Source organism: Sphaerodactylus townsendi, linkage group LG11 (assembly GCF_021028975.2).
Source record: "Sphaerodactylus townsendi isolate TG3544 linkage group LG11, MPM_Stown_v2.3, whole genome shotgun sequence".
Classification (NCBI taxonomy): Eukaryota; Metazoa; Chordata; class Lepidosauria; order Squamata; family Sphaerodactylidae; genus Sphaerodactylus; species Sphaerodactylus townsendi.
In genome coordinates this window covers 9,634,794-9,692,257 of record NC_059435.1, presented here as the reverse complement: position 1 = coordinate 9,692,257, position 57,464 = coordinate 9,634,794, and the positions used below count along the sequence as shown (strand labels likewise).

Sequence of the window (57,464 nt, the reverse complement as noted above, 5' to 3'; positions counted from 1 at the left end):
AATTCTGAAAACCTCTGCCAGACATTTTGCAACCTCTAATGTGATCTGTTTATTTATTAAGTATTTATTTACTTCATTTATACTCCACCTTTCTCCCCAGTGGGGACCCAAAACAACTTCCATCATTCTCTTCTGTTTTATCCCCACAACAGTCCTGTGAGGTAGATCAGGCTGCCAGTGTGTGATTGGCCTAGTCAGCTTCCATGGCAGAGTGGAGACTCCCAAATCCTAGTCTAAAGCCCTTTCCACTCGTACAGAATAATTATGGGGACCAGACGTCCCGCTTTTGGCGGGACAGTCCTGCCTTAAAACAATTTGTCCCGCGTCCCGTGGGTTTTTTGAACCGTCCCGATTTTTGGAAGGCTGCCGCACTGCCTTCTGGGCGGGAAACCGGGAGCGCCCCAGAAGGCAGTGCGGCAGCCTCCTGCGCACGCGGCCGCAGGAGCACACTGCCTTCTGGGCCCTCCCGTTTCCCGCCCTGTCACAGGGAGCGCCCCAGAAGGCAGTGTGCTCCTGCGGCTGTGCGTGCGTGGCCACCCACCCGCCCGGGTCCCAGTTTACAAAGGTGACAATCTGGTCACCTTAAGAATAATGCACTTTCAATCCACTTCCAATGCACTTTGCAGCTGGATTTTACTGTGCTGAAAAGCACAATCCACATTTAAACAATTGTGAAAGTGGGTTGAAAAGGCATTATTCTGCATGAGTGGAAGGGGCCTGAGAGCTTAATATGCCTCTTATGCTGGAATAAAATCTTACCACTATTTAAAAGTGCTGGAAGACTCTTGAGTTTGGTTGTGTTATGTTTGCTCTTGCTCCAGCAGAGTAATATAGCGGCTAACACTTCGGCTGCCAACCTCCAGGTAGTGGCTCCTGTTGAACGGCAGCCAAGCCTACCTGAGTCAAGCAAGTTGGGTGATGTGGAGCCACCCAGAGCTTGCTGCCAAACCTAGACTTGCCAACTCCAGGTGGGACCTGGAGATCTCAGAATTATAACTCCAAATGACAGAGATTTGTCCCCTTTGAGAAAATGCTTCGGAGAGTGAACTCTAAGGCAGGGATGTCAAACTCGCGGCCCTCCAAATGTTCATGAACTACAATTGCTCCCCCCTCTTTTTTAACATCAAATTTAAAATCAATCACATGGCAGATTATTTGAGTTTACTTCAGGAGCCCAAGCATAGATGGATAATCACAAGGGCTCGTTGTAACTCCTTCCCTTGCTCTATGTTGCAAGGAAGGTTCTGAAAAATCGACCTGCAAGAGTGGAAATGTCCTCATTGCATCACAGCAATTCAAACCATGGAACATATATTGCTTGACTGCCCCAAATACGAGGGCTCTAGGACCAGACTTTTTGCTCTTTGTCCTGCAATCTTTAATGAATACTCGGCTGTGGGGAAGATTATGTTTCTACTAAACAATTCTGCCTCCGAGATTTTAACTTTTGTAGCTAGGTTCCTTATAGAAACTTTAAAATGATTACCTGCGATGGTTCTCATGTATGGGGTACTTGTTTGGACAATGTTGGCTGTTATATGGATTCTATGCCTAATAAAGGTTTATCTATCTATCAATTCCCATCAGTCCCTCCCAACATGAGCATTGGCTATGCTGGCAAGGGCTGATGGGAATTATAGTTCATGAACATCTGGAGGGCCGCGAGTTGGACACCCGTGCTCTGAGGCATTATATTTGGCTCAGGCCTCTCCCCTGCCCAAACCCTCCATTACAACATCTCTAGGAATTTCCAAACCTGGAGTTTGCAAGCCTAGCTACGCTTGGCCTCAATGAGTCCTCCCTCAAAGACTAAAATAGGAAAGGGTCCTGTCACCTCCTACTGCCTTTTGCTGAAAGACACACGTTTGGAATAACGTCACCTTCCAACCCCTAAGGAAATCCATTGCTTAAAACTGCAGGCACTCCTTTTATAATTTGGGTTTTTTTAAAAAAAATGTGTTTTTTTCTACAAACATCTCAGCCCTTCTCAGGTTTGTAGAAAGATCAGTGTTACCGTTCATAGGTTCGGTCTCTGGATTTAAGTATCCTTACATTTGGCTGACTTTACTATTAGCATAAAGACAATTGGGGACCCTCAAGAAACTTGCAGTGAGGGTGCATCCATTTCCCCCTTGCTTTCTTCCCTCTTCCCCCTTCTCTAACAATTTTCCCCTCCTTTGAGCAGCAGTGGCGTAGGAGGTTAAGAGCTCGTGTATCTAATCTGGAGGAACCAGGTTTGATTCCCAGCTCTGCCACCTGAGCTGTGGAGGCTTATCTGGGGAATTCAGATTAGCCTGTGCACTCCCACACACGCCAGCTGGGTGACCTTGGGCTAGTCACAGCTTCTCAGAGCTCTCTCAGCCCCACCTACCTCACAGGGTGTTTGTTGTGAGGGGGGAAGGGAAAGGAGATTGTAAGCCCCTTTGAGTCTCCTGCAGGAGAGAAACAGGGGATATAAATCTAAACTCTTCTTCTTCTTCTTTTCTGCTCCCGTTATCTGTCAACCTACCCCCACCTCTTTTTTCCCCTTCTCTGTCAATCTGACCCTCAGCAGTGGCATAGTGGTTAACAGCAGGTGTGCTCTAATCTGGAGGAACCGGGTTTGATTCCCCGCTCTGCCGCTTGAGCTGTGGAGGCTTATCTGGGGGATTCAGATGAGCCTGTACACTCCATCACATGGCAGCTGGGTGACCTTAGGCTAGTCACAGTTCTTCGGAGCTCTCTCAGCCCCACCTACCTCACAGGGTGTGTGTTATGGGAGGGTGGGAAGGGCAAGGAGATTGTCAGCCCCTTTGAGTCCCCAATAGGAGAGAAAGGTGGGAATATAAATCCAACTCTTCTTCCTCCTCTTCTTCTTTGTTAACCTAGCCAGAGGTGGGATCCAGCAGGTTCTCACCAGTTCCCGAGAGTGGGTTATTAATTATTTGTGTGTGCCGAGAGGGGGTTACTAATTGGGTCTGCTTTTCCATTAGAAATTCCATTAGGTCCAAAAATCATAAAGTCCTGCTGTTTCCTATGTGGCTGGTCAGAAAAGGTAGAAAATGGGATAATTCTCCCTTTTGGGCTGTTTTAAAAACATGTTTTAAAAATATGGTCAAGTTCCTTGTTTAAGGAAAGTATCCTTCTTTTGATTTCGAGAAACAAAATTAAGTATTTGAAAGTATTAAGTATTTGACAGGCAGTCAATTAGAGAAGAAGTTTGTTTCTGTTGGCAGTAGACGATAGGACTTGCTATAATGAGTTTAAATTATGGACAGAAAGATACCAGCTGGAAATTAGGAACTTTTTTTTACAGTAAGAGTTATCGCTTCTCGGCCTTTTGGCTAAGATCAAGTGTATTTGTAGCAGTAAGAGTTTTTTACAGTAACAGAGAAATTATGAATGCCCCGCCCCAGAATGCCCAGCCACTCCCCTGTCGTGCCATGCCCAGCCCCATTGGCGCTACGCTACTGTTTGAATCCCACCACCAATGGAACCTGTTACTAAAATTTTTGGATCCCACCACTGACCTAGCCTCCTATTTTTCCTTCTACCGATTCCTCTTATTTATCAACCTAGCCCATGTTTTTGGCCACCTACCTTTCCTCCAAGGTACCCGATCCTTGCTGCTCTCCCCACCTACCCCCATTCCTGGCCTTCCTCTCACCTCCTCTCTAACAAGAAGGTAGCAGGATCGCTGGCTCTTTTATTTAGGGGATATTTAAACCCCCCAATATTTTTTAATGTCCGGTTTCTCTTCCAACCTGGGAGGTGGCAAGTTCATAGAAGCAGCTGTTTATTGCAAGGGTGGCCCCAATCCGCTGATGCAGATGTCTGCAAATGAGGGTCACACTTGGAAAACAGTACATAGGTGATGATTAATCCAGTCAGTCTAGTCATTTTAGATTATTTTGATACAATAAGCAACGGGAAGCTGGTCTCTGACACTTAACGGGCCCTCCTAGTTCTTTGTTTCCTACAAAGCATTTTCAGATTGCAAAGAAAGCATGATAAAATAACACTGTGCATTACATTTCTACAGCCCAATTTCCCCTGATTACCAGGCTTTTAAAAAACAATATTTGATGCCAAGGCAATTTTCATCAAATGTATTTTGGAAGCTAAAAGCAACAGGACTGATTGAAGTTGATTGAAGTATTGTATTCTACCTTCACACATGGGAACAGTTTCTTTCCACAGGAAGCTCTCTGCTTATCACTCATAAATTCCGAGCTATAAGTAAAAGTTAGAAATAATCCTGAAAGAGAAAAAGGGTCCAAGATGAACGGTAGAAATAGCTTTCAATATCAATGCTTAGGGCTGACTTCAATACCTTTTAATTCAATACTTTTTAAAAAAGGTCCCGAATGGGGTGCCCAGGAGACCATGTTGCCTAGCGCCCACCAAGTGTTTTTAGAGGGTGGATGGACCTCTTCTGATTGGCCACTAGAGATATGATTGGCTATGCAGATTAATGTCTCAGCAGCTGCTGTCTACAGTGTCAGTTTTAAGTCCCTTCCGCACATGCAGAATAATGCATGTTCAATCCACTTTCAATGCACTTTGCAGCTGGATTTTACTGTGCAGAATAGCAAAATCCACTTGCAAACCATTGTGAAAAGTGGATTGAACATGCATTATTCTGCATGTGAGGCAGAGGCGTACCGGGGTAAATGGCGCCCTGAGACAAATTGTCTCCAGGACGCCCCCAGGCTCCGCCCCCTGATGCCCCCAGGCTCCACACCCACTGCCCTTGACCCCGCCCATGTCACCATGGACTTGGGCAAGGACTAGGGTGCCCACCCACCCCCCCCCGACTCTCCCTGCCAGCTGGGCTCCCAGCCTGCAGTCTCTTCTGACCTCCCCTCCGGGCAGGCCAGAAGAGACTGCAGTCGCAGCCTCGGAGACCTGCTTTTATAAGCACTGAGGCCGGGGGTGGGGGTGGGGGTGGGGCTCGGGGAGCAGGAAGGGGTGGGACTTCCAATTGGCCATGCTGGCAGGGGCTGATGGGATTTGTAGTCCATGAAAATCTGGAGAGCCACAAGTTGCAGACCCCTGGCCTAGCCTGTAAGATGGCCCTGTACCTTAATACGCCTGACCTGACCACTCAGATCCACATGACAGCAATGTCTAATGTCACAATACTAATGCACTGAACTTTGGTATTTCCTCAGAATCAACATGGAACTCCCAACTGGTCCAGAATGCCGTGGCGTGACTATTAGCAAGAGCAAGACACAGCCTGCATGCTACTGCCATTCTACAGATACTTCATCGGCTGACCATTTGTTACTGAGCTCAGTGTAAGGTACCGGCTACCCACATGCAAAGCCCTTTATGGTCTTCGCCCTCCTCTTATTTGTGGGACCACCTTACTTCCTGTGCTCCACCACAACAACTTTGCTCATGTCCTCAGGGGCTTCTGCAGGGGCCAACCAGCAAACGGGCCAAATCACAAGCTGCCTGAACACATGCATTCTCCATTGTGGTGTCCGTCTCGTGGAACAGTTTGCTCAATGAGGCCAGGAAAGGTCTATTACAAACTATGCCGAATTGAACTATTCAAGAGGGCTTCTCTGCAAGGTTGAGATCTTCCTGCCAATTCAATTCAGAAGCACGAAAGCGTGGAGGTCTGCTCAGGAGAACGTGTACGCCTTTTTATGTAATCTGATCACCTCAGGTGAACCAGCAAATATAGGGCAGCTGGAGCTATAATGAATTAAAACATTGTGGATTAGAGAAATAAAGAGATGATCTCACTTGTGCAGTAAGCACAGGGAATGATTGTTTCACTCTGAAAGTGCATAACATTTTCTCCTGGGAAGCCAGTGAAGTACATTATGACAACGCTGATTGTGTGCTTGCTGCTCATGTCCCACGGTCACTAAGCAACCCCGAGACTCCTTGCTCACTTGACAACTTCACTCTTTACTTACCTTGTTTCTTTACTCAGTGAAGGAAGCATTCACTCCTTGAAAAAAGGACTTCGTGATTGGACTTTGGGGTGAACCATCTCGCTTTGCTTGACTTGTCGGAAAACGATCTCGCTTTGCTCGACTGGTTGGAAAACAGCTGGAGACTGTTGATTCTGGATATTGGAAGTAATCCAACCCAACCATGGCTTCCCAGGTCCCTGCAAAGCAGTTCAGTCCTCTGAAATGCTATCACACCAACGAACAACCCAAGATGTCTCGAAAGGACCACGAAGGAATATTAAAGAGAATGTACATGCCTTTCGTGAGAGGCCCGGAAGACAGGCATTACTTCCCCAGTTTTGAAGATCCGAACAGTAATGCATTTCTCAGATTTGGAGTTTCACCCGAAGAGAAAAATTACTCTTTGGCTCCACTTCGAGACGATGTGCCCGTCACTGATACCATCACAGAGTTCATTAATGTGGGAGCTGAGGCAGACCAGAAAATAACCTCCTGCCCATTTATTGAATCCCCTCAGGATGGCAAAGATTGGCCCCTTCCCCAAGAAGTAGCACCCGTCCCTCCTACGAGAACCCGGACTGCGAGACCTTTGATTCAGCTGAAGTGCCAAAAACAAGATCAATGTTGGAACTCAACGTCAAACCCAGAAGTTTCTCTAAAGGCACAAGCCGCAAGTAAATTGCGTTATTGTTATTGTCGTCTTCACTGTCTTCTCAGTGATGTCCACAGGGATGGGCAACAGATTGATTCGGGTGTGAGAAAACAATCCCGGATTGCCTGACCTGCAATCTCCATTCTCAAGGGTCTTTTCAGGATGTTGCTTCCCCTGCTACCATCTGCTTCTTTAGGCTGAGCAAATCTCACCAGAGCTCACAGATTGTCCAAACACCCAGTGGATACATCTGTATACACCAGTGATGGCGAACCTATGGCACGGGTGCCACAGGTGGCACTCGGAGGCCTCTCTGTGGGCACTCACACACAGAGTTTTTCATGTGGGGGGGCAGAAAATCACCCCCCCCACACACACACACACACATCTACGCTGGCCTGAGCCACTGAGCACAACGTGTGCGCACCGTGGTGAGCAGGAAGTATTTGGTTGGCAGGCCTGGTGCCTGTGCTCTGGGTGGCTGCTGCCTGAGTGGGGGGGGGGGGGCGCAGAGGAGGCAGAGATGCTAGAGAGGAACAGAGTGGTGCGTGCGGGACTTGCTGGAGACTAGGTGGGGTGGAGACAGAGGGAGCCAACCGGTTTTTTCTAAACTAAAACCTCAGCATTCAGGTTAAATTGCCGGGTTGGCACTTTGCGATAAATAAGTGGGGTTTGGGTTGCAATTTGGGCACTTGGTCTCAAAAAGGTTTGCCAACACTGGTATACACTCAGGGGTCTGCAACCTGCGGCTCTCCAGATGTTCATGGACTACAAATCCCATCAGCCCCTGCTAGCATGGCCAATTGGCCATTTACGCTGTACAGAATCCACCACTGATGGTCTATCGCTGGAGCAGCAGATCATTAAAATTGACATGACGTTTACATGGCCTAGCAAAATAACGCACAAAATCACACATGTGCACACACAAAAGGCAGCCGGCAACCTCCCCAAATCGCAAAGTGCCAACCCAGCCAATTGGCCATGCTGGCAAGGGCTGATGAGAATTGTAATCCATGAACATCTGGAGAGCCACAGGTTGTAGACCCCACTACACAGGGATGTAAATTCACTTTAAATCCTTTTATATGATTTAGTACAAATTAGGTGTAGTTTCATCCTTACAGTGGTTAATTATGTATGCACAACTTACCTTGTGGCTGTTTGTTTTGCTGTGGGTTTTCCCCGTGGTTTTGTTTTTGTTTTCACAGAGATTTCCCCCCTGCAAAATGTCCCTAGCCAAGTCGAACTCCCATTTTGCCCGCTTCCTTGTTCTTTACGGGCAACCTCTATTTGGGGAGGTTGCCGGCTGCCTTTTGTGTGTGCACGTGTGTGATTTTGTGCGTTATTTTGCTAGGCCATGTAAACGTCATGTCAATTTTAATGATCTGCTGCTCCAGCAATAGACCATCAGTGGTGGATTCTGTACAGCGTAAATATAACATCTTTAGGACGTTATAAAAAGCATTTTGGGGAAGAACTTTGTTTTCAGAAAAGAAATGGATATGTTTTATTGTTAAAGAAATCTGTATTGTGAGATGAAGGCAGAACAGGCATTTTAACTAGTTTTCTAACTAGAAGGCCAAGAAAGATTCTGAGAACGCATCTTGCTCTCATAGAGGCCCCTTCTGCACATGCAGAATAAAGCACTTTCAATCCACTTTCACAATTGTTTAAAAGTGGATTTTGCTATTCCGCACGGTAAAATTCAGCTGCAAAGTGGATTGAAAGTGCATTATTCTCCATGTGCGGAAGGGGCCAGAGAAGAATCATAGATAAGAAGAGAAGAAGGCATTCCCCCCCCCCCCCCCCCCAACACACACACATCTCCCTGTATCTCCACCTCCCTATTTCCCAGTTAGGATCTCTTTCTGGTTGAGTCTTATCATTCTGCCTGTCTTGTTGCATTCATGGTTCCTCTTGTCTTCAAGTTTTTGTGAGGTTTTTTTTTTCCAGCCACCTGACCTTTCACTTCAGCTCTCAGGAGCTGACTGTTGCAAATGTTATGTTGCTTCCCCCGGGCAGTAGGATATTCATGAACATTCCATTGTATCACACCCGCTCAGCCCATAGGAGTTTAATCGTTGCATCCATTTGTCACCCCAACAAATTGCAATATTCACTCTCTACAGATGAACTATTCCCTATTTAAGAAGAAACACAAATTCTGCCGCAGACTGCCCAGCACAATAAATGTAATGCTTTCTTCAGTGGCGGGATCCAAAAATTTTAGTAACAGGTTCCCATGGCGGTGGGATTCAAACTGTGGTGTAGCGCCAATGGGGCTAAGCGGGGCACAACGGGGGCGTGGCCAGGCATTCTGGGGGCGTGGCATTCCTGGGCGGGGCTGTGGCAAGGACGCAGCCACTGCGCCAGTCCTTGGGTGGGAAACGAATGCACGCAGGCGCAGGCTGCCACGCATGCCGGTGCACCTCCTGCTAGACTGCTTCAAGTTCTGCACGCTACTGCTGAGAGGAGGGGCGTAACTAAGGCAAAAATCACGTGGCAAAATCACCAAATAGTAACCCCCTCTCGGCACACACAAATAATTAGTAACCTACTCTCAGGAACCTGTGAAAACCTGCTGTATCCCACCTCTGGCTTTCTTTCAGAATTGGCAAATCCAGTAAGAGTGAGGCCTGCTCCACTTCCAGTCGAAGAATGGTACTCACCTCATACATTCATATTTAACGTGGGCTCGGATACAAAGGTAATTTTGTTTATGGCTACCTGATTTTGCTAGATGCACAAACCTGGCACAGACGTTTAGATCAATGCTGTTGCAAACATTCAATCACCAGGATTCCGTTGGTCTTCAGGAGAGAAAAGGCAATTTTGCCAATGCAAAGTCATGAGTTAGTGAGATCCATTCTGTTTGTCACAGGGAGTAGCAGTGGCTATCTGTCTTTTTCCCCTGCTGTGGGTAGATTAATAGCAGGAGGGATTTTTAAAAAATCCTTTTGTCCAAAGTGCCAAGTAACTAACCTAATGACACTATATGCCTTTGTTTTGTTTTGTTTACAGAACATTTTAAATGCAAGCAGTTTCTAATCGATTGGTAGAGAGAGGGGGTAGGAAGAGGGGTCTCAAGGATTTCAAGGCCTGAAGAATCTTTTCCACATGCTTGTTCCTGCAGGTTTTGCGCATGCACGAGGCTCGAATGGTTCACCAAAATCTAAAAGCATCATCCTGTCCTGTACACATTCTTGCAAGTGCAATCACACCTACAGTATAAGGCACAAAATCTTTCCTTCAAGTGCAATCCTATGCAACTGCTTAAGATATGGTGACCAGACGTCCCGCTTTTGGCGGGACAGTCCCGCCTTAAAACAATTTGTCCCATGTCCCGCGGGTTTTTTTGAACCGTCCCAATGTTTGCACTGCCTTCTGGGGCGCTCCCGTTTCCTGCCGTGTGACAGGGCAGGAAACCGGGAGCGCCCCAGAAGGCAGTGCGCTCCTGCGGCTGGGCGCGCATGTACAGCCAGCCGGGTCCCGGTTTACAAAGGTGACAATCTGGTCACCTTAGCTTAAGACTAGTCTGGAGTAACTTGCTCTGCACAGGGTTGCCCTTGGGTCTGATCCAGAAGCTCCAGTTGGTTCAAAATGCAGCTGCACGGGTCCTCACAGGGTCACCACGGAGGGCACATGTTTGACCTGTGCTCCCTCAGCCTCATTGGTTCCAGGTGGAGTCTAGAATGTGAGTCAAGGTTTTAGTTCTGACATGGTTTTGGCCTTAAATGGTCTGGGACCAGCGTACCCTCAGGATCAACTCTCAATATGTCCCCCAGAGGGCAGAACACTCTGCTAGTAACAACCTGCTGGTGGTTCCCAGTCCGAAGAGTGTCTGGCTGTCGTCAACTAGACCCAGGGCTTTCTCAGTCCTGACCCAGCCTGGTGGAACACTTTATCCAATGAGGCCAGGACCTATTTAGTTCCGTATGGCCTGCAAGACAGAGGTGTTCCTCCTTGCCTACAGGGCAGCAACAGGTATATTTCCATCTTAGTTGGTCTCCCTTTCTCTCCATTTCCTTGTTTAGTTGTGTCTGAGTTTTTGTTTTTGGTTATAGGGTTTGTTTGTTTGTTTGTTTATGGGTTTTGTATACTGCCCTACCCCCGAAGGGCTCTGGGCGGTGCACAACATAGTTTCCTCTTACAGCACATACAAACAAAACCCCATCAAAATTAAAACACAGCGGTAAAATTAACAAAGATGGCGTCACAAAATAAACCCCAATTAAAACCCTCCCAAAGAGGGAGGAAGCAGAACGAAAAAGTGGGTCCCGTAGATGGCAAAGGGAACTCCGAGCCGGAGGAATAAAAGGGGCACTTCAATCAGCGGCTGGACACTCCAAAGGCCCGGTGGTACAACTCAGTCTTACAGGCCCAGCGGAATTCACCAAGATCCCGCAGGGCCCGGACAGCTGGAGGGAGAGTGTTCCACCAGGCAGGGGCCAGGGCTGAAAAGGCCCTGGCCGAGTGGAGGCCAGCCGCTTCATTGAGGGGCCAGGAGCCACCAGCAAATTGGTTGGGAATCATCTTATGTTTTCAGTGCTTTGTTGTTTATTGTATTACAAACTTCATAGTTTTATATTGTTATGAACCGCTCTGAGCCTACTGCGGTAGGGAAGAGAAGGATAAAAATAAATAAGTAACATGCCTTAGACTTTTACTCGTACAGTGCGGTCCTAAATAGAATGACGTCCTTCTAAGTCTGTTGAAGTGTTTAGAAGGATGTCATTCTGCTTATAATCGCTTAAAGGTACAGGATCAGAGAAGAGAAGAAGAAGATGGGACTCCTATAAATGTCTGCTTGTGGAACAATACAGTTTGGAAAGACAGGAAAGAGTCTTGCGGCATTTTAAATGCCTGACCAAATGATCGTAGCATTTCCTTTTGTAGACTAGATCCTGCCTAGTGCTCTTCATTGCCTTCCCCTCTGCATAGCTTATTCTACCTCTGCTTTCTCATGCAGGTCAGCGATCCTTCCTCGGAAGCTTACCGAGATAAGCTGGCCCTGAAGTATGTGTACAGCACAACTACTCAAAGGTTTGTGACTAGTAAAGGTTTGGAATCTAAACATTCCCCTCTCACTGGAGACAGTGTGCAACACACTTCCCTCTGTGATACACCTCTGAAGAGGCCAGCCACAGATGCAGGCAAAATGTTAGGAACAAGATCTTCTAGACCACAGCCTGAAAACCCCCCAACAATCATTTTGAAACTCCATTTCCACATCCTGCTGCATTTCCAGAGCCTTTCGGGGGTGGGCCGTCTAATAAATATAATTAATTTAATTTAATCTCTTGCCTTAAAGACCCTTGCTGTGACTTCCAAAATCACACACATACACATACATGATGAATGAAGAAGAAGAGTTTGAATTTATATCCCCCCTTTCTCTCCTGCAGGAGACTCAAAGGGGCTTACAATCTCCTTGCCCTTCCCCCCTCACAACAAACACCCTGTGAGGTAGGTGGGGCTGAGAGAGCTCCGAAAAGCTGTGACTAGCCCAAGGTCACCCAGCTGGCGTGTGTGGGAGTGTACAGGCTAATCTGAATTCCTCAGATAAGCCTCCACAACTCAAGTGGCAGAGCTGGGAATCAAACCCGGTTCCTCCAGATCAGAGTGCACCTGCTCTTAGCCACTGCTCTTAGCCACTACGCCACTGCTGAAGAGAAAATTGACCAGGCTCAGTGGCTAGGTGTGCCACAGCAACCTCAGGCATAATATTGGTGATATTTCCCCATCGACAGGACATTTGGTGTGCATTTATGGCAGTCATAATAGTGAATGTGTGGCAATACATAAAAGACACTTCTCAATCCCTTTGTGTCTTAACAGCATCGTTCTTGTATTTTATAGGCCCCTTCCACACATGCAGAATAATGCACTTTCAATCCACTTTGTAGATGGATTTTACTGTGCAGAATAGCAAAATCCACTTGCAAAGAATTGTGAAAGTGGATTGAAAGTGCATTATTCTGCATGTGCAGAAGGGCAGCTATATAGGTTGTAGGGAGGAGCTCTTTTGCTTCAGTAGATATCACATTTTCCTGAAGGAAGCTCTTTTGTCTCATTTGCTTGGCACAAATGCTTAACCAAACTCCTTTGGATAGAGCAGTGGTGGCAAACCTATGGCACGGGTGCCAGAGGTGGCACTCAGAGCCCTCTCTGTGGGCACTCACGCACAGAGTTCATCATGTGGGAGGGGGTGGAAAATCACCCCCCCCACACACACACACACATCTAGGCTGGCCTGGGCATGATCCTTTACCTGGGAGTAAGCTCAGTTGCTGGCAATGGGGCTTGCTTCTGAGTAAACCCTCCTAGGATCGTAATTCACCCATTTGAAGCATTGCACGGTTGCTTAGCCAAGCTTACTCCTGAGTAACGCGTGCTTCGGAGCCAACCATTTTTTCTAAACTAAAACCTCAGTATTTGGGTTAAATTGCCGTGTTGGCACTTTGCGATAAATAAGTGGGTTTTGGGTTGCAATTTGGGCACTCGGTCTCGAAAAAGTTCGCCATCACTGGGATAGAGCGACTTTTGATCCCACATTACAATATCTTATTCATACATAGAGTTGTCAGCTGACCTGGAGAAAAAGGTCCTCCCACTTTAACAGAGGTCGTTTCCCCACTTACCTGGGTGAGTGGTTGCTGCACGCTACTCCCAGTGCACGTCATTTCTGGCACGCTCCTGGGCTTCCCCATCTAAAGGCACCGTTTTGAGAAGCGCCAGGAATGTCGCGCGCTGAGGGGGCACGACAGCGGCAGCATCGGGGCAGCTGCGTTGTCGCCGCCCGTGTAGTGGGGAGTGCCGGGGGACCCCGCGCTACTTGGGGAGAGTAGCGCGCAGCAGCAGGTAAGTGGGGAAACGCTCAGAGATTTAATATATGGAAACTTTTCAGTGCTTGCATGTAAACAACATCACCAGGTAAATAACATCCAATTAAGCCCTTGTTAAAAGGGCATGACGTTTTTCTCCATTTTTCTGGCAACTCTTAAGTTGCACATGCAGAAAAAAATGCTTTGTAATATATTGGACTGCTGTAAAAATAGGGTTGGGTCCAGCCTACTTTTCTGCTGGGGAGAAAGGAAGGAGGAGTTTCTTGGCCCATCTGGAAAAGATTCCTGCTCTGGTCATTGCTAATGGTGACGTCCCTCCGAAGAGGAGGAACTCCCCCCCCTGTTCGTTTCTCCTGGAATGTGATCCTGGGCCGAGACCAGCTTTGTAGGAAGTACGAAACTGGAAGAGGAAGCATGTTGCTCCACTAAGGTTGGGTAGGAGGATGAGTGAAGGCTCTGGGAAGTTTGCCTGCAGCCCCGTCTACTTCTCCCCCCAAAGCCTGCTTCATGTCATCTTGACAGAGGAAAGGGGAGGCGGCAGTAGCAGCAGCAGCTGTCAAAACCTTAGCAATGCAGTACTACCTGCAAAACATAATGGATAGAAAGAAAAACAAAAGGATTTTATGTTGTGACCAGCAAGAGCTTTGGATTCGCTGAAAATGAGTACTATCTATTTGTATGTCATAGAATAGGAAGCTATAGTGTTAAACTGGAACATTCTCTTAAAATTGTTTTCCTAAGAGAGATAATGCAAAAATAGTTAATATCTGGAGGAGAAGCAAATGAACGATAATTACAACTCACCTGGAAAAAGGCAGGTTTATCCTAGTGACTGATTTTTTTGGAAGGAGGAGAGGGGAGGAGATTGCCCAGAGATTGGACTGAATAAAGCCAAGTGAATTAAGAAGGACATTTGCTAAGCCAAGAAGGACATCTAGTGGAGAGAGTGAACATGGCATATAAGAGAACGTGCACTGAATCTGATGCTAGTGGATCGGACTCTATACAAAAAAACAAAACTGTTGTTAACTGCCATGTGAAATAATTTGTCAGATATGAAGGACAAGATGATGAGAGAAATATCAGACGTTAAAAATGAGATTAAAGAGCTACCTACTGACTTTGAAAGGATTTCAGAGGAATTTAAGTCACTTGAAACAAAGGTGGAATTAAATCAGAAAGAGGTTATTTGTCAAGTGGAGAAATTACTTTGCCTAGCTTTAAATCAAAAGGAATGTACAGGCAGAATATGCATGATGCCAGAAAAGGAGGCAGAAAACCTTAGAGAAGATTGTCTTCCAGAGCTAGCAAAGTTCATATTTCTGTTGCGGAAGTAGTCTATGGCGGATAAAATCTATCGTGTAACATCTTTGGAAGCTAAGAATAAGAGACACAAAGATAATTTAAAGAAGGGATACTTCATATGCTTTCCCAGAAAAAAAAAATGCAGTTTCAAGGTTGCAACCTAATTATCATGAAACGGGTAGGGAACCTTTAACACTCAAAGAGCCATTTGGACCCGTTTTCCACGGGAAAAGAAAACACTTGGAGCCGCAAATAATTTTTGACATTTAAAATAAATATAACACTGTATATATTGGGCTTTTTTAACCTTTTACTCCACTCATTCTGAGAAGCGCATGGATGCACCCGCCCTGCTGCTTGCAGGGCGGGCAAGGATGGGGCCAGCGGCTCGGCCTTGCCAGCCATGGGAAAGCGCCCGCCCCGCTCAAACAAGGCGTGCGAGAGGGGAAGCCCGCGGTGCTGCCTAGCCAGCCGCGGGCAATTGGTGCGCCCGCCCTGCAGCCTGCAGGGCGGGCAAGGATGAAGCCGGTGGCTCGGCTCGGCTCGGCTCGGCTCGGCTCGTGGAGCCGCAGTGCAAGGGCAGAAGAGCCGCATGCGGCTCTCGAGCCGCAGGTTCCCTACCCCTGTCATGAAAGAACCACTGCGTGAGCTATTGCTGCGACATAGGGAGTATACATTTCTCATAAATGCGTTGAAAAAGAAGAAAATTCCATTTTGATGAATGTATAAGAGACAATAATACGGACAATTTTCTGAAACGTTATTGATTGACGGGTTGGGTTTCAGCTTCAATGAAGCCTACTAAAAGATCAGAGATATTCAAGATGCGAAAAAGCTTTTCAATAAGAACAAAAAAAAGTTCTTCAGAGAACCTGAAAATGCTTTCTGTTACCATTTCTTTCTAACTCTACAGAGCAACATACCACCAAAGGGTTAAATTGAGAATCAGGAAAAGTAGGAGAGATAGAGAGTAAGATAGAAATTGCAGATTTAAAGATGTTTGAACTAAAGGGGTTAGAGTAATTATAAATTTGAAATAATTTGAAAATGGTTGTATATAACACACAGGCATGCAACAGGTAGAATGAGAAATAAGATGATAAGAAGAAGAAGAAGAAGAAGAAGAAGAAGAAGAAGAAGAAGAAGAAGAAGAAGAAGAAGAAGAAGAAGAAGAAGAAGAAGAAGAAGAAGAAGAAGAAGAAGAGTTGGATTTATATCCCCCCTTTCTCTCCTATAGGAGACTCAAAGGGGCTGACAATCTCCTTGCCCTTCCCCCCTCACAACAAACACCCTGTGAGGTAGGTGGGGCTGAGAGAGCTCCGAAGAACTGTGACTAGCCCAAGGTCACCCAGCTGGCGCGTGTTGGAGTGCACAGGCTAATCTGAATTCCCCAGATAAGCCTCCACAGCTCAAGCAGCAGAGCGGGGAATCAAACCCGGTTCCTCCAAATTAGAGTACACCTGCTCTTAACCACTACGCCACTGCTACTCCTTTAAAAAAGTTCATGGAACGAACTTTTTTTTTAAAAAAAAAGATGGGAACAATAATAATGTAAGCTGGTATAGAAATAAATGGGCTTAGTCAGAAATATCATACATAAGGTGAAGGCTGGATGAGTGCCAATTAGAATTCTTTTTCTCTTTTTATTCCTTCATTCTGATCTTTTCTTTATTAAATGTCTCTGTACGAGTTGATGGTTATTTTTTGAGGGACAGAGTTGTATTTTCTTTTATCTTTCTTTATAGGGTGGCTGGCACTCCTTGTACTTGATGTAGTTTAAAAAAAAATTAAAATTATCATTTAAAAAATGAAAAAGGCTTTGCTGAGAATCATGGGACCTGTAGTTACAATAGTCATGAGGGATGGGCACGTCGAAAGGAGGGAAACTAGGCAAGAGTCAGTTAGAGGCTAGATCTGACACACTCCATCTTTGCACTCCATCTATGTCCTTCACTGTTAAATCTCTTTTTAGTATGTCTCTGTGGAGCCCAGGAGCTGCCGGACCGTCTTCATTATGTTCTGTCTTGTGACCTGGGGGAGAGTTTCTTTCAGCCATTTAGTCAGGCTAACCCTGCAGTCAGTGGCTGACCAAATTATTAGTCTTTTATCAAATGAGGATCATTATGTCACCCGCATAATGTCACTGTATGCATTGGCAGCCAAGAAGATACATGCCAAACTGTGATGTTTAACGTGCTGCAATCTATGGTCGAAGCTTCACTCCACTCTCACCGACGCCACCTCACACCTCTTTCTGGCGCTGGCCCCAGTGGTTTCCCCACAACCCCGCGCTCTTTTGAGGAGTCAAGCTTTGGAGGGAGTAGCAGGCTCAGCTTTGAGGAGTCAGCCAGTGAATGGACGCTGGGCTGAGGGGGCGCTGAGAAATGCGGCCTGCCGCCGGGCAGTTTGGGCGCTTGTCAGCCGGCCTCAGAGTGGTGGGGGAGTGCCATGGGACCCTCAAGGGCCATTTCTGGCGAGAGTAGCGCGCAGCAGATGGTAAGTGGGGAAACGACCTATGTTATGCCCTGGTCCTAACAGTTTTAGAACTGTTTTAAACATAGCTGGGTTTTTTTAAATTGTTATATTTATTATTGCTTGGGGCAGTTACTTTGGTTACACTGTAATGGCCTTTGACCTCACACAATAATTTTACTTAGCCACTTAAATTTCCTTCTCTCTTTTATTTTGAATAAATGAAACAGTGGATATGAAGACCTTCCCTGGGACAAGATGCTGCTTCCTCGGCCTCCGCTAAACCCAACCATAGAAGCAATGACAGATTGTGTTTCCCAAAGATCTACCCTGAACAGATATGAACAAGCACCAGACCTGAGCCAGGTCAGTGAACTTTGTGCAGGAACCTCTTCTTTTCACTTTTCACCAGCTGGGTTTCTGCCTAGGACTAGGTTGTCAACCTCCATGCAAGGCCTGGAGTTGTCTAGAGGACTGAGATCAGTTCCCCTGGAGAAAACGGGGCTTCCAAGGGTGGTATACCCTGCTGAGGCCTTTCTCCTCCCCTTGCTGTCCTTGGCCACCATCCCCACCTCAGCAACCTCCAGGAATTTCCCAACCTGGAGTTGGCAACCTTACCTAGGACTGCACTCAAAGATCTGTGAATTGCAGAGGACTTTTGTGGACTGAAGGGTGCTGTGGGACAGGTTAACAACATTAGCAACAATGGACATTGTCTCACCCCCAACCACACTTTTATAATTGCTATTCTAGGTTGCTGAAGTCATTCGGGATCGGCTCCAAACACGATCTTTCCATGTACCTCAACGGCCAGGCAATTTGTGAGTCTAACTTATTGTTGTATTTTGTTAAGTAGAAAAAAACCAAGGCTCTGTTTTCTATTTGAAGTTCACACAACAGGCTTTTTTGAAGGGACGGGTTAAGAAACTAGATCCTTAAGTAGTAGTAGTGGTGGTGGGTGTGGGTGTGGGTGTGGGTGAGGGTGTGGGTGTGTGTTTATGGCCGGGAGGGGCATGTTTGGCCAAGGCTTCCATCTGAAACTAGTTCTTTGGGTTTCATTTGCTACAATTACCAAATTAATGGTTTTTTTAAAAAAAATGCCACACGAACTAATGCCAGATTTTGGCTGCGAGCAGAACGTTCCATTTTGCACAGCGGGTTCTGTCCCCACGATTTCCTGGTCTGCTGCGATGAAAGCATTTTGCTGCCCCATTGATTTTGATCAGACTCAGTCTGCCAAGCTACTGTAGCAGATTGTATGGAGGCAGCAGGTAATGATAGATCCTTGGACTGGACCCTATTTCCATCCTGACTGGTATTGTGGATGCTTTGTCCCAGGAAGACAAGGTGCTGAACAGTATCAAGGGCCATCCTCCGGGGTTCCCCAACCAGCTAGCCCCCTTGTCACAGCCTGGGGACCCCCATTCCTGGAAAGAGGGGAGCACTAGCCCAGCAGAAGCCCAGCTACGAGGAGGGTGGGAAGAGAGCTGTCACTCTGCATGAGTACAAGAGGAACAGATTGGAGGAGGGACACCCAATACTAGATTCATTGAACTAGTTGTTATTATTATTGTTGTCGTTGTTGTTGTCGTTGTTGTTGTTGTTGTTGTCGTTGTTGTTGTTATTATTATTATTATTATTATTATTATTATTATTATTATTATTATTATTATTATTATTATTATTATTATTATTATTAATTCGATTTGATAAACCGCCCTATCCCCGAAGGGCTCAGGGCGGTGTACAATAGCAAATGACAAGACAATAAAACAAATCGAATAGCCCCAATTAAAAACAATACAAAACCTTAAAACTATAACAGCAGTAACCTACAAAAAATGAAGAATAATAATAATAAAAGGCGTCTGGCATCAAACCCCAGTGGACAAACCCTGGGAGGGTGGGGGTAGGCAGATGGTCAAGTATATAGCCAGTGCGCAGGGCAGCAAAAGAGGGGCTGTTCTAGTTGTTCAGTGGGCCATTATAACACTCAGGTATTATTTGTGGGATGCTCCATCCCCACCGTTGACTGATCACTCACCCCTCTTCAATAGCTTGAACCCCATAAAGGACTCTATCTAGCAGCGCCACCCTAGTAGCTGGAAATCTCCTGGGACTGCAACTGATCTCCAGGGGAGAGAGATCAGTTTACCTGGAGAAAATGGCTGCTTTGAAAGGTGGACCCTGTGACATTATTAGACCCTGCTGAAGTATGTCCTTGACCTCTCTAAACCCTGCCTTCCTCAGGCTCCACCCTCACAATCCCCAGGCATTTCCCTGCCTTGAGCTGGCAACCCTGGCTCTAATCCCTGTGTGATACTGTGCTATCTGGCTCTACCATGGTTTGCTTTCATCATTGAGTATTGCCATGGTTAAGGTGGCCAGGTTGCCTGCTTTGTCATTGGAAGTGATGTCGCTGTGATTCTGGACTCTGTAGGATTCCCTGGAAACCGCTGAGTTTCAGGGAAATCCTAGAGCCGTGGTGGCAAACCTATGGCACTCCAGATGTTCCTGGACTACAATTCCTATCAGCCCCTGCCAGCATGGCCAATTGGAGTGCCATAGATTTGCCACCACTGTCCTAGAGGATTCTGCAAAACAGTAACACCACTTCCTATTACACAGTCAGAAGTGATACTGTAGGACCGTGGTGGCGAACCTTTGGCACTCCAGATGTTATGGACTACAATTCCCATCAGCCCCTGCCAGCATGGGGGGGGGGGGGGGTGGGGGGGGGGGGGGGTGGGGGGGGGGGGGGGTGGGGGGGGGGGGGGGTGGGGGGGGGGGGGGGTGGGGGGGGGGGGGGGTGGGGGGGGGGGGGGGTGGGGGGGGGGGGGGGTGGGGGGGGGGGGGGGTGGGGGGGGGGGGGGGTGGGGGGGGGGGGGGGTGGGGGGGGGGGGGGGTGGGGGGGGGGGGGGGTGGGGGGGGGGGGGGGTGGGGGGGGGGGGGGGTGGGGGGGGGGGGGGGTGGGGGGGGGGGGGGGTGGGGGGGGGGGGGGGTGGGGGGGGGGGGGGGTGGGGGGGGGGGGGGGTGGGGGGGGGGGGGGGTGGGGGGGGGGGGGGGTGGGGGGGGGGGGGGGTGGGGGGGGGGGGGGGTGGGGGGGGGGGGGGGTGGGGGGGGGGGGGGGTGGGGGGGGGGGGGGGTGGGGGGGGGGGGGGGTGGGGGGGGGGGGGGGTGGGGGGGGGGGGGGGTGGGGGGGGGGGGGGGTGGGGGGGGGGGGGGGTGGGGGGGGGGGGGGGTGGGGGGGGGGGGGGGTGGGGGGGGGGGGGGGTGGGGGGGGGGGGGGGTGGGGGGGGGGGGGGGTGGGGGGGGGGGGGGGTGGGGGGGGGGGGGGGTGGGGGGGGGGGGGGGTGGGGGGGGGGGGGGGTGGGGGGGGGGGGGGGTGGGGGGGGGGGGGGGTGGGGGGGGGGGGGGGTGGGGGGGGGGGGGGGTGGGGGGGGGGGGGGGTGGGGGGGGGGGGGGGTGGGGGGGGGGGGGGGTGGGGGGGGGGGGGGGTGGGGGGGGGGGGGGGTGGGGGGGGGGGGGGGTGGGGGGGGGGGGGGGTGGGGGGGGGGGGGGGTGGGGGGGGGGGGGGGTGGGGGGGGGGGGGGGTGGGGGGGGGGGGGGGTGGGGGGGGGGGGGGGTGGGGGGGGGGGGGGGTGGGGGGGGGGGGGGGTGGGGGGGGGGGGGGGTGGGGGGGGGGGGGGGTGGGGGGGGGGGGGGGTGGGGGGGGGGGGGGGTGGGGGGGGGGGGGGGTGGGGGGGGGGGGGGGTGGGGGGGGGGGGGGGTGGGGGGGGGGGGGGGTGGGGGGGGGGGGGGGTGGGGGGGGGGGGGGGTGGGGGGGGGGGGGGGTGGGGGGGGGGGGGGGTGGGGGGGGGGGGGGGTGGGGGGGGGGGGGGGTGGGGGGGGGGGGGGGTGGGGGGGGGGGGGGGTGGGGGGGGGGGGGGGTGGGGGGGGGGGGGGGTGGGGGGGGGGGGGGGTGGGGGGGGGGGGGGGTGGGGGGGGGGGGGGGTGGGGGGGGGGGGGGGTGGGGGGGGGGGGGGGTGGGGGGGGGGGGGGGTGGGGGGGGGGGGGGGTGGGGGGGGGGGGGGGTGGGGGGGGGGGGGGGTGGGGGGGGGGGGGGGTGGGGGGGGGGGGGGGTGGGGGGGGGGGGGGGTGGGGGGGGGGGGGGGTGGGGGGGGGGGGGGGTGGGGGGGGGGGGGGGTGGGGGGGGGGGGGGGTGGGGGGGGGGGGGGGTGGGGGGGGGGGGGGGTGGGGGGGGGGGGGGGTGGGGGGGGGGGGGGGTGGGGGGGGGGGGGGGTGGGGGGGGGGGGGGGTGGGGGGGGGGGGGGGTGGGGGGGGGGGGGGGTGGGGGGGGGGGGGGGTGGGGGGGGGGGGGGGTGGGGGGGGGGGGGGGTGGGGGGGGGGGGGGGTGGGGGGGGGGGGGGGTGGGGGGGGGGGGGGGTGGGGGGGGGGGGGGGTGGGGGGGGGGGGGGGTGGGGGGGGGGGGGGGTGGGGGGGGGGGGGGGTGGGGGGGGGGGGGGGTGGGGGGGGGGGGGGGTGGGGGGGGGGGGGGGTGGGGGGGGGGGGGGGTGGGGGGGGGGGGGGGTGGGGGGGGGGGGGGGTGGGGGGGGGGGGGGGTGGGGGGGGGGGGGGGTGGGGGGGGGGGGGGGTGGGGGGGGGGGGGGGTGGGGGGGGGGGGGGGTGGGGGGGGGGGGGGGTGGGGGGGGGGGGGGGTGGGGGGGGGGGGGGGTGGGGGGGGGGGGGGGTGGGGGGGGGGGGGGGTGGGGGGGGGGGGGGGTGGGGGGGGGGGGGGGTGGGGGGGGGGGGGGGTGGGGGGGGGGGGGGGTGGGGGGGGGGGGGGGTGGGGGGGGGGGGGGGTGGGGGGGGGGGGGGGTGGGGGGGGGGGGGGGTGGGGGGGGGGGGGGGTGGGGGGGGGGGGGGGTGGGGGGGGGGGGGGGTGGGGGGGGGGGGGGGTGGGGGGGGGGGGGGGTGGGGGGGGGGGGGGGTGGGGGGGGGGGGGGGTGGGGGGGGGGGGGGGTGGGGGGGGGGGGGGGTGGGGGGGGGGGGGGGTGGGGGGGGGGGGGGGTGGGGGGGGGGGGGGGTGGGGGGGGGGGGGGGTGGGGGGGGGGGGGGGTGGGGGGGGGGGGGGGTGGGGGGGGGGGGGGGTGGGGGGGGGGGGGGGTGGGGGGGGGGGGGGGTGGGGGGGGGGGGGGGTGGGGGGGGGGGGGGGTGGGGGGGGGGGGGGGTGGGGGGGGGGGGGGGTGGGGGGGGGGGGGGGTGGGGGGGGGGGGGGGTGGGGGGGGGGGGGGGTGGGGGGGGGGGGGGGTGGGGGGGGGGGGGGGTGGGGGGGGGGGGGGGTGGGGGGGGGGGGGGGTGGGGGGGGGGGGGGGTGGGGGGGGGGGGGGGTGGGGGGGGGGGGGGGTGGGGGGGGGGGGGGGGGGGGGGGGGGGGGGGTGGGGGGGGGGGGGGGTGGGGGGGGGGGGGGGTGGGGGGGGGGGGGGGTGGGGGGGGGGGGGGGTGGGGGGGGGGGGGGGGGGGGGGGAGGGGTGGGGGGGGTGGGGGGGGGGAGGGGTGGGGGGGGGGGGGGGTGGGGGGGTAGGAGGGGGGGGGGGGGGGGGGTGGGGGGTTGGTGGGGGGGGGGGGGGGGGGGGGGTGGGGGGGGGGGGGGGCGGTGGGGGGGGGGGGGGGTGGCGCGGGGGGGGGGGGGGGGAGGGCAGAGGGGGGGGGGGGGGGGGGGGGGGGGGGGGGGGGGGGGGTGGGGGGGAGCAGGGCGGGTGCAGATGGGGATTTCCTGTGGAACATTTTGCAGGGAGGAAGGGGGTGGTGGAGCGGCTGCATAGGAAAGCTGTTAGGATGTGCACGTAGAGATACTTAATTAGCAGAGTTAGGAAATGCTAAGAAAAGAGCTACACGCTCTGAGTTGCTTTAATTTAGGCGTTTACTAGCTAGAAGGGGTAGGGTTGGAGATAAATACTGTAGTGCTCTATTGGCACATTTTTACAGTTACTAACTATACACTTAAGACTACCTCTTGCCCTACCCGTCCAAACTTCTCTACGTTCCTGTGCTCTAGTCTCTTCTGCTAGAAAAAAAAAGAAAACAAATTAGACACTTTGTCACTCCTAAATGCTAATAACATGTAAATAGGGGGCTATCTGACTGACCGGTGAAAACTAATGGGCCAGCCCACAATCTGAGGTGAGGCTGTAGCTCTCCAGGAGCAGAGAGCCTCCGCTTTGCATCCAGAAGGGTCCCAGGTTCAATGCCCAAGCATCACCAGGTTAAAAGGACCAGACAAGAGGAGAAGTCTAAGATTTCAACAAAAGACAGCAGGGGAGCTGCTGCTAGTCACAGGCAGACAATATTGATTAGGATGGGCCAGGTTGTCTGATTCCATGAGGCAGCGTTATGCGTCTGTAATGTCTTCGCCAACCCCTATTGCCGGCTTCCCTGGGACTTACATCAATAGAACAGGGATTTGCCTCATTTCCTCCAACTGCAGCCCAAAACGATTACGGAAATGTTCTTCCCTAAGGGGCAGAAGAATGGAATGAGGGGGGATTCCGGGGGGTCCCACAGAAAGAGACTGGCAAGGAAAGCGCTTTCCCTTTCCACCAGAGGAAATGTTCCGCCAGGATCCAACCCTGTTGCTCAGGGCTCCAAACGATGGGGCCTCACTCTAAAAAATTAGCCCCCCTCGCTACCCAGGGGGTCAGCCTGCTGCTGGGGTAGCTCTGGCCTCCAGCAGCTATGCAAAAGCACAACTGCACACAGGAGTCAGGACCCTCATCCGGAGAGACTTCCTACTGCAGTGATGGTGAATCCTATGGCACAGGTGCCAGAAGTGGCTCTCGGAGCCCTCTCTGTGGGTTAAGAACGATGCACACAGAGTTAAGATTGTAATGTGGGGGCGGAAAATCACACACACACCCACACACACATATCATTAGGCTGGCCTGGGCAACCGAGAGCACGACGTGCACGTTATCATGATGAGCAAGGGAGGACTTCGGCTGGCGGGAACCCTGGTGCCTGTGCTCCGGGTGGTTGCTGCCGGGGGGGGGGTGCAGAGGAGGCAGAGATGCCAGGGAGGCACAGAGCGGTGCACATGGGACGTGCTGGAAGGTTGAGCAGGCTGGCCCCTGTTTCGAGCGGGTGGGGTGGAGGAAGAGGGAGCCAACCGCTTTTTTTCTAAACTAAAACCTCCCAGCATTCAGGTTAAATTGCTGGATTGACACTTTGTGATAAATAAGTGGGAGTTTGGCTTGCAATTTCGTTATTTTCGGTCTCAAAAAAGGTCCTCGCCATCACTGCCCTACTGCGTTACCCGTTGCCATGCTTAAAGCAGGGTGTGAATCTGTTCTTGTCTCATCCCATTTCCAAAAGAAAGCAGCCGGGCGACACTACATTGCCGTCCAGGTTTGCACGCTTCTAAAGGTCAGGCCGTTTTACAAATAAAAAATTCTTTTGCAGTGTGTAATGAGAATTAGATGTCCCCTGTCCTTACACAGTGCGTTAGATGTAATGCGTTAATTTCCAATATCGCTGGATATATTGCAAGGCATAATGGAAATTTCATGCAGTGGATCCCTCCTCGTCCATTCTTTGGGCTAAGGTTGTTTGGTTCCACCCTGACTTGGTGCAAGTTTTCTTATAGGAGTGAGGCCACTCTGCTGAGATTAATTTAAGATATAAGGAGGGAGAAAAACATTTCTGTTCCACCTCCCTAGCAACTGCTCGGAATTGCTCTCCCCTAAAAGTGTGCATGCACACAACTTCATGGCACGTAATAGTCCATAGGAGATTTCAACATAGGAGTTCAAATTCCCTCTGAACCGTGACATGGCCTAGCCCAGTGATGGCGACCCTTTTAGAGACCGAGTGCCCAAATTGCAACCCAAACCCCACTTATTTATCACAAAGTGCCAACCCGGCAATTTAACCTGAATGCTGAGGTTTTAGTTTAGAAAAAAATGGTTGGCTCCCTCTTCCTCCACCCCTTACCTCGCTCGAGGCAGGGCCCAGGCCTGCTCTGCCTCCAGCACGTCCCATGTGCACCGCTCTGTGCCTCTCTGGCATCTCTGCCTCCTCTGCACCACCCCCACCCCTCAGGGCAGCAAATCTCACCTCGAGCACAGGCACCAGGCCCAAGCCAGCCGAAGGTCCCTTCCCCTGCTTCACCCCTCGATGCACGCACGTCGTGCTCAGTGACCCAGGCCAGCCTAGATGTGGGGGTGGGGGGGGGGTGGGGAGGGTGATTTTCTGTCCCACACATGACGAACTCTGTGTGCGCGTGCCCACAAAGAGGGCTCTGAGTGCCACCTCTGGCACCCGTGCCATAGGTTCACCATCACTGGCCTAGCCTACCTCACAGTGGTGCTGTAAGGATTACAACAGGGGAGGGCAGTGTTGGAATTCAAGAATCTTTCGCTCCTGTCTGTGCCAGTGTAACCTCAGCTTGTGGGTTCTGTGGGGCAGTACTTGGAAGGAGTTGCAAAGAACCAATTTTTAAACAACAAAATGGTTTGCTTTTCTTTACAATTAACACTTGTAAAACATCAACATTTAACGTTACAATTCAAGGTCCTGTTCAGGTTGCATTTCAAGTCCTTCTATTTACAGTCTACTGATATTGCCAAGTCCAAATTCTTCTTTGCAAGTTGGCTGGCTCCTGAAGACTCCAAGGGCTTGATGAACAGGTTGCAACATGATGAAGAAGGTCTCCAGGAGAACTCTCTCACACCAGGGTACAACACACACAAGAAAACCCCTGGGAAAACAATAAACTCCAACATTTACAACACAGCAAAACAACAACTACCTTCCCAGTAGTTCCCAACAATATTGAAATTACCTTAACAAGGTGTTAAGGGCTTATAGAAATCAAGGTCCAAGTCTGGTAGCCTTGCTTCTTCTGCAAAAGAGCTCTTGCAGCCTCTCTGCTGCTCCGAGTCTCCACCCCCTTACTGGGTCAACCCATTCTGGGCCAACCCATTCTGGGCATGGGGGTTACACCAGCAGCTAAAATAACTCAGAACTGTTTGCCTTTTCAAACTGATACACCACATTTATTGTTGGAAATCAGTTTCTAGATGGGATAGAGCAAATATAGTTCCTTAATCTATTCTAACTAGGATACAGGATAACTAACTAACTAACTAACTAACTAACTAAACTAACTAACTAACTAACTAACTAACTAACTAACTAACTAACTAACTAACTAACAATGGGATACAGGACCTGTGTCTTGCCCCCATGGTTGCAAGATGGAGAAGTCAGCATTCGTGGGAGTGGAGGTGTGAGAAGAAGCAGGAAGGAAGGAAGTTTCCCTGACAGCATCAGTCTACACATCAAAGGGAGAGTGTCAGAGCAGTAGAGAAGTGATGTCCAGTGCCTTGACCTCTCTGTCTCTCTGATTCTCTAGTCAAGTCCCCCTCTGAAGTCTGAGGTTAAGAGACAACACAAAGTCCTTCACTTCCACCAAGCAGAACCATGCATTTCTTTTATTTGATGTTCATTTGAAGATCCAAACAGGCTTCCCACTTTGTTCTGTCCTCCTCCATTAGCCCCAACGCTCTGACCACTACAACATGTTGGCCCAGAGATCCATGTAGGAAGAACAGGGTAAACATGTGATGAAAGGTTGAATATGGGAGGTGGTGAACACAAGACGCTGCCTTGTACTGAATAAGGCCTTTTGCCCATCAAAGTATTGTCCACTCAAACTGGGAGTGGCTCTCCAGGATTTTGGGTATTTCACGTCACTTCCGGCCTGATCCTTTTAACTGGAGATGCCGGAGATTGAACCTGCAACCCTGTGCATGCCAAGCTGATGCTCTACCACTGAGCCACAGCCCCTCTCCTGACATGGCTTGTGCTGAGCTTGTAAGAGACGCTTCCAAGGGGCGCTTCTTGCTCTGAGTTTTGACTTCCAGATGCAAAAGCAAGCAGTTCTCAGAGGCCCTTTCCCCACTCACCTTTGTCTGAGGGTTGCTGCGCGCAATTCCTGGTGCGCGCTCTGGCTTCCCCACAACCCCGCGCTCTGCGTGGGGTCATCAAAAGGTGCCATTTCAAAAGGCGCCCGGAATTACGCGCGCTGAGGGGGCACGAGAGAGGCAGCGTCAGGGCGGCTGCGTTCTACTAACCACCTCTGAAGTGGGGAGTGCAGCTGGACCCCACGCTACTTGAGGAGAGTAGCGTGGGGCTTAAGGTAAGTGGAGAAAGGGCCAGACTTTCTTTCCACGCTTGGATTCCCTTCTAACAGCTTTCCAGGGCTCTTGTTTAGGCTGGCCAGATTCTCCCGGGCAACTAGCGGGGTGGGGGACAGCGTTACCAGGCCCTGGCTGGAAAACTCGCAGAGATGTGGGGGTGGATCCTGGGGAGGGCAGGGATCTGCGTGGGGCACAGGGTCATCCAGCCCACTGTCCAGAGCACCCATTTTCTCCAGGGAAAGGGATCTTTGAAGGCTGTAATTCCAGGGGATCTTAGACCCCACCTGGAGACTGGCACCCCTGCCCTTATTCGGAGAGAGAGAGAAATGTGCTGATCAATCTACCAATTTATTAGTGGTCCCCGGCCCCTCAATGATGTGGCTGGCCTCCACGTGGGCCAGGGCCTTTACGGCTCTGGCCCCGGCCTGGTGGAACGCCCTTCCTCCGGCTGTTCGGACCCTGCGGGACCTCAACAAGTTCCGCAGGGCCTGTAAAACGGAGTTGTTCCGCCGGGCCTTTGGAGGGACCAGCCACTGAAATGGTGCCCCCCCCCCCAGTTGGCTGTTTCATCTGGGCCTATCATCTAATGGGACTCGCTGCCCTCCCTCTCTCTCCCGGGGAGGATTTTAAAAGTGGGGTTGGCGGACGCCTCTTTTATTGTTAATCGCTGTTTTAATGGTTTTAATAATTCATTTATAATCATATTTTATGTTGTACACCGCCCAGAGCCCTTCGGGGATTGGGTGGGATAAAAGTCCAAGCAAGCAAGCAAGCAAGCAAGCAAGCAAGCAAGCAAGCAAGCAAGCAAGCATTTGGGACTCTTTAGTTTGGAGAGGAGGCGGCTGAGTGGGGATATGATTGAAGTCTACAAAATTATACATGGGGTAGAAAATGTTGACAGAGAGAAATTTTTCTCTCTTTCTCACAATACTAGAACCAGGGGGCATTCATTGAAAATGCTGGGGGGAAGAATTAGGACTAATAAAAGGAAACACTTCTTCACGCAACGTGTGTGATTGGTGTTTGGAATAATGCTACCACAGGAGGTGGTGATGGCCACTAACCTGGAGCTAGCTTTAAAAGGGGCTTGGACAGATTTATGGAGGAGAAGTCGATTTATGGCTCCCAATCTTGATCCTCCTTGATCTGAGATTGCAAATGCCTTAACAGACCAGGTGCTCGGGAGCAACAGCCGCAGAAGGCCATTGCGTTCACATCCTGCACGTGAGCTCCCAAAGGCACCTGGTGGGCCACTGCGAGTAGCAGAGAGCTGGACTAGATGGACTCTGGTCTGATCCAGCTGGCTTGTTCTTATGTTATAAATAAATAAATAAATAAATAAATAAATAAATAAATAAATAAATAAATAAATAAATAAATAATATTTAAGCAACTTCCCAATATTTTGATATTTAAAAAATCCAAGCCACTTGAATGCATTTTCAGTTTGCGCCCAGAAAATCAGTAGAGCTGTTCACAACTAAGAAGTTTCCAGTCATCTGTTTCCACGCTACAGCTTTGCTTTTCTCTTCCCCTCATAAGCAGCCACCTTTGCCAGCATCTTGGCCTTAATTACCGCTATCGGGAAGTCATTATTTCGAGCTTGTGCCCATTTAATCAATTCCTCTCTTCCACTTCTCCCTTTAACTTCTTCCCTCAGCTGTAACACCACCCCTGGATACACCGGCAAGGTTCATTGGTCAGCCACCCATCCAGCAAATTCTAACGTCTCACCAGCGCTGCCATCCACAATTTCACGATTGCATGGGTAAGTGTGAGGCACCTTGCTTAATTTGCTCGGATACATTCGGAGGAAAATCCTAATTATGGTTATTTCATTAAAGAACAATTAAATAATAAGCATGACATTTGGGGGGGTTGGGCGTGGGGAGAAACCAAGAGTCAAATCCCGCCATGAAGCTCTTGAGATTCTCTGGTATACGAACCTGTTTTAAAGATTTCCTTTATATTTTCCTTTATCAATTTGCACGTCCTTTAAAAAAAAAAAAAGATGGACAGTTCTAAAACACAGAGGTCCTGATCCAGAGAGAATTAGTTCGTGTTGGTGTCAATAGGATGTTAGTCAGAACTACTGCACTGCATAGGTTTAGGCATGACTTTCAGCAAATTGGAGCCTGAACATTTCTGTTTTATGGACAGATGTGTGCAGATATATACCTGTATCTCCAGTGAAATACCTCCAGTGAAAATATCTCTTATTTATGCACAAATTGCATAATTTATTATTTATGCACAAATTGGGGTCTCAGGGGAAGGAAGGAAGGAAGGAAGGAAGGAAGGAAGGAAGGAAGGAAGGAAGGAAGGAAGGAAGGAAGGAAGGAAGGAAGGAAGGAAGGAAGGAAGGAAGGAAGGAAGGAAGGAAGGAAGGAAGGAAGGAAGGAAGGAAGGAAGGAAGGAAGGAAGGAAGGAAGGAAGAGAAAATCACCACATTTTAATGCTACAATAATACACATTTTAAAAATAATGCTGGAAGACCTCTTAAATTTGACATAGTTTAAGGCCTTACCATGTGTTAATCCAGCCCTTCTCTCTCATACATACAAATATCCAGCCATATAATAATCCTGAGTTTCAGAAGGGAACATGGGATTATGAAAAATTCCTGGGGATTTGGGGGCGGAGTCTGAAGAGTCTGGAGTTCAAAGGTGTGTTGTGTAACATCCAGGTCACAGGTCAGCTCCTCCAATTCTTTCCCTTCCTTCTAGGTCACCTTCTGTCACTTCCCGGCATCTTTTTTTCTCACACCTTACCTCAGTTATACACATTTGTATACATGAGCCTAAATATTTGTGCTGTTATAATGTCTGTGCTCATCTTCAGTGTTAAGGAGAAAAATCTACTCTGAAAACCCAAAGGAGGATGCCAGCCAACATCAGTTGAATCCTTGTCTCAATTCCCAGCTAGCCTCTGGCATTTAATGACTTTACATAAATTACATCAGTTTTTCCTAGTATAGGGTGACCAGATGGTCACCTTTGTGATCCGGGACAAGGGGGGAGGTGGCCACGTGTGGCGCAGCCGAAGGAGCGCACTGCCTTCTGGGGCTTGCCGTTTGCCGCCCTGTCACAGGGCGGCAAACAGCAAGCCCCAGAAGGCCATGCGCTCCTGCGGCCACGCATGCGGGAGGCTGCCGCACTGCCTTGCACCCCAGAAGGCAGTGCAGCAGCCTCCCAAAAATCAGGACAATTTGAAGAACCCGCGGGACGCGGGACAAATTGTTTAAAGGCGGGACTGTCCCACCAAAAGCAGGACGTCTGGTCAGCCTATCCTAGTAGCTGAAGTATGCCATAAGAGCTTTCAGGGTATAGAGGAGAAGCAGAAGTCCCACAGCTTCCTCCTGCTGTTGCCACTCCAGGACTTGTGTTTCTCGTAGACTCTATGGTTCCTCCTGATTCCTGTAGTCTGGAGATCAGCCATATTTCTTGGAGAACCGGGGGTATCACCTTAGGGTAGCTGACTGGCAGCTGGCACCCAGCAGGAGATGGGGGTGAGGATATGGAGGGGCACTCTCACAGTTTTGAATGGACAGTGATCTACAGTGATACGGATTCCAAGCATATCGTAACCACTTTTTTTAGTGATAACCTTGAGCTTAATTTTTTTTTATTTTAAACCGTGCATGTCTTTTCTCTTATGCTTGCAGGTACATGGTGAAGGAAGGGCAGCCAACCAAATTTCCCCATTTGGGACCCTTGTCGAGGGCTGTTTCCATCAGCAAACCTTATAATCCTTTCAATAAGGGGAAAGAGTTAAACTTTGTTCGTTAGGACGAAGATGACAGCCAGTGAAATACAGAAAGAGACGTTTGTGGACACCATGTTAAACATATTCATGAATCAAAACTTTGTGATGCATATTTATTTGTTTGTTTGTTTGTTACATTTTGTATACCGCCCACCCCCAAAGGCGGTAGTTGTCAGACTCTAGATCTGAAGCCAAATAAAAATCCATAACCAGCTGGGTTTGAAAGCTTTATTGGTAGAATCAGTAGTCAGCAAGTGAAAAGCCAAATCTGAGTTGTCTTTTCCAAAACCTCCAATATATCGCCGATGCTCACTCCCCCTCCTATCTTTTCCCACACTCCACAACTACAAAGGAAAACTGTGAACTACAGAGACAGAACCCCAAGGCCAAAGGATGAGATCAGCGGCCATCTGGCCCGGTCACCCCTACTTATTTCAGTTAGACAGAATAGAACAGAAAGGAATTTCCCCTCCAGACATCTTGCTCCCCTCCCAGTTGCAACTAGCCAACCCTGATGCCAGGCTCCCGCCCGACAGTAGTATATAGGACATACCTCTCACTTCATTAAATTTGACAGTTTTGGGGGCGTGGCTTAGTGGGGAGGTGGGACTTATAGGAGTGTGTGCTTTATTTATTTATTTATTTATTATTTAAATTTGATAGGCCACCTATCCCCGAAGGGCTCTGTGTCATTGTAGAAGTTAGGAGAACAAGTGTCTGATCTGGGGATATTTGTTCCTTTGTGTCTCCTTTTGGGTAAGAAAATAGTAGTGTGTCGGCTAGGTGCCCTCAGAGGGCTGGGGGCAGTCACAGTTATACAAAACTCTCTATTTCATTTTGTTAAGCGTGTCCAGAAGACCCGATAGCCCTTCCAAACTGCTTTAAAGCACAGACACGCTACTTCTGGAGAAATGATAAAGGGGCTAAATTCCTGATGGTGCAGAAATATAGTTAGAGAAAGAAAGGAATCAACAATATTTTGCAGCATATAAGAGGTTAGGCGTTGCTGCGCTCTTCTGCATGGAGCACGAGGACATCTGGGTTTTATCCTTGTGTCCAATCAGGGAGGCAGGAATCTTAAATTGATTGACAGCTTCCCTCTTGTTCTAGGACCACTCCTCTAAACTCCAGTTTCCTTCCTGCCTCCAGGGAGAGCAAACAACTGCAGTCGCCTGTCCACCTATATTCTAATCTGCTCAGAACCTTTTTAAAGTTCATCTTTTTACTTGTGTTGGGCAGGGAGGGGTCTGTGCCCCACTTTTTGGACCACACATGGAAACAACTCTAGTGCCTTTAGCATTAGTAGGCCTAAATCCACCTCAACGGCATACCCAACCCCAAACAGCAGCCAATGCATCCAGCGGCCACGCCCAAGCTGATGGAGATTTTTCTGTCCTCTGAAGAGGAGACCAGAACGAGCGAGCACGTCAGGGTCGCCTGACCCACGTTCCTGTGGAGGAGTGTTGCCAGCAGGCAAGCTCTCAGCACTGCGGTTTTGACACGAAGAACAAAGGCACCTCCAAGTTGGCCACTGGCAGCATGGGAAATTGCATTTTGGCACCAGATGGCCAAACACCTCCAAGGTCCTCTCTCCAGGGCCAGGAAGGCCTGGAAACTGCCCCAAACAAAGAAGTGGAGGCCTCCAAGACCCTGGAAAGTGTAGAGGAGTCCGGTAAGGCGCCTGACAAAGAAGGGTTGAAGGCAGAACTGGCTGAATTCATCAGGTCAGAACTCCAGCAGGAAAGGGCAGCCTCGCGAGAGGACACGCTAACCCTCTTTAGAGCGCATTTGAGGGCCCATTGCGCCAGCAAGCCCTCAGACCTATGAAGAGGGGGCTCCTCAGGCTGGAAAACAAAAGCAGCCTAGAAGAAACCCAGAATAAGCTCAGATCACATCCCCTCGGAATCATCCGATTCGAATTAAGCTGAGAGTGAGGAGGGGGAGCTCTCTTCTGGGGAGAGGGCATTTAAGTCCCTGAGCAAGCCTCTCGGTTCTTCAATCCAGTTGGCTGGCCTGGTTTCCAAGGACGGCCAGGGACAGATCGAGGAGGTACCAAGTAGAAGAGCAGATCAATTCTGCAGGTGTTCTCATGAGGTCATGGCTATGGCAATTATATCCTCAGCCGTAGCTTCCATAGTGGCAAGAGCATCTACAGCAGTGATGGCGAACCTTTTTGAGACCGAGTGCCTAAACTGCAACCCAAACCCCACTTATTTATCGCAAAGTGCCAACCCGACAATTTAACCTGAATGCTGAGGTTTTAGTTTAGAAAACTAGTTTTAGTTTAGTTTAGTTTAGTTTAGTTTAGTTTAGTTTAGTTTAGTTTAGTTTAGTTTAGAGGGTTGGCTCCCTCTTCCTCCACCCCACCCGCTCGAGCAGGGGCCAGCCTGCTCTAACCTCCAGCAAGTCCCGTGCGCTCCGCTCTGTGCCTCTCTAGCATCTCTGCCTCCTCTGCGCGCGCCCCCGCCCCCCGGGCAACAGCCACCCGGAGCACAGGCACCAGGCCCGTCAGCCGAGTCCTCCCTGCTCACCGTGGTGCGCGCACGTCATGCTCAGTGGCCCAGGCCAGCCTAGATGTGTGTGTGTGTGGGGGGGTGATTTTCCACCCCCCACATGATGAACTCTGTGCATGGTGCCCAAAGAGAGGGCTCCGAGTGCCACCTCTGGCACCCGTGCCATAGGTTTGCCATCACTGATCTATAGTCTGAGCCAGAAAATTACTGGAGCTCATTCCCAGTACCGAGAGTAGGATGATAGAGAGAGTGAACAGAATATGGAAGGTGGCTTCCTTTGGAGCTGATGCTACCCTAAATACCCTAACATTCTCGGCTGGGGCACGGCATCCCTGGTTGCCAGTAGGAGACTCTTATGGTTAAGCGTGTTGGATAATCTCCTTGGAAAGATCATACCTTTGCATTACAAGCAGAGTGCGTGAGGCTGGAGCACAGCGGAGCATCCCAGACATGTGTGTGAGCTTAGGCACAAAGAAAAGTTGGAGTCGTTTGTAGGGGGTTGGACTTGATGGCCCTTGGGGTCTCTTCCAACTCTGTGATTCTATGATACTTGATGGCAGTTTCACCCTTAGATCTGAACCCAGATTAGTAGATTATTTTAACCTTTGGTGACAACTTCCTAAGGAGTAGATTCTTATTCCTCCTGTTTCTTCTTGGCTCAGGATCAAAATATGCAATTCTGAGTGCCCCATCTCTCTGGGTTTGTTATTTTATTCCTAATGCTTCTCGCTTGCCATCCGGTAAAGGTCACAGAAATATTAATGCACTTCTGAAGCAAGGGGACCAAAAAGCTCAGCTTTCAACATAAGTTAAGAGTGTGGCTGATGTAAATTGCAAAAAATCAGTGGCCTGTATCTTCTCAGAGAATTATTTCATAATGAATATACCCAGTGAAAGAGAAATGTCTCTGGGATAAACAATACTACAGAAACAAATAAATGGTTGAAAATACGATGGCTCGGGGAAGAGCTGGTGTTTCTGGTTCTGACACAGGGGAAATGAATTTTGGGGGAAATAACGGGTTTTAAGAGGGATGGGGAGGGATAGTTAATCAGTAACTTCCAATCCTATTTAGCAGTTTGGAGTTTTCTTTTTAGAGCTAGAAGACCCTTTTTCATCCTCAAAAATAAAACGCTAACTTAGCAGAAGCATGCCTGTTTTGATCAGTTTGGGGCATTCGCATAAGAACATAAGAACTAGCCTGCTGGATCAGACCAGAGTCCATCTAGTCCAGCACTCTGCTACACATGAGTAGCCCACCAAGGTGCCTTTGGGAGCTCACGTGCCAGGATGTGAAAGCAATGGCCTTCTGCTGCTGCTGCTCCTGAGGCACCTGGTCTGCTAAGGGCATTTGCAATCTGAGATCAAGGAGGATCAAGATTGGTAGCCATAGAATCAACTTCTCCTCCCATTAAAATCTGTCCAAGCCCTTTTTTAAAGCTATCCAGTTTGAGTTGCCATCACCACCTCCTGTGGCAGCATATTCCAAACACCAATCACCCGTTAGCATTGAAGAAGTGTTTCCTTTTATTAGTCCCTAATTCTTCCCCAAGCATTTTCAATGAATGCCCCCTGGTTCCTAGTATTGTGAGAAAGAGAGAAAAATTTCTCTCTGTCAAGCATTTTCTACCCCATGCATAATTTTATAGACTTCAATCATTATCCCCCCTCAGACATCTCACTCCTCCAAACTAAAGAGTCCCAAACGCTGCAGCCTCTCCTCATAAGGAAGGGGCTCCAGTCCCGCAATCATCCTCGTTGCCCTTCTCCGCACTTTTTCTATCTCTTCGATATCCTTTTTGAGATGTGGTGACCAGAACTGAACACAGTACTCCAAGTGCGGTCACACCACGGCTTTATATAAGGGCATGACAATCCTTGCAGTTTTATTATCAGCTCCTTTCCTAATTATCCCCAGCATAGAGTTTGCCTTTTTCACAGCTGCCATGCATTGAGTTGACATTCCCATGGAACTATCAACGAAGATGCAAAAGAGGAAGTGTTTATTTCAGTGGCAAGAACCTGGCTGACCCAGGCTAGCTGGATTTAATCAGATGGTGGGAGTTAAGCCAGGTTGGCCTTAGTTAGTCCTTGGATGGGAAACCCCAAAAGCAAGGCCAGGAGCAACCAATGGCAAACCCCCTCTCTTGCCTTGAAATGCCCCCCCGGGTGGGCGGGGTCTGCCGTAAGCTGACTACAACTTGACAGCATTTTCTTCCACCACCAGAGGTGAGGGGGGAGGACATCTACCCATTCCCAAATGCAGCTGCATGATGTCCTAAGTCCATGCAATGTGGAGCAATCATGAGAAAAGAAGAAAGGAGAGGAGATCTTCGCTGGCAGAAGTCGTTCCTGAGAAAGAAGCTTCCGCTGCTCCCCAAGGCCCCCTGCTTTTTTGGCAGCCGCACGCAGTACCTCTGCCTTTTGCTTCTATGTCGCCTTCCAGGTTTTTGTCTCCAGACTGCATTATCATTCTGACTCATGTTCGTTTTATTTGGTGTGCTGTGGTCTTCATGGGATGCACGTTGTCAGGTGTATCTGTTTTCTACCCAATAAAGATCAGATCTGTAGGGACTGTATCCCATTCAGAGGCATATCGAGAATGGCATCTGGAGACTAAAATTATCTTGAGGCTCCCCGCCCCGCCACACACACTGTTGTGGGGAGAGGAAGGGGAAAAGTGTTGGTAGGCCACCTTGAGAAAGGTAAGGTATATATCCAAACTCTTCTGTTCTCATCTTCTGCCGTGTATTGAGGTCCAGAAGAGAAGAACAGTTTTGATTTATATCCCACCTTTCTTTCCGCTAAGGAGACTCAAGCTGACTTACAAGGTCCTTTCCCTTCCTCTCCCCACAACAGACACCTTGTGAGGTAGGTGGGGCTGAGAGAATTCTGAGTGAACTGTGACTTCTCCAAGTCGACCAGCAGGAATGTAAAGTTAAAGTTTCCCCTTCAGTCGTGTTCGACCCTGGGGTACCACTGTGAGCAGTGATTTCATAGGTAAGCCTCTTTTGTGGGGTAGTTTGACCATTGCTTTCCCCGGCTATTCTTTACCCCCTAGCTAAGAGCTAGGTACTCATTTACCGACCAAGAAATGGATGGATGGCTGAGTTGACCAAGAGCCAGCTGCCAGGATATCTGACCCACAGGGGGCTCGAACTCCTGACCGTGTGAGTGGCAGTGGAAACACTTAACCACTACGTCACGCAGCTCCTAGCAGGAATGTAGGAGTGCGGAAATACATCTGGTTCACCAGATAAGCCTCTGCCACTCAGCTGGAGGAGTGGGGAATCTAACCCAGTTCTCCAGATTAGAATCCACCTGCTCTTAACCACTACACCATGCTGGCTCTCTTTTACTTTTTGTTGTTGACTGATACTGCATGTTGCTAATTCCATCCTAAAGGAGCAGCAGTGGCGTAGGAGGTTAAGAGCTCGTGTATCTAATCTGGAGGAACCGGGTTTGATTCCCCACTCTGCCTCCTGAGCTGCGGAGGCTTATCTGGGGAATTCAGATTAGCCTGTGCACTCCCACACACACCAGCTGGGTGACCTTGGGCTAGTCACAGTTCTTCTGAGCTCTCTCAGCCCCACCTACCTCACAGGGTGTTTGTTGTGAGGGGGGAAGGACAAGGAGATTGTAAGCCCCTTTGAGTCTCCTGCAGGAGAGACAGGGGGGATATAAATCCAAACTCTTCTTCTTCTTCTAAAGGAGCTGTACTTAGGGCACCATCGGTTATGAAATGGACTGTTTTTGAATGTTTGTTGAATTGTTTTGTTGGAAGCTGCCTGGAGCCCATATGGGAAAGGCGGGCCTAGCAATCAAATTATAAATAAATAAGCAGCCCTCCTGTCTATGCTTTTTGGCTGCAGTCCCAATCCGTGCAACCCGGGAAAATAGCATCTCTTGACATAAAGCAGAGATATTCCCAGGAAAATCTGATATGTAAGTCTCTGAGCTTCTGAGCGTAAGGCTTCCAATTCATTGTGAGTGCCGAGCTTTTTAGCTCTCTCTCCAACAGCCCATGACGCAGTAATAAGAGCCATTAGATTAAATATTTTTTTCCTGCCTTTGACAGAATAAAGCAGTTTGTTACCATCTGCGGCTTTAAAAAGCACGCCCTAGGAACCCTTCAGTTTAATTCTAGTTTTTAAACTTCATTTCAAATTCAGCTGGAAATGAAAGTGTTTGTTTCCTGCCCGTTTCTTTACCGTGTTGCCTTTCCTATAGGACTTATAGTGCACCGAACCTAGATCACAATTAATGAAATTTTTAAATAATGCAGCTTCTAAACCTTCACTTCTTTTTATTCATTTTTTTTTTTTTGGCTGACAGACTCCCTTGTGAGACTATTAAATAATTTGGCTAAGCAGTCACCCTAATCAAAGAATTTTCCAGCTAATTAGGAGATCAGATATCGGTGAAAAAGCATATAATTGTATTAGCCACAAACAGTTTGACACAATAAATAAGCTTTTTATTTGCACAGTGGCGCTCTCCGCGAGGGTTCATTGTCTAAGCACTGAGGATTGCGATATAAAACAAAACACAAAAAATGGAAAGAAATCACAGCGGAACACAGCGTTCCCAGCTAAAAAGCCAATTTGCTATGATCTTCTCCACCAACCTACCTTTTTGAGGTTCCTTATAGAGAAAGATGACTTCTGAGCATGTTTGGCTCTGTAATATAGTCAAGCATTGAGTCTTTTCCTTGTGTGGATGCTTTTAAGGAGCAGCAGTGGCGTCGGAGGTTAACAGCTCGTGTATCTAATCTGGAGGAACCGGGTTCGATTCCCCGCTCTGCCGCCTGAGCTGTGGAGGCTTCTCTGGGGAATTCAGATTAGCCTGTGCACTCCCACACACGCCAGCTGGGTGACCTTGGGCTAGTCACAGCTTCTCGGAGCTCTCTCCGCCCCACCTACCTCACAGGGTGTTTGTTGTGAGGAGGGAAGGGCAAGGAGATTGTAAGCCCTGTAGGAGAGAAAGGGGGGGATATAAATCCAAACTCCTCCTCCTCCTCCTCCTCCTCCTCCTCCTCTTCTTCTTCTTCTTCTTCTTCTTCTTCTTCTTCTTCTTCTTCTTCTTCTTCTTCTTCTTCTTCTTCTTCTTCTTCTAAGAACCATACAGGTACAGGTGAAGGGGGGGGGGTGCGTGACCCTGGTCATTTTTGCTGGAAACACTCTAGGACTCCCCCAAAACTCTATGGTTATCCATCGCATTTGGGGCAAATGCTAGGGGGTCCCGTTAATAAAATGATGTCATTTAAGGTTGCACCAGAAATGACATCTTGGTGTTGTCAGTGACCCTGACACACACACACACACACACTCACACACACACACACACCCCCCCCCCAATTTCCCTCTGGTATCCAGCTGGGTGGTGGCAGGCAAAATCAATGGGGTCATACATGCCTGTTTCTCAGCAGCAAAATGTTTCTCTGTTTTGGAGCCACAGTGGAATAGCAGAGTTGCCAACTTCTAGGTGAGGTCTGGAGACCTCCTGAAATTTCAGAGTATAAAGATCAGTGACCCTAGAGAAAATGGCTGCCTTGCATGTTGGGCTCTATAGCACAGGTGTCAAACTCGCGGCCCTCCAGATGTTATGGACTACAGTTCCCATGATCCCCTGCCAGCGTCATGCTGACAGGGGATCATGGGAACTGTAGTCCATAACATCTGGAGGGCCGCGAGTTTGACACCTGTGCTCTATAGCATTGTACTCCGGTGAGGTCGCCCTCACCCCAAACCAAACCCTCTCAGGTTTCACCCCCAAATCACGAGATCTGTCCCAATCCAGATCTGACCACTTACATTTTAAAAGAAAAGCAGGGTTCCCAATTGTTATGATTTCAAAGACAAGCTCGAAACGATGAAATATGGCAGGAAACGAATGTCTTAACGCCATTACTGAAACCTGAACAGATCTGGCAAGCGCTCTCAGCTTCTGAATTCAAGTGACCACGATACACACAGTCAACGTCAAACTTGGCCTAGGATCCAAAACTGGTTCATGATTGCAGCTCTGGAATGTTTGAAACTGTAAAAGAGTGTTTCTGAGTATCCACAGAGTTTCCTTTATGGATTTCACGTGGCCTTTAAGAAAGGAACTTCCCAAGGTCCTCCTTGTATTTGGTCAAGACTGTGCCCTGTCAGAGTTACCCCCACCCCCACAAGTTGGGAGATTCCTGGAGATTTTGCGCCCACCCTACAAAGCAGGGTTGTTTTTTTTCAAAGGAACTTATCAGTTTAGAGATTAGTTGCATTTTTGGGAGAACTCCAGGACCTACCTGGAGGTTGGCAACCCTGCCCCCAAGCAGGCAGCTCTACAGGAAACACCCCATTTACAATTCTCTTACAAAGGATTTGGTTGGAGATTAGGCTTCGAAGTTTTGGGCATTTTATGCATGCACTACTTACTTCACAGCTGTTTTCTTCGCAGTGCGGGTTTCCCCATCGTTTTTATTTGCACAGGAGCAGCAGTGGCGTAGTGGTTAAGAGCAGGTGTACTCTAATCTGGAGGAACCGGGTTCAATTCCCCGCTCTGCCGCCTGAGCTGTGGAGGCTTATCTGGGGAATTCAGATTAGCCTGTGCGCTCCCACACACGCCTTTTGAATTATTTTTTTAAATGAATTGCTGAAGCACTAGTGGAACCATAGGTGATGGAAACAGGAGCAGCAGTGGCGTAGTGGCTAAGAGCAGTGGCTAAGAGCAGGTGCACTCTGATCTGGAGGAACCGGGTTTGATTCCCAGCTCTGCCACTTGAGTTGTGGAGGCTTATCTGGGTAATTCAGATTAGCCTGTACACTCCCACACATGCCAGCTGGGTGACCTTGGGCTAGTCACAGCTTTTCAGAGCTCTCTCAGCCCCACCCACGTCACAGGGTGTTTGTTGTGAGGGGGGGGGGAAGGGAAAGGAGATTGTAAGCCCCTTTGAGTCTCCTATAGACTCTCCTATAGGAGAGAGGATATAAATCCAACTCTTCTTCTTCTTCTTCTTCTTCTTCTTCTTCTTCTTCTTCTTCTTCTTCTTCTTCTTCTCCTGCAAAGTGTTCCATTTTGCCTGCCCTCTGCTTCCTCATTGTTTTCATTTGTGTGTGGGGGTGGGGGGGTGGGGGGGGTGGGGGGGTGGTAGCATTAGTTTGCTAGACCACATCAATTTCTTGTCCATTTCACTGGGTCTATTGCTCCAGCATGAAATTTTTTTAAAAGGAAAGAAACAAGGAAGCCCTTTTGGTTGTTCTGAAATTGCAGCCCAAAGAGTGGGAGGAGCTACTGTGGTGTGGGTGGGGAAAGGCAAGGATGAGCAAAAAAACCCAAAGGAAGCTAAACACATGCCAATTGCCTTCACTTTCTCTGCCTAGGGAGAGCACTTTCACAACTTTCGGACAGCATTGGGGTTTTCTGATCCGAAGGCAAAGTGACCACTGAAGAAGGGAAAACATGTGTGCAACCAAGAATCAAACCCAAAGGGAATGTACACTCAATACGAAGGAGACCGCAAGGGCATAATTATCCTTTTATACAGCATGCATATGTCTTCAGTACCATCCTGTCATTCACGCCCGTCTCTAATTTGTTTTCTAAATGGTGCAATAAAGCTCAGCCCTTGAAAAACACACACACACACACACACACACACACACAGAGAGAGAGAGAGAGAGAGAGAGAGAGAGAGAGAGAGAGAGAGAGAGATTTTGACAGAAACGAATGTCCAAAAAGAAAAGGAAAATCAAAAGAGGCAATAATGGGATCCGATCATCTTGGTCAAAACTTTCCCGGGAAGGAAATCTGTCAACTTGCAAAAACTTGGCCTGTTCGGGCATTTCACTTAGAGCTGTGTTTTTTTGTATATAATAAATTGCTTCTAGTTGGAGGGGAAAAAATCATTTTTTGCGTCCTTATCTCCCTGATCGGTTACCTTTGCGGCGCTTTAATGGACTTCTCCTCATTATATGGCTCGTCATTAAAAGCAGAGCCCCCCAGGACAATGGGGCCTTATGTAAAGTGATCTATGAGCGCTTTATATAGGCGTACCAGCTCCAGCCTTAATTTTACTCATTCGTCTTAATTTTTTGTAATCATTTTTGTAAAGAGGGTATAATGTCAGGCATGGTTCCCTGCTACTGACAGATCCAATCTAGCAGATAATTACCATAAGGAAATTGATGCTTTAGAGTGCAGGGGAGAATTTAATTTTCTCCAACATCTTGCAGTACAATGCATTCCAAAAGATATGAGGATTTAAGTTTTTAAGAAATATAATTTTAACTATTTAACATGATCACTTGTGTTGAACGCTATTAACTCCCTTTTTTCTTAACTATTTGATGTCGTTACTGGCTCGGCTCTTGGGGCCTGAATTCCCAAAGCGTTCATTAAATAATGGTTAAAAATCCATGAAATCTCAAATGGGGCTGTTGAATTTTCTCTCCCCTTTTTCTAATACAGACTGTACAGAGCAGCCTTGAAATTCCAGTAGATACCCAATAGAAACGGTCCATTATGTGAATAATGAAAGTTTCTTCCGCAGTGATGTTTTAATAGATCCTAACCTATCTATTGGCAATTCAAACATAGGTGGGTGAGAGGAGATAGATTCTTAATGGTTTCAAAATCCCTATTCAGGCTGAGGCTATGGCTCCAGAGGCTCGGAGCATCTTTTCTAAACACTGGAATAGGCAACACAACACAACACAAGCCTTTATTGGCATATAAAACAGGACAAAATTTTAAAACAAAACAAGGTTAAGAAATACAGTTAAAATTACTAATTTCCTGTATAAAATTTGCAACAGTTTCACAAAAGAGCACATCAGAGCTATTCAGGAGATTGGGTATCTTATAACACTCCTGCCACTGAGAACATTGCAAGAAAATGGAATTCGTGTATTTCATGCGTATCTTATTGTATTTAGGGCATAGAAACAGAGAATGGTCAAGTGTTTCAACCGTAGTCCTATCACATGAGCAAGCTCTTTTAGAACGTTCCATATTCTTAAATCTTCCCTCCAGCAGAGCTGATGGCAGCACATTACATCTTGCAGTAGCCAAGGCTCTCCTCTGGGTGGGATTAATCAGCAGACGAAGATATGCTGCCATAATTCCTCACTCGCATGGGATTAACAATGTAGTCGGAGAACAGGTTGTCTTGGCAGCACGAGTCAAATTATGAAAATCAAGATCCAAGATCCTGGAATAGGATTTCACAGTCTCCTGTATTCTTGAGATGACAAGTAGATTTCCCATCCGGCCAGACTTCATCTCTTGTCCGTGCTAAACCAAAGATTGTCCGTGCTAAACCAAAGATGATTTTTACAATTCCTCCGCTACTGACTGGAAACGGTAACTGTGACCAGATGCTAGAATGAACTGATCCGCTGCAGCTTATTTAAGTTTCTCAGTGATAAATTAATTGCATGATAAATTAATGCTTGATAAATGAATGTTTGTGCTCGCTTAATACAGGGATCCCAACGGGCACCATGGCGCCCACTGACACTTTTTTGTGGCAATCCCAACTGGTTTTTTTAGAAAGTGGGCTGGATCAAGTGAGGCTTTTTCTCAGTCAAGTTGCTGATTGGCTATTGGAGATTTGATTGGCTCTGCGGATTGTTTTCTGGATGTTGCTTGGGCATCGGCTGCCACCACAGCACAAGGATCTTCGTGGAAGGGGCAAACGATTCCCTATTTTTGATCGTTTGTCTCAGGATGGGACTTTAAATAGGCAGGGTTTACAATTCCTCAAACTATTGTCATCGCATTCGCTATACATTTTACATGGTGCTCGCGGCACCCGAGCAGCACGGAAACGCCCCTTTTGAAGCGAGGTTTTTCAAAAGGGACGCCTTCCAGCCGCTGCTGTGTGAACTGCAGCGGCTAGAAGGCAGTGTTTCCCTCCCGCGTCCTTGCCACAGCCCCGCCCAGGAATGCCCCGCCCCCTGGAATGCCCAGCCACACCCCCGTCGTGCCCCGACCAGCCCCATTGGCGCTACGCCACAGTTTGAATCCCACCACCATGGGAACCTGTTACTAAAATTTTTGGATCCCACCACTGCATGGTGTGCTGCATTCTGATTGGCTCTCCCCCCCCCAAAGGCAATGCTTCTGATTGGTGGATTCACAGCAACCGCAGGAAAATCCAACCAGGACATACACACCTTTTCTCTAGCTTTGGAAAGGAGCCAGTGGAGTGAGCAACATAGCAAGCACGTTGTGCTATACAAGGTAAAAACTTTTTGACCAATACCAGGCAGAGCACTATGTCCCATCCACATTTAAAGGTGTGCAAGAAACCACAGCACGAGACACTCCCCCTCTGTCCTGATATACCAAAGCTGGCTATCTATTGACTCTACAATGAAAATTACTCAGTATATATATAAATAACAGTCAGTTGTATGCTATATACAGATTGTACAGCGTTTGATGCTACTCAGGAACAGAGATAATGTGTGGGGCAATAGGGTTGCCAACTTCCAAGTAGCACCTAGAGATCTCCGACCATTACAATTGATTTCTAGATGACCAAGATCAGTTTCCCTTAAGAAAATGGCTGCTTTGGAGGGTTACAGCCATAAGTGGGATTCAGCCAATTTGCACTGGGTCTCCCGAACCAGTAGCTAACTGACTGAACCCCATCTCTGGCCGGCCACGCTGGGGGCCAGCCGGCCCCTGGCATGGCCTTCCCTTGCCTCCCCCTGCCCAACATCAGAAAGGGGGGGTGCCCCGCACAGCAGCCAGGTAAGTAAGCAGCAGGGGGCATGGCCGGGGGGGGGGGTGTGCAGACACAAACCAGTGGTTGGGGTTTTAGAATCCCACCACTGGTTACATCTACGGCAATATACCGTGCTGAAATTCCTTTTCTACTCAAACTCCACCCTCCCCGGGTTCCAGCCCCCAAATCTCCAGTTATTTCTCAGTCCAGAGTTGGCCACCCCAGCGGGTGGGGGTGGAGAGAAAGAACAGTCAGAGACTTCCTGCTGCCTTCACCGTCTCTCCAGTGGGCCTTGCCAGCTCATTTAGTTTCTGATCCCTGCTACCAATTTGCAAAACACCAGAAGCAAAAAAAATATATGGGGGAAATGTGTGTATTTTGCCCGTTGACTAAGACTGAAAATGGCAGGATACGCATTTCACCCTTAGTGATGCAGGCGTTTGACATTCCAGACTCCTACATTTGAACATGGGAGTTAAGTTTCCCTCACAAATATACACCAGCATCGCCATAACCTCTCATTGGAAGGTTCATGCTGTTTGAAAGGGGAATTGTTCAGGTGGGTGACTAATCTCTTGTTCATAGGGCCTACCACAGCCTACTCTTCCACCGATACGTTCTGAAAAAAACAAAAGATGAAACGGCGGTTATTAGAGACAAGAATACGGACAATTTTCTGAAAGACTGGAAATCATTTGCGGACTACTTGTTGAAAACATATTCAAACAGAGAAACAACGGCAGGATTCAAGACTCAAATGAAAACAGCGTATTGGATTAAGGCAATTTTTTAACAAGGACTACAAGTGAAAAAAAATGTAGATATTAATTATAAGCATGGAGTTAGAATTATGCTTGGATTGGTGAGGTTGCTGGAGGTCACTAGATATATGTGTAGGGTGTGTGTGTATGTCTTCTTTTTTTCTTTTCTTTTCATTTAGTATTGCTATTATGGGAGAGGGGGACTAGATCGGGATTTTTTTTATTTTTCCTTTGTAGATGTTATTCAGATGTGTAAAATGTGTAATTCACATGGTATATGTTATTCAGATGTGTAAAATAAATAAAAATTATGACGGATCAAAATTAAACCGTTGTTTACTGGCTGTAGCACACCTGTGTTTGTTTGTTTGTTTATTATATTTATATACCGCCCTCCCCAAAGGCTCAGGGTGGTGACCATCAATGATAAAACAATTTAAAACATCATAATAAATAATTTACATAAAATAATACATAAAACCAAGACTACAGATGGCTTCAACCCCTCCCTCCCCCTTTTATCCCACGGGCGGCCAGATGTTCTTATGGCGGAGTTGACATCATCAAAACATCATCATTACAGGCCCTGCGGAAACTTTGTAAGTCCCGCAGGGCCCTGATCTCACCTGGAAGCCTGTTCCACCAGGTAGGGGCCAGAGCCGTAAAGGCCCTGACCCTTGTAGAGGCCAGCCGGATCGCCTTGGGGCCAGGGATCACCAGTAGGTCTGCCTCCGATGAGCGGAGGGGCCTAGAAGGGCGATATAGGGAGAGATGGTCACTCAGATAAGCAGGGCCAAGGCCGTGAATGGCTTTGAAGGTCAATACCAAAACTTTAAACATGATCCGGTACTCGATTGGCAGCCAGTGCAGTTGGTATAGGACCGGCGTAATCCGGTCCCTAGCTGTTGCCCCAGAGAGCAGCCTGCCTGCTGTTTGAGGAATAAATGGACCTGTGGAACCCACAGCTGGGGCAAACATCTACCCCGGGGCCATTTCTGTTGGTGAAAATGGCACAGGAGGGAAGCCTGAAGTCCTGTTTCCTTCCTCGCAGCCTTCTCTCATTGGTTGCCAAACCCCTCGGGGGGGGGGGGGCTGGTGATCTCCCCGAGTTATACCTGAACTCCAGATGAATGGGATGAGTCCCCATGGATAAAATTGATGCTTTGAAAGGGGGCTCTGTGAAGAAAAAGAGGAAGAATTTGGATTTATACCTTGCTTTCCTCAACCGTACGGAGTCTCAAGACAGCTTACAAACTCCTTCCCTTCCTCTCCCCGCAACAGACACCTTGTGGGGTGGGTGAGGCTGAGAGAGTTCAGAGAGAACTGTGACTAGCCCAAGGTCACCCAGAAGGCTTCATGTGGAAACAAACCCAGTTCACCAGATTAGAGTCTGCCACACACGTGGAAGAGTGGGGAATCAAACTACTCTTAATCACTGCACCACATGGTATATGACTTTACATCCTCCTGAGTTCAGTCCCCTCCTTAAATCCTGCTTTCCCGAAGTTCCATCCTAAAATCTCCATTAATTTGTCAACCCAGAAATGGCAGCTTTAGATATGGTCCAGAGAATGAGTTTTTCAACTAAGTCTAGCCAACAACCCCGTTTCTCCCTGCCCACCCTTACAGCCAGGGGTGGGATCCGAAAATTTTAGTAACAGGTTCCCATGGTGGTGGGATTCAAACAGTGGCGCAGCGCCAATGGGGCTGGGTGGGGCACGACGGGGGCATGGCCAGGCATTCCGGGGGCGGGGCATTAATAATTTCTCTGTTACTGTAAAAAACTCTTACTGTAAAAAAAAAGTTCCTAATTTCCAGCCGGTATCTTTCTGTCCATAATTTAAACTAATTATAGCAAATCCTATCGTCTAGTGCCAACGGAAACAACTGCTTCTCCTCTAATTGCCTGTCAAATACTTAATACTTTCAAATACTTAATTTTGTTTCTAGAAATCAAAAGAAGGAGACTTTCCTTAAACAAGGAACTTTACCCTATTTCTAAAACATGTTTTTAAAACAGCCCAACAGGGAGAATGATCCCGTTTTCTACCATCGCTAACCGGCCACGTAGGAAACAACAGGACTTTATGATTTTTGGACCTAATGGGATTTCTAACGGAAAAGTGGACCCAATTAGTAACCCCCTCTCGGCACACACAAATAATTAGTAATCCACTCTCGGGAACTGGTGAGAACCTGCTGGATCCCACCTCTGCTTACAGCCCTATTTTTCCGTAACATCCTGCCATTTGTAGCATAGAATAGTTGGAGTCTGGTCTGGTCTGGTAGTTTGAACAAAATTAATGCATGACCTGGCTCTGTAGTTTTCCATCTGAAACAGAGGCTCATTATGCACGGAGTGCTTTCCTTGGGGATCTTTGCTCTACAGTGGAGTTGTAGTGGGGTCTCCTCATGTTTCCCTGTTTACACATGAGGAAGTGTACCACTCCCTGCTTTGCAGTTTGCCTGCCCCCTCTTCTGGGTCACCCCCAGTTGTCACAAGTTTGCCAGCTTTGTTTTAAAAGCCCTTTAAATTGTTATATTGATATTTGTGTTATATCAATGTGCTTTTCAAAAAGCTGGCCATGATAGATCCCCTGGAAATGCTCGCTAAGAGTGCAGGGAGGGGGGAGGACTGGAAGGAGAGGACACCCCGAAGCAAGGGGAAACATCAGGGGTTCCAGGCTCTCACTAGCCAGGGCTTTGGGGGTTTGTGGGTCCCGTAACACATCAGGGGTTCCACATCAGGGACTTTGGGGATATGTGGGTTCCGTAACACATCAGCGGTTCTACATATCAGGTTCCACGCTCTCACTAACCGGGGCTTTGGGGATCTGTGGGTTCCGCAACACAGAGCACATCTGCAATGAAATTTCTGCCCTGCAATGAAACATTGCCTCACTGCGGGCCAGACTAGCAGTGTAGAATTGCCCCTGGCTCTATAGTTTTTCATCAGAAATGGAGACTTTTTCTGTGACTGCAGAGAGACGGCGATGAACCGTCACTCAGGGAGCAGCAGTGGTGTAGTGGTTAAGAGCAGGTGCATTCTAATCTGGAGGAACCGGGTTCGATTCCCCGCTCTGCCGCTTGAGCTGTGGAGGCTTATCTGGGGAATTCAGATTGGCCTGTGCACTCCAACACATGCCAGCTGGGTGACCTTGGGCTAGTCACAGCTTTTCAGAGCTCTCAGCCCCACCCACCTCACAGGGTGTTTGTTGTGAGAGGGGAAGGGAGATTGTAAACCCCTTTGAGTCTCCTACAGGAGAGAAAGGGGGCATATAAACAGTGGTGGGATTCAAATAATTTAACAACCGGTTCCGGTGGTGGGATTCAAACAATTTAACAAATGGTTGTTTACAAGCACCATTTTAACAACCGGTTCTGCCGAAGTGGTGCGAACCGGCTGAATCCCACCACTGGATATAAATCCAAACTCCTCCTCCTCCTCCTCCTCCTCCTCCTCCTCCTCCTCCTCCTCCTCTTCTTCTTCTTCTTCTTCTTCTTCTTCTTCTTCTTCTTCTTCTTCTTCTTCTTCTTCTTCTTCTTCTTCTTCTTCTTCTTCTTCTTCAAGAGCATCTATCAACGCTGAGGGAACAGTCTTGCTTAGAAACGGGTCATTTTCACAGTGCTGCCAATCCATTGCTTGATTCGTATCAGTTAAATCCCCAAGTTTTCCCACTAGCAATCTTTTTTTAATTGTTTAGGACACTTTTATACCATCTCTGGAGACTGGCTCAGAAGCAGCTTAGAAGCAAAGCCGCCATAAAAGCATCATGGGTAATCAATATAAAAATAAAAAGGGGAAAAAAATATTAGAGGAAAAAAACAACTTATAATTAGGGTTGCCAGCTTCCAGGTCAGGCCTGTAGATTTCTCATCATTCACCCAATTGCCAGACTACGGAGATCGGTTCCCTTGGAGAAAATCAAAATGAAATGGGTGCGGGATAGAAAACTACAGCAAATACATAACTTCATCATGCCCTGGCTGCCTAATATAATAAGGAACTTCGCTCTAGTGCAAATATTTATTATAGTGCAATAGTGAATAGCGCAAAAGGAGTGCAAAATGTGTACAGCAACATGTACAGTATTAGTACAATTAGGTTCTCACTGGGAAAATATCATAAATCCTAGCCCAATGAATGCAAATTAGCCTATTCCAAAGTCCCACTATTAGTTGTCATTCATGGTATAAAGCAGTGATTCCCAAAGTGGGCGCCATTGCCCCCTGGTGGGTGCTGCAGCAATCCGGGGGTGGGGGGGGTTGATGGCCACAGGTAGAAACATTAATACATATATCTTTCTGTTTAATTGCTATTAAAATTTTAAAAAAATTAATTTCCAGGGAGCGCTAAGTAATATTTTTTCTGGAAAGGGGGCGGTAGGCCAAATAAGTTTGGGAACCACTGGTATAAAGAATCACAAGGCACAGTTCACTTGCGTGTTCAACAGCGGGTTCATAGTGCAGGGTTGAAATCACAGATCTCATAAAAGCTGGTCTCCCTGTCTATTGTCAATCAAGCGAACCCTATAGCATTGCACCCTACTGGGATCTCTCTCTTTGCCAAAATCTGTCATCTTAACTCTGGCTTCACCCTCAAACCCCCAGGGATTTCCCAACCAGAGGCTGCAACCCAATACATAATGTCAGGCCCTAATTAAAAAACCCAACCCACTCACCAGATGTCTCGGTCCCATTTCCCCACTGTTCCTCGGTTGTACCCAAGGGAGAAACGCCCGTGCCTTGCATTTTGAAGGCCTTAGCACAGTGGTGGCGAACCTTTGGCACTCCAGATGTTGTGGACTACAATTCCCATCAGCCCCTGCAGGGACTGATGGGAATTGTAGTCCACAACATCTGGAGTGCCAAAGGTTCGCCACCACGGCCTTAGCACATTGCTGAAGTGCCTGCATTCTGCCCTCTGCAAAGGAGCACCCCAAAGGACTTGCTGAACTTTTAGCAACTGGGCGCATGGAACTTTCTAGAAGGAAGTCCCGGGGAGGGAAGGACATGTTAGTAGGCCTTCTACTGTTTTGCCATAAAGGAGAGAGACCGCAGCTTTGTTCTCCTTTTGCCTCTTGCTTTAGGACAAGAGGAAGTAAGTTCTATTTGCAGAGATTCGAGTTGAACATTGGGAAAAATTTCCTACTTGTAAGAGAAGTTGGGCAATAGAACCAGTTGCCGAAGGAAGTTGCAGAATCTCCTTCTTGGGAGGTTTCATGAAGAGGCAGGATAAACATCCGTCAGGGATAGCAACAGCTGTCAGATGCCACTCGACCTCACACAAATGGCCACGATTTTGCCGACAGCAATGTTTTTCTAGCTTTCTATCTTCAGGAGGAGGAGGAAGAAGAAGAAGAAGAAGAAGAAGAAGAAGAAGAAGAAGAAGAAGAAGAAGAAGAAGAAGAAGAAGAAGAAGAAGAAGAGGAGAAGGAGGAGAAGGAGGAGAAGGAGGAGGAGGAGTTTGGATTTATATTCCCCCTTTCTCTCCTGCAGGAGACTCTCAAAGGGGCTTACAATCTCCTTGCCCCTCCCTCTCACAACAAACACCCTGTGAGGTAGGTGGGGCTGAGAGAGCTCCAAAGAACCGTGACTAGCCCAAGGTCACCCAGCTGGCGTGTGTGGGAGTGCACAGGCTAATCTGAATTCCCCAGATAAGCCTCCACAGCTCAGGCGGCAGAGCTGGGAATCAAACCCGGTTCCTCCAGATTAGATACACGAGCTCTTAACCTCCTACGCCACTGCTGCTCCTATGACACCATAAACTTATCCATCACCACCCTTTTCCCAGTAGAGGCTGATCAGGGGGGAGGCAAAACCTAAGAATCAGGCAGAGAGACAGCAGACAGCCTCTTCACGTAGGTACTTATGGGGGGTGGGGGAGGGTTATAATTTGTCACACCCTGAGCTCTCTCTCAGCAAATAGCTCGTGCATAGTCTAGGAAACACTGGCTTATATGTAACCAAAGTCCCTTCTGATCCTAAACCAATCTTCTCTTTGCGAGACAGAGGAACATAGGTGTTCCTTTCACACTGATCTATATCCTGTTGACAAGTCAAATGGAACCGGGACATTCACTGGTCTCCAGTGGTTTAACTGACAGGGTTTTGGTCGCAGAAGACGTACTATAAATATCACGTTCTGTGTGGCTTTCGGTAGCACCCGGCAGCGCGCACAGCACTTCAGGTGCTAAAGTATGTGGTTTGCCAAAGGCGTTTGGAAGTGGGTGATTCCTCTAAAGGGGAAAGAAGACTTGCAAGATGAGTTTTTAGCAAAAACAATCATCGTAGAGACAGGAAAGAACGTAGAACAAACGTAGAACGTAGAACAAAAACAGGAGGCAACTTGACTTGACTTGGGAATGGATTTACATCTGGATGACCTTTACGGCTCTGGCCCCGGCCTGGTGGAACGCTCTCCCACCAGCTGTCCGGGCCCTGCGGGATCTTACTGAATTCCGCAGGGCCTGCAAGACGGAGTTGTTCCGCCGGGCCTTTGGAGGAACCAGCCGCTGATGGTGCCCCCTGCCATCTTGGGATTTGCCGTTTCTCCCTTGTGAGAGAGGATTTAGAGATGGGGTAACTGGACGCCACTTTATTCATCTTAGTTATTATGATCAGTCTTCATTTTTATCGCTGCTTTTAAAGGTTTTAGCTGTTTTCTTTTGTATGTGACCATTTGCTGTACACCGCCCGGAGCCCTTCGGGGATGGGGCGGTATAAAAGTCTAGAAAATAAAATAAATAAATAAATAAATAAAATTTATACTAACAGTGTGAGGTAGTGGTTAGAGTTTGGACTAGGATCTGGGCCACCTAGGTTTGAATCTCCGCTCTGCCACAGAAGCTCGCTGGATGACCTGGGGCCAGTCATATCCCCTCAGCATAACCTACCTCGCTGGGTTGTTGTTCTGTGGAGAATGATGTAAGTCCCAGGGGGCCCCCGTAGGGGAGAATAGTAGAGGTATAAATGGAGTAAATAAAATAAAATGTACCCTTCAACATAGAGAATAAAAACAGACAAATGTGTTGAATGATATTGATTCATACAGTAGAAGATCCTATGGTCCCATCAACACACCACTGGTGACAGGGTTCTGAAGCAGCTGTATCTTTGCTTGTTTGTTTGCTCAGGGAATTTTCATGCTGCCTCACCAGATACCTGGATGATGGTTGCCACCAGACCTGGAGAAAAATGTCCTGCCCTGTTAACAGGGCCTTATCTATATCTATAAACGCGAAATACCACTGACTGACTCACTGACTCATCAACAGAACTCAAAAACCACCGAAGCCACGCACATGAAATTTGGCACGCCTGTTCCTTACGTACTCCAGGTGCTCACTAAGAAAGGATTTCCCAAAATATTCACTTCCACTCGATTTATTACCTATTTACTGTTTTCACTGCTCATCTCTGGCCATCTGCACGAACATTCTAAGGGCAAACCAACCGCTCAGTCCACAGACATGCTGCACAAAAATTCCAAGGGTGACAGTTCAACACCACCAGCTTCATGTCCTTCACCAACTGCACTCTACCACCGCCCTCCACAACGCACATGAACCTATTTGAAAACAAACCCATCAGTCCACAGACAGGCTGTGAGGAAATATGCTGCATGTCACCTCAAAGTTCACAAACAGGCTGCAAAAAAGTATGCTGAATGTCACCCCGAAGTTAACAGACAGGCTGTGAAAAAGTACTCCTCCACCCACCCTCACGTTAACAACACCGCTATAGCCAAATACTATCAAAATAGATTACAAACCACACTATCACCTTGGACTACTAAACATTTGTCGGTTTTTGCATATGGACATCAGATTGCTTACTGTGGAGACAAGTTTATTGCTCTCTGCCTCCAATCACCCCGTGCTTGGTGTCATGCTCTGAAGTGGCAGGATGAATCCCCCGGAATGTGCTGCAGTGGCAGTCCAGTCCAGCTCCCTGCCCTTCAACCCTACCCTGAACCTCTTCACAGCCTTCTCACTCATCAGCGTCCAATGGCAGAACACTTCCTTTCTGCATCCCGAAAATACAATGGCTGCTTCCACATGACGTCTTTTGGAGCCCACCAGGTGAAAGAGAGCAATAACACATTGCATTAGAAAAAGACAACTACAGGAAGCTACTGCAAAATATGCAAAAACAAACCCATCAGTCCACAGACAGGCTGTGAGGAAATATGCCCCATCTCACCCCAAAGTTCACAAACAGGCTGTAAAGAAGTATGTTGAATGTCACCACAAAATTCATAGAGAGCCTGTGATAAAGTATGCGTAGCGAAGCACGAGTGCCCTGCTAGTTCTATATAAAGGGACAACTGAGGCTGCAGCATAAAATGCGAAGAATGCCTTTGGGGTCATGACACCGTCTAAAGCTTCTTCTGGAACTTTTATCTTTACTGATTCTTAACTACCACTAATACACATACAATTTTTACAAACAAAAAATGCAGCACGCATGCTCGAACATCCCTTGTGTGCTGCATTCTGATTGGCTCTTCCCCCCCAAAGGCAATGCTTCTGATTGACGGATCCACAGTAACTGCATGAAAACCAAGCAGAACACGCACACACACACACCTTCTCTCTAGCTTTGGAAAAGTGCCGGTGCAATGAGCAACACGGCAAGCACATTGTGCTATACCAAGTAAAAACTTTTGACCAATACTAGGCAGGGCACTATGTCCCATCCACATTTAAAGGTGTGTGGGAAACCACAGCATGAGTCTCTCTCTCTCTCTCTCACACACACACACACACACACACCCGATATACCAAATAACATTTGACTGGTCTTTGGGGCTGTCACGGAATAAGAGCATCCTGTCAGGGAGGCGCTTCCCCACCCCTCCCCTTCCAGGATCACGTTGGGCATGTGAGCCAAGAGCTGCAGGACTGGGTTGGCTCCTTCAGAAGCAGCCTGGCTGGGCGGGGCCAACAAACATCCCGCAGCAGGCTCCCACCCGCTAAGTTAAGTAAGGCACAGGGGTGGGGGAGCGGGGCAGTGGCGGGTGCTCGGAACAGGTGTTGCCCCAGACACCATTCCCCGCCACACGTCTTTGTACAGGCTAAGGGGTGTCCAGCGGTGGCCCACCCGGGCTGCTTCTTCTGCCAGCAGAGGCTCTGAGGGGCCGACCGAGGTGGGGGACTGATTCTCGGAGCCCTCTCCCCCCCACGTGACCAGCTCATGTGTGCCCGGGGACATGTAACCTGACATGTCCCTGTGAGCGCTCCGCTCCGACTCTTTCTGTACTCTCTCTGTTAGACTTTCTGTAATATTTGAGTTGGATCCTGCACCGGTATCTTGTTCTGTCTTTCAGCTGGTTCCAAACCATCAGTGCTCCCCTATGGAATCTTAGGAGTGGTCAGTCTTGGAAGGGAATTTTGGGTTGCTAAACAAGGGTGTTTTGGGATATGCCGAATTGTGAGATCTTGCACAGTTCCTTTCACCTGCAGCTGTATCTTCTCAAAGAAATCCATGCATCAACCTGAGCATCAGCCGTATGTTTTCTCCCATGCTTTGCCTCCTCTTGGGTAATTTTATCACCAAGGATCGCTGCTTGAGCACTTAGTTGCCACCACTGAATGGACCAATATGCTGCATGTGGCGTAGGAGGTTAAGAGCTCATGTATCTAATCTGGAGGAACCGGGTTTGATTCCCTGCTCTGCCGCTTGAGCTGTGGAGGCTTATCTGGGGAATTCAGATTAGCCTGTACACTCCCACAAACGCCAGCTGGGTGGCCTTGGGCTAGTCACAGCTTCTCGGAGCTCTCCCAGCCCCACCTACCTCACAGGGTGTTTGTTGTGAGGGGGGAAGGGCAAGGAGATTGTAAGCCCCTTTGAGAGTCTCCTGCAGGAGAGAAAGGGGGGATATAAATCCAAACTCCTCCTCCTCCTCCTCCTCCTCCTCTTCTTCTTATTCTTCTTCATCTTCTTCATATTGACTCAAAAGCAAGGCATCATGATCTCACTTCTTGTGATTAAAGATTGACTCAGAATACTTCCCTAATGTGTTAGCAAGCATTCAGAACAGAGGCTCATTCCACACATGCAGAATAATGCACTTTCAAACTGCTTTCAGTGCTCTTTGAAGCTGTGCGGAATGGCAAAATCCACTTGCAAACAGTTGTGAAAGTGGTTTGAAAACGCATTATTTTGCGTGTGCGGAAGGGGCCAGACTTTCCCGCCTAAAACATGTGGAATGGGCTGTTGTGCTTGATGTTTCATTCGATCATTTTAACTTGTGGGCTACCCGTCTTCCACTCAGAAATGGAAGTCCTAAATTCTCAAGAATGAGCGGGATCCTAGAGACCAGAAGCTCAAACTACTCATGCTAGTAAACTCTCAAGAAGGCATACCAAAATCTCTGTAGAAAACATAGTAGCCACAGTTGCTACTACCCTGTTTCCCCTAATATAAGACATCCCCGAAAAATAAGACATAGTAGAGGTTTTGCTGAAGTGCGAAATATAAGGCATCCCCCGAAAGTAAGACATAGCAAAGTTTTTGTTTGGAAGCATGCCTGACGAACAGAACACAGAAATATAAGACATCCCCTGAAAATAAGACATAGAGCATCTTTGGGAGCAAAAATTAATATAAGACACTGTTATATAAGACACTGTCTTATATTCGGGGAAACACGGTAGTAGAAGAAGAAGAGTCTGGAATTGTTCCCCACTTTTCCCAACGATAAGGAGTCTCAAAGCGGCTGACAAACTCCTTCCCTTCCCCTCTCCACAATAAACACACTGTGAGATAGAGTTCAGAGAGAACTATGACTGGCCCAAGGTCACCTAGCAGGCTTCATGTGGAGGAGCAAAGACACAAATCCAGTTATCCAGATAACAGTCTGCAGTTCATGTAGAGGAATGGGGAGTCCAACCTGGTTCTCCAGATGAGAGTCCACTATTCTTAACCACTACACGAGACCTGGGCATTATACGGCCCGCGGGCCACATCCGGCCCACCGGATGACCCTGACTGGCCCCCCTGCCGTGCTGGGGAGCGAAGCGCCTTTGAAAGCCCCGCAGAAGCCGGTTGCCTTGGCTGCCGGCTTCTGCGGGGCTTTCAAAAGCGCCTCTCCCCCCTGCCTTTTCGCCCGGCCCTCCACAATATTTTCTGTTTCTTATGCAGCTCCATGGAAAAAATAATTGCCCACCCTTGCACTACACCATGCTGCTACAGTCCAATCCTATTCATACTAACTTAAAAGTCAGTCATACTGAGTTCATCTGGGTCTACTCACAAGTAAATGTACATGTGATAGTAGCCTGGAATCACTCAAATGCTCTAATGTATAATCTACAATCAGGTATCCTTATAACCAAGAAAGGTAATAGAACGAAAAGGATGCTGTACTTGTCCAAATTCTCTATTTGCCTATTTCATTATCTCCCGCTTCCTGCATCTAGCAGTGTCCTCACTTTTCCTGTTGCCCAAGTTACTTCCATTTTTACAAAACAAGTTTCTTGCGTACCTGATGACAATCGCGAGGAAGCGCTTCTGTTGTCGTCTTGATAGGAGGACCATGGCATTTATCTTCAACAAGCATTTGTTCATGACTCACACCAAAGCACCGATCTTGGCTTCTAAGGAGAAGTCATCATGAGAGAGTCAACCACATATTGGTGGCAGCTCATTCCAGATATCTTTAGATGATGGCCCTTTCCACACACATTGCCTAAAACGTTTCTAAACCATTTTCAACCCCCCCCCCCCCCCGCATTTACCATGATGCATGTTCCCATTCACCCTCTTGAAATGATTCATGGCTGCCATTGTGTTTCCCCCCTCTTTTTTGAGGTAGTTGTTGAATCGATGCTTCTGTGCTTCGCAGCTTCTTTCTGCAATTATCTATATCTCCTATACTTGATGTTTCAAAGATTAGCCCCCCAAAAAACAAACAAACAAACAAACAAACACAAAGGGTAAAAATAAACAGGCGAGAGGGAACTGAGAAATGGCGCTGAGGAAGTTTGGGGAAAGCACAGAGGTGTGGGGAACATAAATAAATCACACAGATAGATCAACCAAATAATCGTTTCAAAAGGGCATTCACTGAAAATGTTTGAAAATGCTGGAAATGAATCGTTTTCAGAACCAAAGCACAAAAAACCAATGTGGAACGCCATGGTGGAAACATTTCCTGCCTCAAAGCATTATAAAAGGTTTGCGCAGAAAGGGCCAGTTTCTCCCAACAATTCCATGTAGATTCTAAATTTCTTGGGGGACAAGATAGATCTCTGAGGGATCCCACAGCGTAAGTCCTACAGGGTTCTCTAGCACAATGTGTGTGTGTGTGTGTGCTAAGTGTTGTCAAGTTG

At 49.2% G+C, this 57,464-nt stretch overlaps 1 protein-coding gene across 1 annotated transcript; it reads left to right on the top strand.

Moving 5' to 3' along the window:
- Nucleotides 1-6,096: 6,096 nt before the first annotated feature.
- SPATA48 (spermatogenesis associated 48) lies at nucleotides 6,097-31,349 on the top strand. Its single transcript, XM_048510427.1, has 7 exons — nucleotides 6,097-6,589; nucleotides 9,180-9,277; nucleotides 11,540-11,613; nucleotides 17,946-18,006; nucleotides 18,531-18,667; nucleotides 29,031-29,138; nucleotides 31,035-31,349. Exons 1-7 carry the CDS (start codon nucleotides 6,097-6,099, stop codon nucleotides 31,156-31,158), a joined length of 1,095 nt encoding a protein of 364 aa, XP_048366384.1. The 3' UTR covers nucleotides 31,159-31,349.
- The last annotated feature ends 26,115 nt before the right edge of the window (nucleotides 31,350-57,464 follow it).

Excerpts from the sequence above, each read along its gene's own strand:
- SPATA48 (XM_048510427.1), top strand. The coding sequence starts at position 6,097 with ATGGCTTCCCAGGTCCCTGCAAAGCAGTTCAGTCCTCTGAAATGCTAT. Across the intron at positions 9,278-11,539 it reads ACGTGGGCTCGGATACAAAG|GTCAGCGATCCTTCCTCGGA; the intron begins GTAATTTTGTTT and ends TTTCTCATGCAG. Across the intron at positions 29,139-31,034 it reads ACAATTTCACGATTGCATGG|GTACATGGTGAAGGAAGGGC; the intron begins GTAAGTGTGAGG and ends TTATGCTTGCAG.